The sequence below is a fragment of the Homalodisca vitripennis genome, chromosome 5 (assembly GCF_021130785.1).
Source record: "Homalodisca vitripennis isolate AUS2020 chromosome 5, UT_GWSS_2.1, whole genome shotgun sequence".
In the NCBI taxonomy this organism is placed as follows: domain Eukaryota; kingdom Metazoa; phylum Arthropoda; class Insecta; order Hemiptera; family Cicadellidae; genus Homalodisca; species Homalodisca vitripennis.
In genome coordinates, this window is record NC_060211.1 from 27685510 (window position 1) to 27757598 (window position 72089).

The 72089-nt window shown below is 37.1% G+C and overlaps 1 pseudogene; it reads right to left on the reverse strand.

Annotated features, from left to right (window-relative positions):
- Positions 1 to 7123: 7123 nt before the first annotated feature.
- LOC124361888 lies at positions 7124 to 53740 on the reverse strand (annotated as a pseudogene).
- Positions 53741 to 72089: the final 18349 nt, after the last annotated feature.

Sequence of the window (72089 nt, forward strand, 5' to 3'; positions counted from 1 at the left end):
TGCCGTGCTTAGTTTTTGGCACAAGTAGTCAACATGCAGAGTCCATGAAAGACAGCTATCCAGAATCATTCCCAGGTGTTTTAGTGAGTCAGTCATTATTATATTAGGAGGTCCTGATACCCTATCTTTTAGTCGTCCCAGGTTCATCTGCTTTGTTTTTGTTTCATTGAACACAAGGTCATTCTTTTCACAATAGTCTTGTGCCATACTTAGAGATATGTATGCATTTATTTCCAGTTCTTCTGCAGACCTGCTGGTAGTGAGTAAGGCCGTGTCATCAGCATACATGATGGGATAGCAGTAAGCTTCTAAGTACTTTGGTAAGTCTGAAACAAATAAGATGAATAGAACGGGTCCCAGGACGGATCCCTGGGGCACGCCCCGTGATACACCCCTAGGTTCTGAAGCCACTCTCCTCACTGACCCTTCAATAACATGTTTGATTTCAACAATCTGTCTTCTGTTACACAAATAGCTTGTGAACCATTTGAGAGGTGTTCCCCATATTCCCAGAGAATCAAGCTTCTTCAGTATTAGGCTGTGGTCAAGACAATCGAAAGCCTTGCTTAAGTCTAGAAAGGTACTAACAACAGAGTTTCCAGACTCAAAGCTATCGATAACAAACTCAATCAGGTCAACAAGCCCAGTTGTAGTGGATTTTCCAGAGATGAAGCCGTGTTGTCTCTCTGGTAGGAGCTTGTTAAACTCAAGATGTTCAATTAGTCTTATTAGCACAACTTTTTCGATGACTTTAGATACCGTTGGGATAAGTGATATGGGTCTAAAATTGGTTATTTCATCTCTTTGACCTTGTTTATGCAGAGGAATTACTTTAGCAGTTTTTAGTTTATTTGGAAAGACTCCTTGTGAAAGCGATTTGTTTATGATGTCCTTCAAGGGAGCACACAACTCTTCTTTGCAGAGCTTCAGAAGTCTTGAGGAGATATCATCTACACCAGCTGACATTGAAGATTTCATTCCTTGGATGATAATCCTGACTTCTTCACTCGTTGTAGGTTTGAAAGCAACAAGTTTGCTCCTCGAGTTGTGCTGAAAGACACCTGTACCAACAGTTCTTGGGGGGTTATTGGCTTTTAAAGTCTTTTCTGCCACTGTTGTAAAGAACTTGTTAAAATGTTCTGCTATCTTCAAGGGTTCCTCAGTTTGCTCTCCTGTGATGCTTAGCTTCCATTTTTCTTGTTCAGCACTCATTCTCGAAGCCCTCTCACAATTAATCATGCTCCAAATCATTCTACTTTTATTTTCAGAGTCAGTTATCAACTTTTCATTAGCCTTACGCCTGATAGATCTTAATTTTAAGTCATATTCCTTTTTTGTTCTCGAGGCTGCTATTTTGTCTTCTTCCTGACCTGTGAGAATGTACCTGTTATTAGCAGCAATAAATAATCTTCTTAGATTATCTGCTTCTGGGCTGGAGATGGTTAGCTTAGATCGTTGACTATTGCGTTTTGAATTTCTGTAAGGGCAAGTTATGTCTAACACGGTTGTCAAAATGTTGATAAAGGTATCATATGCCATGTCTGCTTCTGATGCCTTGTAGATTTTCTCCCAAGATTGGTTAGACACTAGGTTTTTTAAAAAGTCCCACGTTACGAGAGGTGAAGGTTCTGTTGCAAGACGTTGGATTCTTTTTAGATCTACAAGGAAACTTGATAGTGCATAACTGCCCTGTATGGTCGGATATGCCAGTGTCCACAATATCTACATCTATCATGGTATTGTTCAGATTAGTGCACACAACGTCTATGGATGAGATGGATGTGTTGGTGATTCTTGTTGGTGGTAGATCAAGCCTAGCTATGTCATAGGAAGCTAAAAGATCACGGAGGAGGAACTTCTCATTGGTATCTTCCAGACTGTCAACATTCAGATCTCCAACCAAACAGATTCCGCAGTTATTTTGTGGAATAGTGTCCAAAGCCTCGGCAATCAATGCTAGTGTTTCAACAAAAGGAGCATTTGGAGGTCGGTACATCCCCAAGACAAAGAGATCACCTTTCCCTGTCATCATTTTTACGGCAGCCATTTCACAGATTAATTCTTGGCTTAGATTAGCAATACTGTGATCTTTTACAGAGTTGGCTAGAGTTTTGCGTTTGTATATAGACACGCCCCCTTTGAGATGGTTGACTCTGCAATAGGAAGTTATGAGGTTATAATTGATCAGATTAGCATTAGGAAGAATGCTGTTGCTAAGTCCATGTTCTGTCAGCACAACTATGTCAGGCTTAGAATGATCAAGGAAATGGTTGAGCCTATCAAGTTTGTTGCTAAGTCGGTCTACATTGTGGTGGAGAATTTTGGTTTTCTCAGGTGAGTTTTTCCATCTGCTTTTCTAATTTGGGCCGAAAAATCTGTTGGTTGTTGGTGGAGTGTGGGACTTATAAATTTACCGTGTCTGGATTGCGTTTTGTTAATTTTGAGTTTATGAATGTTCTGGTCGGGAAAAGCTGAGTCTGTTTGAGCTTCACTTTTTTCCTTTTTGCCTGTGCTAAAAATGTGAAGAGGTTGGTGCCTTTTGTACAAGATCTACTCTCTGATCAACTTTGTTCTTCTGGTTGCCCTGATTTTCAGCATTGATCTTGGTTCTAATTGATAGAATGTCTGTGTTTAAGGTACTTACAGTTTCACCAATACTTATTATCTCGTTCTCTTCTTCAACAGAATAAGGTTTTTTGGTTGAGATTATAGGTCTTGGTCTCTTGAGGTAGGCAGGTAGTTCTACATATGAGCCATCCTCATAGCGATGAATGTCTGGGAACACAGTAGACTGAAGGTTGCTGCTGAAATTTGAACCTGTTGGTGGTGAGATTTTCTTAGTGTGAACTATTGCAGAGATTTGGTGAGTTTCGGGAGTAGACTGTTGAACTTCTTGGTTCCTTCCATTTATTTTTTTATCCACTTGCTCAAGAGATCATCTGCTGTTGGTGTAATGTATTTAAAAGATCCTGTATGTCTGGTTATGGCGACTAAGCAGTGGGGCAGTGAGTCATATATTTCATCTTTATACTTGGATGTTCGTATTACTATGATGTTCTCCGCCTGTCTCCCTTGGTATTCATGGATGGTTGAAATGTTATACCCCATCTTGCTTAATTCAAGCTTTTCAGATTGTTTGAAGACCAGGATTTTGTATTGACCAGAATTTATCTGCAGGTTGGTAATCCCGTTAGGGCAGATCAGCATTGACTCATTACTTTCTGGGTTGCTGGTTGTCATGCCTTGTTCGTAGAAAATTGAGAGAAGATCTGCAACACTACTTGTACATCGGTATGAGTGACTGAGCACTTGAGTCAATTCTGCTGTTTCCAGGATGTTAAAGTACTTTAGATCATGGGGGGTTCTGTTTATGTAAGGTATTTGGTTTTTGTCCCCAATCAGCAGAGCCTCTGAAACTCCAGCAAGAGCGCAAGCAAACAGAATTTCCCCCGCGTGTAGCATTAATGCTTCATCCACAATTACCCTCTTATATTTTCCTCCATTTTTCAGGTGGTCTGTAGAGTTTATGATGAAGGAATGTACTGTTTCGACAGGAGTCCTTTATCTCTTTAGCAGATGTTTCTTCTCGTTTTAATTTTAGCCGCTTGCGGAAGTCAACTGCTGCATCTCGTGTTGGGAACAGTACAAGGTCACCCTCTCTATAGTTGTTGATAATAAAGGTAGTTTTCCCACTGCCGGGGACTCCTTGGACCAACTTAAGCCTTGTTCCCACTGTGTCTCTGCTACCGATACCCCTGACGCTGTTGTAGAGTCGCAGATGATTCATTACCTCTGTTTCCTCTGAGACGAGCAAGATATCATTTGCTGGTTTGATGTTAGCATCAACTACATATTTTGAGTTTTTACATGCAAGTTTAACAAATCGTGATCCATCAAAGCCATGGCTATATTGCTTGCCAGGGTTTCTTCCCAGTAAGATATTTCCAGACTTTAGATCGATTATGTCATAGTTGATTTTGGATGGAGAAGTTATTACTTGCTTCATATCTTGACTGGATAGATGTTTTTCGTTTAAGCTGTGAGATCTATAAAATTGAGAGAATTGTTGCAGCAGAAGAATTTCAGCTTTCTGCCACAATTCCCTCTGCTCTGTCATTGCATGCTCTGCAAATGCCTGTTTCACGTTGCTTGTGTCAGTTGTACTTTTGGTTGGAGTGCAAGATTCAAGATTCAAGATTCAAGATTCAAGATCTTTATTTGTTGTTAAACATGATTTACATGCAATAAACATCGTCAGTAATATGAATGGCTTAAAAAATATTTAAACTAAGAACTTCTTATTTCAGTTTCCTTAAGCTTCTTTCAATTTCTTAATTTTTAATAATTAATTAACAAATTTAAATAGAGTAACAAGAAACTAACAACAAGAATTAACAGAAAATATTAACAAGATTAACAGTGAATAACAAAACAATAACAAAAAGCCTATAACTAGTGAATTAAAATAATCGAGATAAAATTGGTAAAATTAGTCAACAATTTAAAATAAACTACAACAAATCAACAGTAATGAATGTATTATCCTAATTTAAAATCTCATATCACTAGTATCACTTGCCAAATATTGTTCTATAGAATAAAAAGCTTTCTCTTTAAACCAGGTCCTCAGTACATTTTTAAATTTCACCATGCTGACTGACCAAGCTATTCTTGGTAGTTTATTAAACAATTCTATTTCAATAAATATATGACTTTTCTTTGTTTTCTCTAATCTAACACTTAAAACATCTAACTTTCCATTATATCGAGTTGGGTAACTATGTACATCCTGTCTTAGCTGATATTTACTTAGGTTTTGCCTTAACTCTTAACAAACAATCATAAATAAATAGACAAGGCAGAGTCATTATATGTAATTCTTTAAAAACTGGGTAGCAAGACTCTCTTTCTGGTATACCCTTAACTACTCTTAGTGCCTTTTTTTGCCATAAAAACACTTGCTTGGCTTGCACTACTATTACCCCATAACACCACTCCATACAGTAGATGAGGATGAAAGAATGCATAGTAAGCTGTCAACAGCATCTCTGAACTTACACAGCTTTTTAATTTACGTAATAAATAAAATTACTCTAGCTAATTTTTTACAAATAGTTTGAATATGAAAGTCCCAGCTTAGCCTACTGTCTAAATATATACCTAACTGCTTAACAGGTTTAAAATTATTGCTTACATTAAAAATCTAAGGAGAAACATATGTGTTCAGTTTTGTCATTATTTACTACAAGAGAGTTGACTTTGAACCATTCTTTTGCTCTTTCTAATGCTCTGCTCTGATCCAACATAAGAAGGTCTAGCTGTTTGTTCCTGCTCAGTAGTGTTGCATCATCTGCATATAGAACTGAATTGCAAGGCATGCTATTTGCAAAGTCATTCACCGCTATAATGAACAAGAAAGGTCCCAATACTGATCCTTGTGCATTTTTTCAGCTTGAAGGTGAATTTCATGGTAATTTTCCTCTAATACTTTAATTTTTGCAAGGTACGTAATTTCCTTGGACGCAGCTTCTTCAATTAATGCCTCCAGAGTAGCCATTTTTGCTAATAGGTTTCTGGTTTTTATGAATCAGTAATTGGTTTTCCTCCAGGAGAGCAGCCCCCAGCTTAGCTGCCATGTTCAGCTTTTCTTCATTATCATTACTTTCTTCTAGGTTATTCTCAATTATGCTCAGTTCAAGTACTTTCACTGACTCATTCATTATTGACTGATTTAATGGGAGTTTTTTCTGATCTGAGCTGAGTTCGTCAACTTCACTGTATTTCCGTCGCGGGCACTTGGGTCCTGTACCACAGTGTGATGAGGTATTAGGCATCGCTTGCATTGCCATGACTCTTTTCCTGCTTTCTTTAGTCTTTTTAAGTCACTTGGCGATACTCCTACACATTTTGCATGGAACCAGTGGAGACACGGCCCAGTGCAGAGTATGGCAGAATATTTCACACCCGAGCCGCAGATTCCACAGGGATAGCTGGACATGGCTGCTATTTGCCAGATTCCAGTTGTTAGTTAAATAAAATGGTGAATACAGTTTTTTGAGCCAGGTTTGTCTGATTCCTATTGTTACAATAAATAAATTGTGAATACAGTTTTTTAAGCTAGGTTTGTCTGAACTGAACTTATTGCCTTGGTTTGTTCTCTTTTATGAATACTTTTCCAATTAGTAAATTTTTTAGATTGCTGTCAGTGTAAATGTGAAATGGTAAAAAGGAAACTGACAGGAAAAGGATAGTAAGGATCTAGTGTTTGTATTCAAGAACTTTTCCTGTCAGACCAAACTTATTTTGGAGTTCCAAGTTTTTCAAACAAAATTTTGAGGAAACTTGTTCATCTTGAAATAACGCTTAATACTATCCTCAAAACTTTACTTTGGAACAGAACAGCTGTCCTCAATGATGCCTGAAGTATCAATTTTATTCCATCCCGGATAATTGTGGTCCTACTCACAAAATCTGTGCAAGCCGTTAATCATATTTTATTTCTTCAGTACTGCTGAACTTAGACTCTGTATTTTCTGTTGCAGGTATCCCCACCCCCCCCCCCCCCCACCCCCCCCCCCCCCCACCCCCCCCCCCCCCCACCCCCCCCCCCCCCCACCCCCCCCCCCCCCCACCCCCCCCCCCCCCATAAACATCAAACATTTATAGATCTCAAAGATACTATTGTTGAGTAATTATTTACTTTAATTTTGCAATTTAAATTTTGTCCTTAACTTGGCCGTTCAAGTCTGATTTTGGTTAAGTTTTATTTGAAACAGTTTGGTTATTATGTATTTTATGTACTAGAAAAATTATTTGTACAAAAAGTAAAAACTTAAGAAATCGTAACAAATTTACACTAATTTGCTTCTAATTCGTAATTAGAGGGTTGCGATAATAGTATTGACAGCTGAAAGACTTTAAATGATAGAGTTAGTGAATCTGATAATTTATTTTATTATGTATATAACCGTTTTATTTTATGATTATGAATGTTGACTTAAATACGAATGCTATTCAAGTTTTCATCATCAATGTTTATAATTTGTTCAATTAATAATGCTTTAGCATTTGTGTATGTAATTTTAAATGTTCAATATACCACATCTATAAATATTTTAACATCAAAATTAATGTAAAATCATGAAAGGATTTTGTTGACACAATTTAGCCATAAATTAAAAGCAAACTCTGAGGATCTACTCACTTGACAATTTGTCTCTGGATCACCGAAGAAGCCCTTGTACCTCTGGTTCTTGCAGGTAAACTGTGTCTCAGGTATCTCGGATAATGCAGGATAGTCGATCCCTGCTCGTCCCGGAGTACTACCCTCCGTCTGGTAGGGTGAGTAGCTGTTCCCCACTCCGTTATCGTAGTTGTCTCCTCCGATGTCTTGCGAAGCACTGGGCTTGACTTTGGCCTTTTGCAGCAGTTTCAGGATGCTGGAAAGCGTTTGAATGCTGTAGCCCAAGTTGGATTGTGTCACCTTCTCGGGTATAGCTTTGGTCAGTTGGTACCCAGCCAGCAGTTCCAACAGACTGTTCTGCTCTACTGAAGGCACTGTTGGTGCCGGTTGTTCGTATTCTATCTGAGGCTTTGGTGCCGGAAGTGATACTGGACCTTCTTCTACGGGGAAGGTCAACTCCTGACTCTTGGTGATAGTCATGACATCCGGGTCGGGCTCATACTGTTTGACGTTCTGTCGAGTGTTATAGTTTTGTTTCGTAGTTGCTGTGCAGTTGCACGTAGGAATCGTCTTTCAGAGGAGTGTAACTGGGTCTTACGTTCTTTTGATAGTACTGTTGTCTGTACGAGTTCTGTTTTAGTTGTTGTCTTCTCGGGAAGTATGTCTTCGTTTGGGGTTGTGTTTTGTAAGCGATATTTTGATGCTGGTTTTGATCTGCGTAATGAAGTTTAGTTGTATATTGCGCCGGTCTCTGGTCCTTTGATTGGCCACCGACTTGTTTCGCTATGGCCAAATAATTTTGAGCGATCATTCTCGTCAAGTCGGAAGGGTTTTGTGGCGTGTAGCTCAGCTGAGTGTAGTCGGGCTGTGCCGGGGTGGCATAGACGGGGACTCTTCGATAGCCTCCCCCTACGAGGTACCCCACCGGGACCAGCTGGTACTTCTGCTCCTGGTACTGTGGCACGTAGTAGTTCTGTGCTCTCAGGTGGTTGCTGACCGGCTGTACTGCTGGGAACTGGTTCTGGTTCTGGTCCAGGTAGTAGGTCATGTAAGGGATCAGTCTGCGGAATCGCTCCTTGACAGGCAGCAGCGCGTCATCCTCCAGTAGTTCACTGACTGTGACATTCTGGTCTAACTGTGCACTCGTGTGACTGCAGCAGATTATAAACCAACAGCCTGTGGAAAACCAGTTATTAATAAAATAACATCCACTCTAAACAATTAAACAAGCTCTTTTTGTTCATTCAAAAAGTCTCAATTTCATACAAATTGAACAATTAGTAAGGAAAACATGTTAGTTATTGTTCTAATATTAAGTGGTTTATGTTGATTAGTTATAAAAATAGGTAACCAATATTCGATGAAAAGTCTTGAAGATTAATAAACAGAAACTCTGGTATGATCTTTAAAATTTCACCATAGCTTAATTGGCTATGGTGGAACAATTAGCTATGGACAAACAAATAATTTTGTATCCCAAATTCACAGTCAAACTGAAAATTTAAACATTTTTAATAAAAAAATTTGGACAGTTGAGATGTTTCTTTCAGTGTCTTGACATCTCGGTACAATAACAATAAAGTCTGCATAATTTGAAATCTTGAATAGTTCAAATTTTGTATTTTTCTTTTAAACTTTGAACCATCCACATTTCCATGTAATACATTTTTGTTTATCTGATGTGGTTTTAATTTAATATAGAAATTCTTTTAAAATTTCTGGTTTTTAAAAGGGAATAAATGTTATTTTGTATAGATTAAATATCATGTTCGCATTAAAAAGGTGATTATTTTTATTTTGATAAAATCCTTACCATACCATTGTAAAAAATGATGTAATCCATTTTTTCCTTAAGAATTTTGTGTAAAAAGTTTGATGCTGTATGACAGTACAATTGAAAACTATAGTGACATAAACATTTTATCCTAAATCCAGATTTACAAGGTAGCATAAAAAATATCCAAATACACAGCATCAAGTAGGTGAAAAACAAACATTGGGCCATATTTGGCATTATGTAAATGTTGATCAATAATACAGTATGTTTTAAACACATATGTTGATCCAGTGTTTTTCATCATACTTCACTCCACATTGTAATTATTGAGGTTGTCAAAATATGATTACTTAAATGAAAGAGGTTAATCTTGATTAGTTTTGTGGCAATTAGGAAAGAACAAATGTGCTACGAAGTATGTAAACAGTGCAGACTTTAACTTTAAGTGTTGACTCTATTTAGTAAGGCTAGTTTCATTCATACATAATAATTTAAATTTATTTTATAAATGAATGTCTAAAGCGTCAGCAGTCAAAAACAAATTTAAATAAAATGACCATTTTTGTGGATTTTAAAATTACTTCTCGTTCTGTTTATTGCCTTTATGAAGAACTATGTTAGGGTTATTAGCATTTATTGGGCTAGAAGTCGTCTGTTTTAATCATTGTGATCGTTTCAAACGTCCCGATACTGCAGCAATGATACTGCCTGTACGCGACACGGTAGCTGTGGCTTTGCTTTTTTTCCCCCTTGGGGCGGCCTACTGCCATGCACTTAAGTCTCAAGGGCTTTTTGCGCACCCCAGAAACACACCATGAGGCCCACCAGTGTACAATTTCAGCAGTTCCACAAACCGCCGAAAACAACCAATCAGGTCCTCCTGGGGAAATTCACCACCCCCTGTCCAAACTACCAAAGATAGCTCCCTTGCTATTGCAGGGCAATCAAAGAGTAGGTGCTCAGCAGTTTCCTCCTGCTCGTTACACATTCTACAGAGCGGATCCTCCTGAAGGATGCCGACTCTGTGAAGATGCTTCCTCAGGTGAGAAATTCGCTTTGCTTAATTCCGGTTGTGTCATAGGACGAGGTGTTCGACACTAAAGAAAGACGTCACGTCATCGTAGACCCAATATGGACTGTAAAAGATGTAATGACCTTAAATCCTATAAAATTAAAAGTCTTAAATCGTATGTGTAGTTTAGTATTTGTTACGCAGATGCTCGATCACATGACTCGGGACTTGATCGTCTCAGAGCGCGGAGTTCTTGTTGTTTTTATACCTTGAGTCGGTGCGATTCATCCATTCTGGCTTTTGAATCAATGAAAAATGTATGATATCACTGCTGGCAAGATCAGTGAGTAGTAGGAGATTCCATTTACTTTGCGTTTTGTTTGATCTACAGTCGAGTTGCGCTATGGCAGTGAACGCCAGTGAATACGACGTTTTGCCGCACAGCGCCGTGCCTGTCTTGCAGTTACTGCGTTAGAAGGCGCTGGTTAATTTGCACACCATACAACACAATGTAAACGGTTCGTCGTGTTTAAAAAAGGTTTTTTATTTACGAAAACGTGTAATTTGTCTGTTTTATGTTAGCGATGTTTGTTTTGTTCTATATCAGGCAAATCTCCGTCCATCTCGTCAGCGCTGTAATTTACATAGAACGGGTTGTAAACCCATCTCGATAGTTAATTTTGAACCTTTGCAACTTTTTAATAAATTTGAACTACAAATATCGCACATATATCGTGATTATATATATCACGATTAAAATATATCGATGAACACAGACGTAAGATCATGGTTTCACTGTAAGTGTATATGTCTAAGCGGTAAACTGTTACAAGCGTTGTGGATAGTGCAGCAGCGCTGTAACAGGGCGTGTTGGTTCGGGCGATGCGTCGAGGGCCGCGACCCCATTGTGTAACCCAACCTAACCTGTTACAGTGTAGGCCTACAGTTGGACATCGGATGGCCACGAAAGGCCAACCGCCCTTATATAACGTCCGACCTCGCCAATTGCTGCTACCAGGTGACTTCTGTAACCACGGATTGTGTCTGGCCCGTCCACAATAGATTAGTAGTAGCCCGCATCACGGCTAATTAATGTCACGGCGGTAATGACCGTCTCATTTATCTGGCGAACAGGGTTGCGTCTGTTGGCCGGGTTATTGTTAGTTGCGACATTGTATTTGACTAAGGTAAGAAGCTTCAACGTGCTGTAAAAGTAATGAAAATGCGACTATCAGTTAATTTGGAATGAAGTGGTTAGTACGAGCGGTCATACACAGCAATCAACTCGGCCGTGAGCGGCGACGTGATGGGAGAATCGAATACGGTGTATTCAAAAGCACCCTTTTATTCGATTACGTATTCGAATACTTTTTCTAACATACAAGTCCTGACTTATCTACGAAATTATTCTCTTCGTAGTCCAGATATATACACATATATTATTGTATTTATGATTTACAAATTTATCTATCAATTGAATATTTGTATTAAACATTGTCAAGTTTGAACATTTTTAATTATTTTATTCTAAATTATGAATCTACCCTTAATTATTCTTTTCGTAGTCCAAATATATACATATTATTGTATTTATTAATTGTATATTTGTACAGTTATACATTTTATAAAGTTTGAAAATTTTTCATTATTTATTCCAAATTAGTAATCTCCCCTTAATTATTCTCTTTATAGTCAAGATATACTCGTATGCATATAGTTTATCGTGTTTATTAATTGAACATTTGTACAATTATACATTTTGCCAAGTTTGAAAATTTTTAATTACTTATTCCAAATTATGAATCTCCCCTTAAATTATTCTTTTCATAGTCCATATATTCAATTAAACCCCTCCAATAATACATGAATATAAATACGAATACAGCTCTCTCAAATATTTTATTTCAATACTATTAGTCCTAACGAATAAATACCATTTGTTTGAATCCGATTCCTCCAGAGAAATTGTATTCATTTCAAAAGTGTTCGAATGCAGTTTGAGGTATTCGACTATGTGAATACCCGGGCTATATTCGAATACTATTCGATTATGTATTCGATAGCTGCGACCAGTTCACATACGAGAGGAGCAGCAGACCGTTGCGCTATTGTAGCAATCCATTGTAAGCTGGAGACAATGCAACGACAACGACCACAGCGCGGCGTGTGTCAGATCGTAGTAATTGATCGGGCGATGCGCGAGATCCCTGCAAACATTGCGCAATTCACACATGATATAACGCGGAGAAAGCATTAAAAGGTTCGGACACAACGAGAGTCGACTCGCCGGAGTGTGTGTACTTTCACTGAAGACACTCCCCTAGGCTTTCCCTGAACCGCGGTGACCCGTACCGTCAGAGTCAATCAGCTGATCGCCGAGCCCAGACCGCTCGTGACTGACCTCCGCTCCGCGCACTGCGGTTAATTACGGCTCGCCTTGTGCTTAGAATATTGTCCGCAGTAAAAATAGATTGCCTTTTACGGCATTCGCTTTTACAGCACGTTTCCCTCGCGCCCCGACCGTTCACGATGTTTACAGCACTTTACATTTCCCGTCTCGTGGCTCTTTTGGGTGTTCCACTCGCGTGTTTGCTATTTACGAGCGAGAGCTATTTAATGCGGTAGAACGAGTACCACTTGGAACGTTTGAAACGCTGCGGAAGTTTTAGTGGTGATCTAAGGTCGATTATGTTTTCATATGGGCTCGGACTTAAAATAACAATCCTTGTACTTGTTAGATATTAAAATTTAATTACCAAAAGCTTACGCAACCGGCAACCAGTTTTGTCGTAAAAGTTTTCTCAAGAAAGGGTATTAAAATAAAATAAACTAAAATAAAATCAACTTCTTGCTTCAAAAAAAATCGAGCTAAAAATATAACTTTCTCATAAAACTCAAATAAAATAAAGATTATAATTTAATTAAAAATAAATGTACTTTTTCTCTATTACAAACGAGGCTTAATAAAACTGAACTAAAAATGTCCTGAAAATTTGTTTGTACCACTTATGGTAAGTTCAAACTGTAATTTAACTATGTTTCACCCCAAATTCTTTGTTAAAAGCTTTATATCTTGATGTATACAAATTATTCTGACTGTTGAAAACTAAATGGTTATTCCCAGTAACTTTTAAATACTACAATTAAACTGGAAAACTTTACCAAGAACTATACTTGCAACGACAGATACTCTTTTGAAAACTTGCGTTAATTATAAAGTTTATTCAAATCTTCTTATTTCCTTTTTGTATACAAACAATTTATAAAATCCCTGAAATGAAAGCCACCAATAGTAAAACAGCAAAAGTCCCATCTGAAAATCGTGATTCGACTATAAAAGAGCGACTTACGTAAATCTCTCGCAGATGGGTAAAGGTACTAATAAAGACGCAAACCACTAACTCAATTAACCGCAAAGTAACACTCCGAAAGACGCAGAGAGACGCGTGTCGTGGCTACTTATACACCCCCTTCCAGTAAACCAACTAACTAAAAACCAAGCCTTTGATTGGCCTCCAACTATCCAATCACAAGGTCAGAGAGAACAAAGTAATGTTCAAACTACCCCTATTGTAATCACGTTAACAAACTAGACTACCAGGACCTGCTATCTCACTGTATCTTCCCTACATCCGCAGATCCTTTCTTGAGAAGTTACATGATTTAATTTACTTATACTTTGACATCATCACCATTTAAATTCTAAAATATTTTCGTATATATTTGATCCCATAAATATTCAATAAATAAATTTTTAATTTGCCTATGTAGCAAATGCTGCAGTCACTGAAGACCGAGTTTAGCTGTAAATGTCCACAGCATTATTATTATTGAGATACGGTAGACCAAGGTATACATTTGGCTATTGTAATGTAGACGTGTATCTTGATATTTATCATTGCACGTCTTTGAGAGACACGTGTTCTACGTGGTATGAATACACAAGTAAAGGAAAATTTAATCTCCATTCTGTGTGATTCTGCCCTCCTTCATGTGCCATAGGTCTTAGATCGAATTCCAAAATCCAAATTCCGAAATTCCAAGCTACTTCAAAATCTTACCAATTAAATCAAACGTTCTTTTCGTTGGGATGGCCGAGTGGTCTAAGATGGTGGACTTTGAGTTTGAGTTGGAGATAGCGCACGTTCGAATCCTGTCTGTGACCCTTTCACTTTTTTATCAATACCATCAACCTTGTACTGTATCGACTCTCCTCCTTATTCTGTTTGATAAGGTCCTCGCACAGGCCAGTGGACCATGAGGACGGGCAGAATAAGGCATAAAAGGGGATCGGCTTCCCCCTTTTTTTAATTTAAAATTTTTAAGTATTTTTAAGGAATGTTTTTTAAACCTTTTTCGCAGCTGGTTTCAGCGAAAATCCAAGCTAGTTTTATAAAAGGTGATTTGAAACGCTTATAAAGGTTAGCTCATGTACGAGTAGACTTATATGTGCCAGTTTGTTAGATAAATGTTGTAATATTTTATTGCCCCAATAAACATTCCTGATATAGTGTCAGTTCCGAGTGACCTTACTTACATTCGTTAGATCTCCAGCTGTACTGGAAATGTCAACTATTTCTCGCTCTTTCTTGCTTTCTCGGCATTCCCATGTTATAACAGCGCAAGAGCGCGTAATGTTATTTACAGGGTTGTTCCTACTTCCGGGCTTTTCCCCGAATTGCCAGAGATGTTCACAGTTGAACGAACAGAAATACGTTGTCTCTGTTGTAATCTTTCTATTGATGATCTGTGTTGTCTTTTTCCTAGCGGATGATCTATAAGGCTTTCGTGCGTTTTGTAAATGTAAGCATTTTCTAATAACTTTTTAAATCACTTTCCTAGTGAATGCTTAGGAATGTAAAACTAAAGATGGTTTCATTCGTTGCGGCTAAATTGTGTCCAAATTGCCTTACAATTGATTGGTAAAGATAATATTTAAAAAGCAACAATAAAATTAAATATTAGAAAAGTCGAACATATCTACAGTAAATTAGTAATGAATTGTCATCGGTGAAATTGACATTTTCATTTTTATTATGTACATTAATCTTAGCCTTTGGAAGGTGAATTTCTATAACCTTTCACAACAATTGAGGCGATAAAGTCTCTCAAAGTTCGAAATATTTTATATATCGCATTTCCGATCCACCTAGTGCGCTTCCCCGATCAACTCAGACGTTTGTTATTTGTCAAATCAATCAAAAAGGTCAAGACAAACATATTTTACCATATGAAAATGGGTCTCCGATGCTTAGTTTCCCGTCTGTCTGTATGTATGTGTTTATTATAAAAAAAATAATTAAGAGCTGCCGTTTATTCAGGTTTTGTATTGTTGGCTATTCGCTAAGAACCTCAATGTAGGCCATGTCTTGTTACAGTAAATCTGCTCTAAATTAGTTATTTATTATTCGATTTAATGCTTATTGTGTCATTCGATTTGTGATAAAATCCTCTAAAACTGTTATTCTTGCAATTATTACGTAAATTGCTAGTGTTTAAGATAATCAAAGTTTAAAAGATGCAATGTCCGCTATAAAAAATACTAATGATCATTTTATGATATTTTTCAGTAACTGGCCTTGTAATAAACATTTAAGCAAAATTTGGTTAGTTTAATTGATTAGTTTTGAAGATATTAATTTTCATTGAGAGCTACCGTTTATTCAGTTTTTGTACTGTTGGTTTATTTCGCTGAGAACCTCAATGTGGGCCTTTCCCCCATGGAAATGACCTAGTTACGCCCCTGGTCTATGTCGCGTCCGTCAGACACCAGACACTCTCGCACGTTGCAGTCTCTGCCAGCGCCCCTCGCTTGACCTTGACCAATATCATAATAAGCCGGCACGTCCGCGCGACTGCGCATGCGCGCCACGCTTAAATGGGCAATCAGCACTCCCGCTTGCTCGCGCTCGCTGATTACTTCCTCTGCGTGACTCTCGAGTTGGATGTCGCCCCACTGATAGATAATCCCGTTGTGCTCCAGTAGTCTAGGCAGGCTATAGAAGAGGTCATTTAGTTTATGTAATTGCTTTTCTTGCCAGATGATTGTTGTTTGATGTCCGTTCGGAGAAGGTGGTGCAACCAGTTATCGGTTGGATAATTGTCATAGTAAAATATTTGTCACAGCACCTTTCTTTCTGTGGTAAATAGAACAATTTTTTGTAATTTCTCGAGGAGTTGTAGAGTGATACTTGGGGAAATCTTGTCACCAGACTCACAGAAGAACTGTGGAAGTTAAGTGTAGGGATTTTTACAGTACGTTTATGAAAGCTGAGTGGAGGGAATGTAAGGCTTTCATTTATAAAATTTTTTTATTTTCAAACCTGTCATTTATTTTAATTATCTTGAACATTTCCTAAAAATATATAACTTCCTTCATTAAAAAATGTTGCACTCTTTTTTTTTGTAAATAATTTCATCTCTAACAGTTTTTATTTATCCTATTTATAAGATTGTTTTCCATTTTAAATGCTTATGATTTTCTCTTGGAGCGATCAAAATGTATGTCCAGTTTTCCTAACTCAGCGCTGTGGTTTAGATTATTTTAACTAGGTTGATTATAAAATATTTTGTGAAAACGTCATTGTTGCAACGGAATTGTAATGCCTAACTTCATACCTGTGCATTACAAACATTGCTTATATTTTTTTTTTTTATTTTGTATACATATCGGTACAGACATATAGACTCATAAAAATGTCCACAGCATCAGATGGATTGAAGGCGTTGTGTGTATGAGTATCATTCATTATTACAATCATTCAGCATTACACGTATCGTGGGTAGAAGTCTCGAGACGGTCACATACTGATCTTGAACAGTAAGTTATAAAGGTGGAAATGTTTTAAACTGTGTAGGCCTACACACGAAGTATTTGTCATCCACATTTCGGCAAAAAACAAAATCCTTAGGGGGACAATTGCTTTAAGAAAAATGAGCGTCTAATTTAGCAACATGTACAAATGTTCAACAACGGTTAGGCTAAGTATTTAAAAACAATATTGACTAGGAAGATTTTGAAATTGTCAAAATACACGGAATTATCATAGAAATGTCAAAAAAAGAAATTCTATTCGATTTTAAACCTGTTTGTGCAACGGTGCGATGAAACATACCTGAAATAAACCCAATTTCACGCAGTCGGAGTAGGGAAGAAGCGATGTTCTAACGACATGACAAGGAGATGGCCACTAATGGTCGAGGGAAACAGACGGCGCTTTCGTCGAATTAGAGGAGAGAAACACCTTGTTGATTCATCGCGCAGCCACCGCCGCGGTCAGATCTCTCCCCGGCCACCGAGCCGAATGTGCGGAAGCCACCGTTTGTGGCCGACTTGTAACACCACAATGACGACCCATCTCTGGCAGTGTAATGGGGGAGAGGCTCTGCACTGTCCCGCTCGTTTACCTCATTTTGGGTTTTGTTACGTTTCCTGCGCCGAAAACCGCATTTTCAGTGTCACCACCACCACCACTATTGTGTGGTTTTATTTGTCCCTGATAATAAGAGAAAGGTTTGTTGCATCATTGTGGAACCTCGACATAAAAAATAAATTAGAGTTAGTGACAGTTTTCGGCATTTTGTAGAAAACTATAATCGAAAAACACTTCAAGCCGAAGAAGGGTATTGAATGAAAAGAAAGGATGGTCTTACAGTTCATCTTTTTCCATTCGTATATATATATATATATATATATATATATATATATATATATATATATATATAACCGTGTAGCAACTGTAAAACTGTGGTAATCCAGTCCACACGGAGAGGAGAATAAGGTTACTTGTTTCGGCATTTTTAAGAAAAAAATAACCGAAAAACACTTCAGAGCCGAAGAAGTGATTAATTGAAAAGAGAGGATGATGTGAAGTTGTTACTGTTGGTCCTATCTCCCCTCCATTCTTGTATATGACCGTGTAGCACCTGTAACACTGGTGGTAATCCAGTCCACACGGACAGGAGGGTAATGTTACGTGTCAGATCACGCTCTACCCCGCAGTTGACGGCTCTGTGAGTGATTTAAATTGTAAATGGAGGAAGTGGACAGCCGAGAGCCGGACAGGGACGGGGCCCGGGTGAACGTAAAGTCGTGAGGCTCAGTTGCGTAAACTCGCGCACATTATGTACGGTCCGGACAACCCACAATCTGCGCGATGTTTGGACAGCTGTGTGTCCGCTGCGCGTGCCGACACGTCTAGCCACACGCTCCATTCTTACTTTGTGCCTCTCCGTCACGGGTCACTGGGGCATCCTATCGCGGACCGCATTGGGGCGTTCTGATCTGACGTGCGGAGAAACTCATCCCACTGTCTCGGTTGTCGATAGTCTTTCACATTGGGAGGTCCATTGTCTCTGTGCTGTCGTGGAGGATGACTGGTATCGTCTAGAACAATAGGAACTTTATTTCCGTCACCCAGATCCTCGTTGAAATTGATGGACACATGGATTGATAGTCATTCGTTTTGCCTGTCAGAAGGTTTCGGAGATCGATCATGTACGTTTTACTGGAATCTTTTCTATTTTCAATACAGTGTAACTGCTGATAATTTTCATTGATTTGACTGATGCAGGTCTTATTCGTAAAATGAAGAGTCTTCTGAAAAATTGAAATTTATAGACACCTGAAGGTATAGCCTGTCAGAAGGTTTAAGAGATCTATCATTTTAATATATATCTTCTTGATCAGGGTAACAAACCAAATTCAGTTGTGGGACCAGAAATATTTTAGATTGGAAGTAAATTATAATGGTCGAAAGTAGACGCTGTATGACAATATTAGGCTTCTTAAACATGTGTACTTATATATATTTTCTTGATCGGGGAAACAAGGCAAAATCAACAGTGGCACAAAAAATACGTAAGATAGTAAGTTACAATATCTATAAATATGACCATGGTGTCCCTTTTGTCCGAAATTGCGTGCGAAGCCGCAGGTAACAGCTAGTAAATTATATATTTGTTAATTAATGAATTTGGTTAATAGTTAATGAAGCTAATTATGAGAGGAAACAATTTGGGAAATTATTAGTACCCAATCAGTATTGATGTTCGTACAGGACAATATTAGTATGTTATGGTAATTTGTGTTGGTAAGGAAACACTACAGTTCTGAATGATAACCATTGAACATTGTGTAGTCTGACCAGTTAATTGACTTAGTAGTCGTTCAAAGCCCACGTCCACCGACTGCCACTGCATCTTCTGTGGTCTGGTAAATATGAATTGTGCAGTTTTTACCCCACTGATGGAATGGTGGGAGATTTTAATTTCTCTTTGATTATCTAACTTTGATTGTAATGCTGCATTTCTATCTAATGGAATCGAAGTAAAGTATCAATGTGTTGGGCTCTGGGAAAGTAGCTTGCCTCTGATCGTGACTCGTGGGAGTAGAGGAAGTGCCATAGAATTGGAACAGAAGGACCTACACTGCAATCATCATCGTGATTTTGATTCAGTTCGGCGAGTAACCACATTTCCGGTTCTAAATTGTATAAATGTATATTTGGTGATTTTAATAATGCGACCACACTGGCAATTTTGTGCTAAATTTCTCAGATAACATTAAGTAAAATGTGTGAGAATTAAGTTACACTCAGTCAGTTGAAACGCGCTTGAAATCGAAGATTTTAAATAGCCTAAATAAAGTTTGATGTTACATACTTTGTTTGTTTGTTTTTTTTTTTTTTTTTTTGTTTTTTTGTGGATGAAAATGCATTCGGATACTAATGCAGCTTAATTTGTTACTGGTCTTTAATGGAAAATGACATTTCTGTATGTATCTGACTGCACTATATCTCGAGAAGGAACTAACCTATAGGCTAAAATTTTGCTTCAATCTTCATATATAAACAACTTAGAGTTCAATGATGGTGCACATCACTCCATTTACTTGGCTTAGCGATAGTGAACATTTTTTACATTGGTCTTATTGGTAACCATGATGGCAATGAAAAAATTGCTGAATAAGTACAATCAGATCAAATTTGTACACGTTACATAGTAAAACATGACGCCTAATAGACTAAGCTATAGACATGACAATCTGCGTGCAACCTAAGCTAAGCCCGTTACGACCCGTGGTGGTGCCTAATCATACCATGTCGCATAAAAGATTTTCTCATTTCTAGTAATAAATAAATAGTTGGTTAAAATTTTGAAAATAAGTAAAATGAAGTGAGTTGAATTCAACACACATATAATTGTAATGGAGATGTTTCCTGTACGAATGTAAGGCCTGAGGTTTACCGTGGAAAATGGACAATGCAGAACGGTATGTAGTCATGGAGCCTATTCACACCTGTACTCTGTTGACGTTGTATCTCGTAATATAGAGAAATACGAAACATTCCTGCGGTACGGGTGACGAAATGTGCGTCACGCATGCGTGGATACATCAACATCAAATGTAAAACTAAGGAGTAACATTGTACACGCTCCTTTCTTCTTCCTTATCATCATTACTTCTCCATTAAGCGAAGCAAGTCGCGAATTAAATTTACAACATTTTTGGATTGTCTGATTTTAAATTACTAAAGAAGGAAGAGCAAAATAAAATAGTTAAGTGTAAACGAGTACACATCAAGGCATCTGTCCAACAAGAGCAAACTATGTTAATCTATCAACAACTGTTGGGTACTTTATTTGTGGCTCTCCTGCGCGGAGCCACTTCCTAGTTGTCAAGTTGGTGATTACACGAGTACAGAGCCACGACAGTCCATCCACTTACAAAAGGCAGTTCATCCAACTAACGTGGTATCCGGTTCACTCGAGTGGCAGACGTTCTGTTCCGTCATCTCGGCAGATGGAAACATCGTTCGCCCCAAATTGTTTGTGGGTTAGGTGGACGAGCGTCGTGGAAGTGGAAGTGCTCCGGATGAAAGTGGAAGGAAGGCGCAGTGCAGTCCAGACGTGGCACGTAACTGGCAAGGATGTAGCAGGAAGCAATTATTCCGTAGCAATTACTCAGCCACCTTTCCGTCTCTGGCTGTTCAGGCCTAGCTCGGCTCGGAGCAACTATCTAGTAGAATACCATATAACGGTCGACGTGGATATGTAACTATTTACTGAACTGTCTTGTCTGTTTGCGATCAGGAAATAACGTATATCGAAAAACCGTGACTACAATGCAAATCTTGAGAGCACGCAACGTACTGCATGTAGACTAAGGAGTCTTATCTACTGAATCAGGAATTTCCCCCTCCTAGGTCCCCAATTGCCAATGCGTGTCTGGTCACCCGAGAGTATGCCAAGAGCTGTTTATTCAACACTGTTTCTGATTCTGCTCGCCTGTTCACGTCCACTCACTGTGTAATTCCTGGGCTAGTTCAGTTTCAGGACGATGGTTGATTTAATCCATTTACTTTCACCAGTTTTTCGTGGTGCGAGGGTTGGCTTGTCGAAAAGTCGAGGGTTTTTCCTGTGAAGAAACATTAGTAACACACCCAGGGGCAAGGAACTGTACTATATAAGATTGCGATTGCGATGGTACAATCAGCTACATTAAAATCACTCGTAAAAAATTTTCGAGTTTTTAAGTTGTTCTTGTTTGTTGTCTCTCGATAATTCCCTTTCTAGGCGCTTGAACTAACACATGAGATATGATTACTTCAAGGAATAAAACCATGCCAGTGCTAACAAATTTATTGTTAAGGGCTTTCTTGCGAAACTAGCTATTCTTACTGATTTTAAAAGTTGAACATACTACACAAATATCTTAAATTGCAGACAGAGTGGAAGGTTTTAAAAAGAAACTCGATCTCTGGGAAGGCTATCGTGGGTAAATGTGATTATACAAGATTTTCCGTCTTAAAATAGTATATTAGAATAAAATGATTTATATTTTCAAGACGATCCTAATGACGTGATTTTCAGCATCTTTCCAAACTGAGATTTGTTTTTTTGAAGAATGTCTCCCTATCATTATTTAATTATATATTCAAAAAGTGTGTGACTATATTGTTTTTCTTCATCAACTCTATTAAAACTAAGGTTATCTGTGGGTTGGTGGGTGGGGGGTTACAAAAAGGGTAGGGCGCCTCGGAAAGTATTTCAAACCGAAAGAGAGAGCATTGAGTATGAAAACTTTGAGAAACACTGGCCTACAGAATTCCCTGTATTTGATAAGTTAATTAATTCTTTATTGGATGGGTTTCCTTCCCCCCCCCCCCCCCCCCCCCAACATAAGAAATGCCTGCAGAGATGGAAATGTTGATTCGCTGCATTCCTTCAAGGGAAATTGGTTGATAGCCTTATACTCTCCTTTTACATCAGGAAGGGCATGAAAAGTTTAATTGAGCACCTGGTAGGTTTTTGTGGGCGCTAACCAGAATGCTGATTGGTCAGAAATGTGGTCCTTGAATCCACTCGTGATGGAAGATATTGAGCGTTCAGTTAGAGTGTGCTAAAATCGACAATTGGGCTCGGTAATATTCATGGATATTATGTGCTCTCTTAGATTGGTTCTCTATGTTTTATGTATTCGTTTTCATAAGCATGATTTGAAATTACATAGTTGTACATTAACTAGTTAGTTTTCACAGTTCCATTTCGTTTTGGAAAAGAATGCGTACGGTTTATTCTAGTTTGCTTCACCAATATTGATATGAGGTTGATTTATATTGGTTTAACACTGTCTTGAAGAGAAGCAGGTTACTTTCAAGTTTCATCTCTCTATACGTTAGCTTTTGAACTCCAAGGTCACAAAACGTTTAAATGTTTTAGTGAAACATTAAGTGAAATGATGACATTGAAGGACAACGAGATGTATGTTTATGGTGTATAAATTGCTGTACTCGAATCTCGACGGTATGTTGGTGACATTGAAGAGTACGAATCACTGAATCACGACGATGCGATACACAATACAACCGATATTTTGAGTTTCACAATCAGCTGTCGTGATCTCGTGCGTGACGACACAATCGAAATGGAGCCAAGGTCCCAACCAATAGTCTGGCAGGACAAGTAAACACACACCGAGCCTTATATCTCCACACCAGGACCACCAGTGGTGACTGTATGTTGTCTGCGGCGTTAGGCTGTCCTGCGGAGTCAGCGTTGGCCATCTGATAGTTGACATAATTATCGCACGAGATCTAGAATGGTCGGTGCTAATGATTAAATGTTAGAGGCGATTAATTGATAAATACCCTGATTTCTTATATTACAGCAGTTTATAAGGCACTATGTCAATCAATAATCACATATGGAATAACTACCTGGGGAACAACAGCGAATGGCCATTTAAACCAAATACTAAATTTACAAAAAAGATGTTTAAGGGCACTCTACGGATATGAATTGGACATAAATGACAATCAATTGGACCAGCACTATAGTTTAAAGGGACAACTAACACCTAAAGGATTGTATATATTTAAAATTTTACAGATATATTATGAAAACAAACAATTTAAGGAAAACCCTGGACAGAAGCTATAATACTAGGCATTTGGCTAAGTACAAAATACACACCCCAAGGACAGACTATGGGCGCAGGCTACCAGAATATATAGTACCGAATCTATTTAATCAACTGCCTAGTGAAATAGAAAATTTACCAAATCTAAAGAAGTTTAAATTCGGCAGCCTACATTTGGTTAAATACAGCTAGACCTCTATATCAAGTATAAAGACAAAACTTGCCATTTGTAGATGTCTTAGAAATAGGCCTAGCCTGGCCCAATCCCCACTAGCCTGCACTGACATTCCACTACACTGCACAACACTCAAAACTATTTTCATTACTCAGATTCACTCTCACTGTACTAGACTGTTGTTTATTCACACTACTTTATTCACCGACTACGAAAAGGCCACTAAACCCACTTTACTCAGTGAGCAAACATAACATAAAACATAACCCAAAAACAAAACATAACCTAACCACGATTAGCAGAAACTGTTTTCGACCAGACGACACTACTGCACACAACTGGAGACAGACAAAGAGGAACAAATTCAGACAGGTATGCACGTATTACACACCACTGAACTCCTAGAAGAATATATTGTTATTATTATTAGAAAAATCGTTTTCAGATATCTAACCATGTTATTGTAATTTATATTGTTTTTCGTTATGTAATTGTTATATTATTTTATTGTTATTGTTATTGTTATATTAAGTTCAAACCATATTCATACAATTGCCAAATATAAATAGAAACATGATGCCTGCCCTAAACCGCAAATAAATCGTCATTAGTAGTTTAATTTATTAAATTGATTTAAGCGATACAACTTATTAAAGACATTATTGCCAGTAGAAGTGGAGCAGTAGAAGTAAGGAAATATCGCTGGACCTCGCCGACAAGTTTTTTATGTAACTTGGCGAGGCCAAACTGTGTAAAACAATGTAATTGAATAAATAAATAAATAAATAAAACCCACAATTAGATAAATTACCGTCTAAAAAGCAATGGGCAGTTTAGTGAATGGGCATGAAAAGCCTATTATGTTGTTATAATCTAATTAAATATAGTATTTTATCATGTAATGTTGTAAACTATAGTTGCTGAATCACGAATATAGTAGCCAACGTTTACCTCCCTCTCGCCTGTTATATTTGTATGTAGTGTTTTATATCATTAAATTTTTATTTTTCTGGTTTATTACTAAAATTTACTTTTCGTGATTCCTCATGAGATAAAAAGTAACTTAAACAATAACTATCTAAGGATTCCTTATGTAAAATTCATGTTTTGTAATTTGCCATTTGCAAAAGTTAAAACAAAAATTGGCTATTAACAAAACAGAGTATTCTTAAACAGTCTTCAGCGTTTCTATTGACGTAGACATACAGTACTACTGTATAATATTCTCTTATGTGAAAGCCGTGGTTACGATACTGTTTTATACCAGTAATATTAATTTTTCATTACTAACAGACCATTTGTGCAATACTTGTAATTTTTCATTACTAACAGACCATTTGTGCAATACTTGTAATTTTTCATTACTAACAGACCATTTGTGCAATACTTGGACAGTACGAGACGGTCTTCTTAGTGAAAGAAAATTTGGAAGTAACTCTGCAAAACAACAGCTGCTCTTTAAAAGCTCACCCATTTTAATGTTTTGCGTGAAATGAAGTAAATCTAAAAACAAAATAATAAAAATGTACTTGATTCTTAAAGCCTCAGTCAATTTAAAGTGTTGTATATCCATTGTATTATATGAGAATGTTCATAAAAGAAGTAAATAATATAGAATTCGTATGGTTACTACAATCGAAATGTATTTGATTCTTAAAGCTTCAGTCAATTTGAAGTGTTGTATATTCATTGTATTATATGGGAATGCCCACGGAAGAAGTAAATGATATAACATTCGCACGAAGTTACTAGTCCGTACCTATTCATAGGAGTAACAGAAATATGAAGCTGATTAATTTGTTCTTCTGGAATCAACCCATATTAAGGATTATTGCAAAGAATTTTAACCAAGAAATATTTAAATTGAAACAGAAAGAGGGAATTACTACGTGAATTAATAGTTTCAAAAACACGATACATTCAGTTTCTCTACTTATAAGAATCTGTTCTCAATTTTTATTTAAATAATGATACACGGTGCATGATATGTGGGGAGAGACATACTGAGACAGCCAGCATTGGCTTGGAGTTCTTCAACAGGCCCCCTGAGGTACAAGTGTTCTGATAACCTTCTGTCATTGTTCAGAAGAAAACAGCTCTTCTGTTTCTTCTCTGGTTGATGTAATGTTGTAGATGAATCAAATCAAATCATATTTTATTGCATCTTTACAATTTTACATTGCATTGCAAATTTCAGTAAATCATTTTGTAAATAGTTGTTAATTCACACATGCACCCAAACACACTTCAATCAAGCACACTCTCACTTACCCCATTTTCTATGCCTCTCATAACTCTCAGCGGCTCATCGTGAACTCATCGACAGAGTAGAACGCACTAGACACCAATAGGTGTTTTATACGACTTTTGAATTGGTTTTATTGTTGTAGTTCTGTATACTTTCCGTTATATGATCACGTCGACTATGTAGAGGCAGGGCAATGTAAGAAATTCAAGCTCCCTAAAAGATTTCCTGCACGCCTCTCTGTAATTTAACTTTCCAGTTATTCTGACAGCCTTTTCTGGAGTCCAAAGACTCGCTCAATTTTTTTTTTTTTTTTTTTTTTTTTTTTTTTTTTTTTTTTTTTTTTTTTTTTTTTTTTTTTTTGCAGAGCCTCTCCGAAGTCTTACTTCATACGCAAAGTGTGAGTGAATCAGGCCACAGTAGGCCATCAATGTTTAATTATAGGTCTGCAAGTTATTTACAATACCGTATTGAAATGTTGTGCGAACTGTTGACGCGTAACCACGCGCAGTATAATGGGCAGTTCTCATGTGCGTGTGTAACGCATGCGTGCACAGTGGTGTGCGGGCGGAGTGGGAGCAGAGCGGAGCGAGCGAGTTACGTGTGCGGCGGGCGGCCGCTCTGTGACTGGACACCTAGGGTAAACACATGTCCGGACCCGACAATGCTGTAACTCTGTGAAAGTGGTCGAGATGATACCCGTCATACCTTGTGAACAGGAACCGCTCCGCCCCGGCGGGCACGGACTTCCGATACTGTGCGATCCGATCTTCCCACGCGGCGTCGTATCGGCTCCACTGATAACTTGATTAGCTCGCGCCGACTCTATTGTTTCTGGGCTCTCAATGGGCGCAGAGCCGGCATTGTTCACCGAGCGTGTAATGAGATTCGCAGACTTCTAAGCTTATATACAATGAGAGTGGACTATAAAGGAAAATGGGCTCATGCGGCGAATGTCCATCTCATGTGCTTCATGGTGGGCGCCTTGTCTTTCTTCGTCACTACGCATAAGCATTATGCTATTGCGATGTTTTGTAATCCTTTGATAAACTGTTGTCTTGATAGTGTGAATCTAGAGCTTGTTCAGTTTCCGCCTCCTTAAACTGTCTCCTAGTTGTCACCCGATCAGAGTGTGGGGGCGGCGTAGATGTTCACAGAGGATCGTATTTGGAGACTGTATCGCTCATTGTCGACATAACTGCGGTACAGGAAGAGTTTATCATGGAGTTTGTATAATTCATTACGTATAAGTCAATATTCGTATGTGTATGAAGTTTCTTTAAAAACTAGCGTGATATGACGTGGAAGAATTTGTGTGTATTTTGTAATTATTTAAAGTTTTAAATAGTGGAGTCTCGTCCCATAGGCGCTGTTAAGGTGACCGAATACGAAAATAAGCATTTATGCAATTTTAAGAGTAATGAACTGCTAAAATATAGTTTATACTTGCCTATCTTGAGTTTCCTCAATTTTCCAAATAGCTTTGTTGAGCCACTAACGATTATGAGCAGATTCAGTCGCAGCCACATTGAGACACAGTGGCCACATACTTAATGCACTGGAGGAGGAGTACGCCACTAAGGCTGTTATTCTATTTTAATCCATACTGTCGTACATGAGCGTTCAAAGTAACTTGTGTTTAATTATAATTGACATGTCATAAAATACATCTGTACGATATTTCTGTTCAAGAATCATTCAATCACTTTACAATTGTATGGGTGTAGTTTGAATTAAAATATACTCTGTTCAATCAACTATTACTTTTAAAATTCACCTACAGTACTCATTAAATATGGAACCTTGTGATCACTTTGAGGAAATGCATTCAGTGAAAGCTGTACCAAGAGAAAGATTTAAAAGTATCTCAGCGTGCCAATTAAAATTAAATTAAAACATATCAAGTTAATTGCTAATTAGTTAGTTAATTAATTAGTTAATTGAGTGTAGAAGGAATTTACAAAACAAAAGTGGTAGGTGTTAATGTATGCTACCCGTAATAGTAATGATCGAACTGGCGGCCAAAACTGAAACGTGAATTGAACACAGACCGATGGAGATGAGATGATGACATACATTACTCGGTAATGCTAGAGTGCGCGATCAGGGAGGAGAGGAAGTACGCCGGCCCGACCACCGAGACCGTAATTGGGGGGAAACAATACGGCTCGGCACGGATGGGATGATGGAGGTTACGCAACTGAGTCAATAACGATTATAAGGAGACCCAGTCGTAGTCACTCTGAGGCAGAGATCACTCTACTCGGGAGAAGTATAAATAGGATACGCAAATATGTACTGATATACTATTTTTGTATATAAACCTAATATCTGTTTTGCTTTTTAGTACATACGGAGGATAAAGGACTCGTACATATATAGCTATATACTGATATTTCTTGGTCGCTGGTTAGGGCTGTCTCGAAATGGGTTCGCGCTGAACATTCTGAGAAGGTGGAGGTATGAGAATGAGCAGAATGGTACTACAGTCGCCTTCCTCCAGGGTGGCGTCTGACCTTCTCTCACTAAGTAGATCGATGTCTTCTCGGGTTATAGGTCTGATCACAGGACATGGTCACCTGAGGAAGCATCTTCACAGAGTCAGCATCCTTCAGGAGGATCCGCTCTGTAGAAAAATCCGATGAGCAGGATGAAACTGCCGAACACTTGCTATAAGTAGCAAGGGAGCGGTATGCCATCTTTGGTAGTTTGGCCAAGGGTGGTGAATTTCCCCAGGAGGACCTGATAGGTTATTTTCGGCGGTTTGCGGAAATGCTGAAATCATAGACTGGTAGGCCTCATGGTGTGCTTCCGAGGCGCGCAAAAAGACCCTTGAGGCTTAAGTGCATGGCAGTAGGCCGCTCCATAGAAGAAGAAGAAGATATAAGTATAAAGATGTCTTGGAAACTTACGTTCACTTCCTAAAACTATACTGCCGTGGAAATACAAAGGTAATAAAGTTGACGAGTTAGCTTTGTTTTTGTGATAAGGAAGGATTACGTAAATAAAAGCAAACATAAATCAAAGAGTTTTAAAAAGGGACATATAATCATCTATTCAAAATGTATTTTAAAATTTGTTTCAATGTTTAGATTGTAATTTATATGTCCATCTATCCACACGTTATCTTACTTACCGAAAGCCATTTGTGTTTTATGTTAATTATCGAGTTGGTTCGACCGGTTTCATTTACGAGTATTTGTTAGTTCCGAAGAGTATACTCGGTTAATAGTGTTTTATCATTGAATACGAATGAGAGATGTGTAGGAGGAATTTAGAGGTTTTGTCAACATTAGTGTAGAGGAGTAGGATAAGTAACAAACCTAGTCTGATATGACAATACTCGGCCAGACCGGTCTCGGGTGGACACGGATCATGTTCTCCTGGCGCAATTGAGGTCGTACGATATGCAGCGCGGCCGTGCAACTCTGTTCCCGCTGTACGTCGTACGTGTGGGAATGGGAATTGGATCCGTTTCAAGATTTACACCGCAGATAAATCAAAACACTACAATGCAATTTAGGAATTGCGGCATTAACGCACGGAGTCACCGTTACAAAATATATTCACTGTTTGTTGTTCCACAACTCGATAAGGCACTAATACTACGCATGACAGTTACTATCTGCTGACTAGGGGGAAAAGGGAGTGTTCAAGAGCAGAGGGATGTAGCCCGGTAGGGTTTACGAAATAGGGATACGCCTATATGTAAACCAGACACCCTAAGAATGTCCTTGTAAAATTTTAATATAATCTCCAAAATTAATTAATATAATAAAATATCTACCTCTATCACTTAAAAAAAGTGTTAATGTTGGTTTATTTTTTATTTATTAAATCCTATAGAGTTTTGTGATTTTAACTTAAGATTTGTCAACATGCACTGTTTTAAGTAATTTTTCCTAATATTAGGTTGATAAACACAACATTATGAAGACAATTTTAAAATACAAGAATAAAAATAATTTTCAGTGTGTCCCTAACTGTTCAAATATAAATATATTATATTATCATCGCGCTAGACATGTTAACTGTTGACTTGAGGCAGCAAGCAAAGTAGTTGTAGCAACAAAAGCTATACGGGTGCTTCGAGCCAAATTACGTACAGGTTTTTCCTGCTGTGCTTTTTGGTCAGATTATTTACACTCTTGTCAGTAGCTGATGTTCCACTACATCTCAGATAAAGGGAGATATGGTTTGGTGCTGGGAGACTGAATTAACAAGTACCCTATATACTTTCAAACGTTTATCGTATGTGTGTGGAGAAGGATGGCTTATAAGGGTAAATCAGTTAAAAAACACTGACCAATGAGTGCAACATTCAGATTATCCTGTCGAAGGCGGTCCCACTTCTACAGCGCCTACTACGCTGCCGTGCGAGAAGCTACCAGTGCGTAACTCGTATGAACACGCGAGTTCAAAAATTAACAATGCGTTTCAGATGCACCATAATAACCCAACATGGTGCAACGAATTTTTATATAATATAAGAAGTTCACTATACGAATGGACTATTATTAATACACGATGTATTTCTTGTTTAAAATTTTCTCGTTCACCTTAATTCCATTCTTTAATTTAGGAACTGCCCGGATAAGTTTTATAGCAGGGCTTTAGAAACTTGTTAATTTTTTAAGTGAACTACCTATCTCCTCAGAGCAAAGATGTGGTGTGTTACGCCAAATGATTTACATGGTAAATAAATTCGTGATTTAACTCGAATTAGATGTCCAAAGGAAAATTGCAGCCGGAAGGTTCGTTGGAGTAATACAAGTTAAAATTGGCAATTGCGGGTTCCATAGAAACGAGAGTTGCGGAGAGGTTCTCACAGTGATAGTGCGTATCCTGACTGTCAACACAGCGTTGGGCATTGGGCAAGCCATTGTCTGCCCGGTAATGGCACAGTTCTCGTCTGCCCTGACCCCAGTGTCAGTTTCCCCAGGGCCCGTCCTTAGTGCAGTCCCAGTTTTCACTGGAAACTGCTGAAATGTTTGTTTTTTGTACGAAAGATTCCTGTGCCTTTTGCAGCCGGTTGAAAATACCGTCAAAACTCAAGTAAAAATACAAATAAATAAAACCTAGTTTTTATAGGCTTTTTAACGTTAATTGTTGTTATTAATAGTCCTTCAAGTAATGGAATCATACAAAAGTTTAATCACGTTAAAAGTTTAAGGATTAAAAGTTCATCCTTAGCAGATTAAAGCAAAAACTGCTTTTAGAGTGCGGTAAGCACGCGCAAAACAATTGTGTTAATTTTACAGATTACGCATTTTTATTTCGGTTAAAGGAAAAATTTACCTACAGCATTTTCAGAAAACTGCACTATTCTGCAACGAGAAATTCGTTCAATATTTTTGCTGTAACAACGATATTGTTCGATCTGTGTGATTCGAGCAGGAAGAGTTTGTCTCAGTTTTTATAAGAAATTCTAAGTTAATATAATCAATTCTTAAAATGTAAAAATTAATTACACTTCTTACTAAATTATTAATACATATATATATATATATGTATATATATATATACATACATACATATAATAATAATAATAATATTACTATGGTTTGGAACTAATGCTCTACAAGAATACGCGCTGTTGAGGCGAAATGAGTGAATATGGTACTGTAGTGTGGTACTTGTTCAGTCAAAATCTTGACAAATTCGAAAAGTAATTTTTTCTTTAAAAATTCATAAAATGCCTCTTCATATTGATAATTGATTTCAAGTTGATAATTTAATGTTCTTAATACTGTTAATTGCTTTTATTTAATTTCAGAAGAGCATTACCTCGGGTTGACTCGTTTTATACAAAAATGTTTATGCTCATAAAATATACATATACACAGCAAAAAGACATTTCCAAAATCTATGTTGACAAAATCTACAAAATAATCATTCTAATACTTTTTGCTAGCAGATTTTAAAAACTAAGCCCGAGGTTCGAAGTTTAATGACAGATAATACAAAAGTATTTCTAGTATGGCTTATTTTGGGATCCCAAATGCCTAAACAACAGGGTTTCAAGTACGACAAAAAAAATTTCTGTTATTGATACGTAACTTTACAATAAATTTCAACGCACGTTATGATTTTCAGGATTTTTAAGGTGGTCATTAGTTTAATTTAAATACTCGCGACTTAGATATTATTTAAACAGGATGATACTATATTATATCAAGTTTATTATATAATTTTAAATTTGCGCCGTTACGAGTACTTCCTATCTATGTATGTGCGCTAGTTAACATTAATTAGTAACGTTTAGTTTGAATAACATTTACTGAAGACAGTCTACTGCTCATTAAACCTGACTAATTAATTTAATTAGTGGCTCCTAAAGGTTCATTTGAAAATTGTTACAGGAGGTTCAGAAAAGGTAGACTAAAATGAAACCAGGACTATTTAAGCTTCACCAGTTCAATGATAGGTTTGCAGAGAAATGTAGTCATGAACCGCAGCAACTGTTAAATGTGGGAAGTCGTAAATGAGAGTTCACCTGCCATGACATTGTTCAATCCAGCGGCCTTAATTATACTACAGAGCAGTTGGCTGTTTTACCGCCCATTAGTCTTTGTCTTTATCACAGGAATTTGCTTACCTCTAACTTCAATTTCCGTTTGTTGAATAATTTTCCTGCAAATTTCCTACTGCCATGAATCATGAGAAATCTCATTCACAGTACTGATTTGTAGACGTAATAGAAAAAATGCGTTTGGAAAACTGTTATTGAATGCTATCTTAAGTGTCCGTTTACGCAATAGTTGACTGTTTTCCGTTTGCAAGTGTTAAACTACCAAGAGTTTACACCACAAAACGTATCGTGTGTGCTTTCCCTCGTCATAACTGACTTTATGATGCTCGGGTGAGAAAGTGTCTCCCGACCGCCGTTGCCTCTAACCGATTCATATCTCTTCCTCGTGTTGCACAATTCCTTTTACTTTGAGTTAATCGATTGGCGAGCCTCTGCCCACTTGTGCAACGACGGCACACTGACCCCCCGCCCCCCGTCCCGCCAATTAGTGGTTGCCGTCAATAGTAACCGCGACCGTCCCTTCTTGACGGGAGAAGATGACTCATATTGATTGTCGAGTTATGCAAATATGTGTTCCAGTCCACCTTGCTCTGGGTGTTCCTGGTAAAGGGCGATGAACCGGTTTCTTGACTTGTGTTATAAAGCAATTTTGACTCTGAAAGGTCACCGCGTTCTGTGACCAGGCTTGGCCAAATATTTGAGGAATTTGCTGGGTTTTGAGAACCCCCCCCTTGCTAATGTCACCTTCCTTTCTTCAAGACTTCCTTCGCTGGCGGTAAGGGTTTAGAAATTGTTGCCAATTACAGAAAAATCTCAACAGGGAAATCTCAATTTGTCCTTAAGTACTTGTTATGTATTCAGATTTAACTGTGGGTCACATTGCATAATCGTTCCTGTGATGACCACACAAGTAATACGGTTGTGGTTTCTATACAGTTTATTACAATGCCATCTGTTACTCCAGCATTCTATCCCATTCACTTTGGACAATCCAGGTCTTTATATACTCTTATATAATATTTACGGCTCTGTACGTATCGCTGATTGAAGGTATATCATTATTGGCATAAGAGTCCTGTACATTTCGACATGTATTGAGTATATAATTCCAGTAAATAGAATTGGAAAGTATTATTGTCTGACGTAAACATGCTGGTGCCCGTACAGGAGAAGTTACTTGGCAGATTAGCGTAATTATCAGAACTGTTGTTGACGGCAAGAGTGGTTACATTAGGTGCCGCTACAAGAGATCCTGATGGTAGTATAATCAGATGAGGCTCGGAGGTTACTTCTTGTCCGTATGTCGTAATCGTTGAAGATGTTAACCGCCGGCTATTAATAACCTGGACACTACGAGACACAAATGTGTTTTTAACGAATCCCGGAAGAGTGAATACTGAAGAGCTTTGCTCAGTGGCACAACTACCTTACCCTTTAGCTGGTAAATTCTGTTCATATTTATTTATTTGACGGAAACCCCTGTTTTACAAACATGATAGGTAAGAACAATATAATTGGTAACAAAATTCACATGCTCTAATAATAAAATATTTACATTCAAATATCACAACAGTATATGGCTAACCAAACCAATAAAGTAAAACAAAATACATGTAAATATAAGATCAGAAATAATAAAATTATATATTATATAAAAAAACTGAGTGTAAAATAAATTATAAAATAACAAGAAAAATTATATGCAAGAGTAACAGCTAAGATAAATAAGTCATATGGATAAAACTAATAACTTTATGATGGAAATACTAATACAAATATGAATTATATGACATATAATAGAATATATAATCAAAAGATAACAACAATAAAAATATACTTAACCAGTAATAATAAATGGTAATGAATAGAGACAAAAAGAACAATAAAAACAGAGAAAAATAAACCTCAACAACTAGCAAAAATCATGACATCTGGCATTCATCAAGGCACATTCCTCATGGCAGCCAACAAACTCTTCCTTATAGTTGGAACATCACTGTGGAAGAAGTCAATAGAAGGAGGAAGCAAGTTGGTCTTGCGCTGCATGCGAATCACTGGCCTGTTCAACTCGTAAACTGTTCCGTGGTGTTACCTGACAAAGAGTTCAGTACTCCTAGTTCTCGATGGCGTGCGGAAGTCAACCATTTCAAGAATGTAAAATCCGGGAGAGGTCGTTCACAAAAACATTGAAGAGTATAGGGCCAAGATGAGAACCCTGGGGAACACCCTATGTACCAGCAAAGATCCTTGACGTTCAGGGCAAAACGTTCTCAGCAATGCTTACATCTTAATCTGTAGGCATACTCGAGTGTTTCGTGATTTATCCAAGTGAAACTGGACGATATCCGACGTCTTCTACATCCAGCAGCAACAACACCCAAGTTGCAGTTTGCATCTTCCACAACATGATCCCTACAGATGAACTTGATTTTGGATAATCATTGGGGCATCATAAGGTCTTGTGCCAAGATGAAAGGAAATGCATCTTCACTACCGCCCTCTAAAGGTGACCAGCAAAATTTTTAATTGCAGCGGTAACTCAGCTATCCAGTATCCAGATTGTCGCCGTTGTCAAACATGTGTTTTTGTAATTTTGAAAACGGTAAACCCCAAAGTGTCCACAGCTTCTCTCAATATTTGTTGTTGAATATTCTGCGGCTGTACTACAGGACTCTAGTGGAAGACGTGTGTACCACAAAACCAGCACCCGCTGCTCGTCTGTTTGTGGCATCTGCTGTGGATTTTGCACAAACAGAGGGACAGTCTAAGTGATGAGCAAGTTGAAAATCTGATCTGCTTTCTTTAATACGGGGATGTTATGATAAGGACTCTAATGATTTTCAAAACGAAAATCTCTTATATTTGACGACACGACATTACCTATAGGAAACATATCTTAAGTATCATCTTACAGTGTATTTAGTGCTAATTTATTTTCCCTTGCGAACTTATTGCGCAATCAACTATTTTCGGGATGAACGCTAAAACATGTTACGGGAAACTTTTATTAAACTTCTTCCTCTGCGATAATGGTAATTGATATGTCTCAATTATACGCTATTTAGAACATGTATCCCTATGCATTATTTAAGCTTTTTACATCCATTATTTAATGCTTGTGTTTTCTCTGAAAGCAACACACAATCCAATAAAATAACATGACCGTTTATTTATATGTTTAAAAAAACAATCATTTTAGTTTTACATTTCAGAATAATACAATTTTTATCATTTAAAATACTAAGGGGAAATTTTATTGAATACCGTAAACCGGGGCTACTTTGCACCACTTTTAGGAGTTAAAATAAATATTATCTCATAAAAAATAAAGCGTTTCAAAAAATTAACAAACTAATGGTTTTTATTAATTCTTATACATCCAGGAAACCATTCCACACTCATAAATTTCTGTGTATTATATATTTAAATATGTTTTATGTATTATTTTAATTTGGTGCAAAAGTATACCATAGGAGCGGGTTACTTTGCACCACCTGAAAAATTATTTATCTTTTTATGAAATAATTTGTTGGTGCAAAGTAAGACCTATTCAGAAAACCCTTAAACATCTGTTGGAACCACTGAATACTTATATGATTTAAATTTTTTTCACCTGAAAGGGGGGGAAAACAACAAAAAACTCATGATACGTCACAAAGTGTGTTTAACATGGGAAAATTGACAGTGACAAAAATGACAAACTTACAGATTCTGAAGCTTATACTTGCAGGTCTATGTTAAAAAAAATTACAACATATAATACACACTTTAAAAATGCATTTTTCTTAAAAAAAATTAGTCAATTTTTCCAAAATTGTCTTGAAGCTCTGGAACTGCAAATATTCCTCTCTTGCTCAAAATTTTAGGTGGATTTATAGATCCAGCAATTTCATTCCACTCATAAAATAAAAACATCCTTATTAACAGGCCACTTCAGTTGCCTAGGGACTTCATCATTGCACTTACAAAAGCTCCATTTTCATCAACGCTTACAATGGTACCTGGGTAATATTCGTTTTCGTAGTTAACAACAACAAATGAATCTACTTGTAGATCAGACTTGTTAATGGGTCTCAGTCCTGATTTTATTGTTAGAAAAGCCTCTTCTTTTGCTGCTTCATTGATCATCCTCTAATTTCTTTTTCCTATAGGACTCCCAGTCATCGCCGGAGGAACTTTCATCAATACACATTTCTGATGGGTCATTCTATGACTTGTGTTATAAAGCAATTTTGACTCTGAAAGGTCACCGCGTTCTGTGACCAGGCTTGGCCAAATATTTGAGGAATTTGCTGGGTTTTGAGATCTCGCCCGATGCTAATGTCACCTTCCTTCCTTCAAGACTTCCTTCGCTGGCGGTAAGGGTTTAGAAATTGGTGCTAATTTGAGAAAAAATCTCAACAGGGAAATCCCAATTTGTCCTTTAAGTGCTTGTTATGTATTCAGATTTAACTGTGGGTCACATTGCATAATCGTTCCTGTGAAGACCACACAAGTAATTCGGTTGTGGGTTCTATACAGTTTATTACAATGCCATCTGTTACTCCAGCATTCCGTTCCATTCACTTTGGACAATCCAGGTCTTTATATACTCTTATATAATATTTACGGCTCTGTACGTATCGCTGATTGAAGGTATATAATTATTGGCATAAGAGTCCTGTTACATTTCGACATGTATTGAGTATATATAATTCCAGTAAATAGAATTGGAAAGTATTATTGTCTGACGTAAACATGCTGGTGCCCCGTACAGGAGAAGTTACTTGGCAGATTAGCGTAATTATCAGAACTGTTGTTGACGGCAAGAGTGGTTACATTAGGTGCCGCTACAAGAGATCCTGATGGTAGTATAATCAGATGAGGCTCGGAGGTTACTTCTTGTCCGTATGTCGTAATCGTTGAAGATGTTAACCGCCGGCTATTAATAACCTGGACACTACGAGACACAAATGGGTTTTTTAACGAATTTCCGGAAGAGTGAATACTGAAGAGCTTTGCTCAGTAGCACAAACTACCTTACCCTTTAGCTGGTAAATTCTGTTCATATTTATTTATTTGACGGAAACGCCTGTTTTACAAACATGATAGGTAAGAACAATATAATTGGTAACAAAATTCACATGCTCTTAATAATAAAATATTTACATTCAAATATCACAACAGTATATGGCTAACCAAACCAATAAAGTAAAAACAAAATACATGTAAATATAAGATCAGAAATAATAAAATTATATATTATATAAAAAAACTGAGTGTAAAATAAAATTATAAAATAACAAGAAAAATTATATGCAAGAGTAACAGCTAAGATAAATATAAGTCATATGGATAAAAACTAATAACTTTATGATGGAAATACTAATACACATATGAATTATATGACATATAATAGAATATATAATCAAAAGATAACAACAATAAAAATATAACTTAACCAGTAATAATAAATAGTAATGAATAGAAACAACAAGAACAATAAAAACAGTGAAAAATAAATCTCAACAACTAGTAAAAATCATGACAATTGGCATTCATCAAGGCACATTCCTCATGGCAGCCAACAAACTCTTCCTTATAGTTGGAAAATCACTGTGGAAGAAGTCTATAGAAGGAGGAAGCAAGTTGGTCTTGCGCTGCATGCGAATCACTGGCCTGTTCAACTCGTAAGTTGTTCCGTGGTGTTACCAGTTCAGTACTCCTAGTTCTCGATGGCGTGCGTGCGGAAGTCAATCGTTTTAAGAATGTAAAATCCGGGATAGGGACGTTCACATAAACATTGAAGAGTATAGGGCCAAGATGAGAACCCTGGGGAACACCAGATGTAGCAGTAAAGATCCTTGACGTTTAAGGCAAAACATTCTCAGCAATGCTTATATCCAAATCTGTAGCCATACTCGAATGTTTCGTGATATATCCAAATGAAACTGACGATATACGACATCTTCTACGATCCAGCAGCAACACCAGGTACAATTTGCGTCTTCCACAGCATGATCCCAACGTATGAAAACTATATTTTGGATAATAATTGGCGCATCAAAAGGCCTTGTGCCGAGTGCAAGGAAATGCATCTTCACTACCGCCCTCTAAAGGTGACCAGCAAAATTTTTAATTGCAGCTGTAACTCAGCTATCAGTATCCAGATTGTCGGCGTTGTCAAACATGTGTTTTTGTAATTCTGAAAACTGTAAAACCCACAGTGTCCACAGCTCCTCTCAGTATTTGTTGTTGAATATTCTGCGGCTGTACTACAGACTCTAGTGGAAGACGTGTGTAGGCTACCACAAAACCAGCACCCGTTGCTCGCCTGTTTGTGGCATCTGCTAGTGGATTTTGCACGAACAGAGGGACAGTCTAAGTGATGAGCAAGTTGAAAATCCTATCTGCTTTCTTAATACGGGGATATATGATAAGACTCTAATGATTTCAAAACGAAAATCTCTTATATTTGACGACGCGACGTTTAACCTATAGGAACATATCTTAAGTATTATCTTACAGTGTATTTAGTGCTAATTTATTTTCCCTTGCGAACTTATTGCGCAATCAACTATTTTCGGGATGAACGCTAAACATGTTACGGGAACTTTTAAACTTCTTCCTCTGCGATAATGGTAATTGATATGTCTCAATTATACGCTATTTAGAAAATGTATCCCTATGCATTATTTAAGCTTTTTACATCCATTATTTAATGCTTAAAAGTAGCTCACAAGCAACACACAATCCAGTAAATAACATGACCGTTTATTTATATGTTTAAAGATAAACCCAATCGTTTTAGTTTTACATTTCAGAATAATACAATTTTTATCATTTTAAATACTCAAGGTAAAGAAATTTTATTGAATACGGTATATCATTAAATTTCGATATCTATGAGCGAGTGAAATTAATAACCTAACTCTTAATATTTTTAATTAAACCGATATCATCATTATTAGAGAAGCAAAACCTCACGGACTTGACCAAATGCATTTCACGAAAAAGAAACCAAATTGATAGCGAATTTTAAACATTCCAACAAGTCCATTCTAGACAGCAGAGAGACAGTGCTCCTGCCTGCGACAATATATCACATGGTGGGTAGAAAGCCGGACAGCGCTGTGAAGCAACGGTTACGCTACCACTAACACAGGATGGCATGTGAATCCTTGACACACCACATAACTTGCATGCACTCCTCCTGGTGCCACTGTCGCCTGCACGTGTCTGGTCTTCTACTTAACAATACCGCTCGTCCAACACTAACACAGGATGGCATGTGAATCCTTGACACACCACATAACTTGCATGCACTCCTCCTGGTGCCACTGTCGCCTGCACGTGTCTGGTCTTCTACTTAACAATACCGCTCGTCCAACACTAACACAGGATGGCATGTGAATCCTTGACACACCACATAACTTGCATGCACTCCTCCTGGTGCCACTGTCGCCTGCACGTGTCTGGTCTTCTACTTAACAATACCGCTCGTCCAACACTAACACAGGATGGCATGTGAATCCTTGACACACCACATAACTTGCATGCACTCCTCCTGGTGCCACTGTCGCCTGCACGTGTCTGGTCTTCTACTTAACAATACCGCTCGTCCAACACTAACACAGGATGGCATGTGAATCCTTGACACACCACATAACTTGCATGCACTCCTCCTGGTGCCACTGTCGCCTGCACGTGTCTGGTCTTCTACTTAACAATACCGCTCGTCCAACACTAACACAGGATGGCATGTGAATCCTTGACACACCACATAACTTGCATGCACTCCTTCTTAGTGCCACTGTCGCCTGCACGTGTCTGGTCGTCTTCTACTTAACTATACTGCTCGTCCAACACTAACACAGGATGGCATGTGAATCCTAGACACACCACATAACTTGCATGCACTCCTTCTTGGTGCCACTGTCGCCTGCACGTGTCTGGTCTTCTACTTAACACTACCGCTCGTCCAACACTAACACAGGATGGTATGTGAATCCTTGACACACCACATAACTTGCATGCACTCCTCCTGGTGCCACTGTCGCCTGCACGTGTCTGGTCTTCTACTTAACAATACCGTCGTCCAACACTAACACAGGATGGTCATGTGAATCCTTGACACACCACATAACTTGCATGCACTCCTCCTGGTGCCACTGTCGCCTGCACGTGTCTGGTCTTCTACTTAACAATACCGCTCGTCCAACACTAACACAGGATGGGTATGTGAATCCTTGACACACCACATAACTTGCATGCACTCCTTCTTAGTGCCACTGTCGCCTGCACGTGTCTGGTCTTCTACTTAACAATACCGCTCGTCCAACACTAACACAGGATGGCATGTGAATCCTTGACACACCACATAACTTGCATGCACTCCTCCTGGTGCCACTGCCGCCTGCACGTGTCTGGTCTTCTACTTAACAATACCGCTCGTCCAACACTAACACAGGATGTCATGTGAATCCTTGACACACCACATAACTTGCGTGCACTCCTCCTGGTGCCACTATCGCCTGCACGTGTCTGGTCTTCTACTTAACAATACCGCTCGCCCACAGGATAACATGTGAATCCTTGACACACCACATAACTTGCATGCACTCCTGGTGCTACTGTCGCCTGCATGGTCTTTTACTTAACAATACCGCTCGTCCAACACTAACACAGAATGGCATGTGAATCCTTGACACACCACATAACTTGCATGCACTCCTCCTGGTGCCACTGTCGCCTGCACAGTCCCGAGTGCAGAAAATCATCAGAGTTTTGATAGTGTTTGCTACAAAAACTTACTAAAAGTGAGGATTTGATCTCTCCACCGCTTTTACATCACTGAGTCGCCTGGTTTAGTATTAGACTACAAATTATGTCTGGTAGTACAGAAAGTAGCCTTTCGAGTTGTTTGTCTCTTAATTTAAAGTTACATAACATGGGGTACATTAACATATTCACAAAATATATGTATATATTATATAATAATGCAAATATAAAACACAATATTTTACCAATAATATTTAATTAATACAATGTATACAGTTTGTATATTTCACAATGTTCTCCCTGTGATTGCAATTAATTCCTCTGGCTAAGCTTACACCCCCCACTTTTAATTTTTGAGATTTTCACTACACTCTAAATTCTAAAGCTTTAACATCAGAAAGACAGTATAAACAACCGGTTGTACGCAGGGAGGGCAATGGATGGCATGTTTGCAGGAAAATTTGTAGCGCCAAAAAGAATGTGTGACATTGAAGACCGGTTTTCTGGGAACCGTCAGTTTATTCCAAAAATGTTAACTAACGTAGTAGTACTCTGCCCTTTGCTGAATTATGAAGCTTACATTTCGAACAGCCGAATTAACAGACAATTTATGCAAGGTATGTGGAATAGTTGACACAAACCAATTACTCTGCATTTTAAGTTAATTTTGCCAGTCTAGGTAGCATTGTGCACTGTTTCATCACGGATATACCATGTTTGTTAAACATGTTGTTGGTCTGAATGCTACTGTCCCGTCAAAGGATTTCATAGGAAGATTAAATTTAAAGAATTAATTTTGTATATGACAGTAAAAGTACCGTTTCACTGCAAGTATATGTAAGCTCAGAACCGATTACTAACGGTTTAATAATATAGAATCGGTTAATCCATTTCATCCACAAGATTCGAGAATCGGTTCAACATATAATATACAGGGTATTGAGTAAAAGTGGTCCAATACTTTTGTATTTTGTTCTATACATAAAAATGAGCATAAGAACGTTTAAATTACTCCATGAAAATAACTCAAACCCGACTAATGTCCGCCATTTTCTTAATATTCTATTTTTAAAAAAGGTCTACCAAAGTTTATTACAATTCTCGAGTTTCGTAACTTAAAAAAATAAAAAAACACATACAGACATATAGATGTGAAACTAAAGATTTTAGGACATACATTTATATGAACTGTTTTGCTAATCTTTATGCGTAGAACAAAATCCCAAAGAATTGGGACACTTTTACTATATGTCTCCCTTCTTACAGAATTTTATTATTTCTAACATTTGGCTCTTATTTTCTGTAGATTTATATGAAAGGAGAGGCTGGTATTCTTGTTACCATTCTCTGTCCTTTCCTAAAAATTAATAGTTTTTAAGTACTTGTGGACACAACTGCCAGCGCGAGGACCTACAGGTGAAGTGAGGAAAAGTATTACCTCACTCTGGTCTAACCAGAATTCATACGCTTGATCCAAACTCATACTATGCGCTACTGGTTCTACAGTATTACCATATTTCAGCAGCTTAAATACAGACTACCGTGGCAAGGATTAAATAGTAAAGTTGGAAAGAGCTGTGGTACTTTCAGTACAGACTGTTTGACTCTCCTCAGCAGTTGGCGCTCTGACATTCCGTATGAAGAATCTGTGATGTTAGTTAGGTCTAAACATCAAGTATTAACTCCCTTGTCTAAATGGGAAAGCTATGTGGTATGAGTGTCTACATTTTAGAATCTTGACACTTACTAATCATATATTTTTAGAACTAAATTCATGTATTCAGTATTTCTCAAAATTGAACCTGAGAACAAACAGTTCTAAATGAAATGTGATAAATTTTTGCCTTCGAGCCGAGTATTGCGCTGCCATGATGATGGATGATGTCCTCGTAGTGGAAAATGATTCTACCAAGTTCCTTGGGATGTTCCTTAATCGAGACCTGACATGGGTCTATCACATAGAAGACATCTGTTCAAAGGTTTCTTCGGGTATTCATGCTTTACGAAACCTCTCAAAGCTTTGCTCCTTGGATGTACTAAAAACGGCCTATTTTGCTCTTGTATATCCTCACATAACATACGGGCTGAGACTGTGGGGCAGCTGTTTGAAATACAAATTTGAAAGAGTATTTAGAATTCAAAAGAAAGCGGTCCGAATAATTTCAAAATTGAAATTTAAAGATTCGTGTAAAAAAGGAAGCTTGAATTGCTGAGTGCCCTGTCTCTGCATCCTTGAGGTTGCTCTCGTATACTGCCGGTTCTGTGAGTTGGTCCAAGGCAGAGACGTTTACCAATATGGGACTAGGGGCCGGGACAACTTCCGTATTCAACAGCACAGAACTGCCACGTTCGAACGTCTACCATCCGAGGTTGGCTTTAAGTTGATAACAAAGCTTCCTGATGAAATTAAAAATTTTAATGATCCAAAAAAAAAATCAAAGCTCCATTGAGAAACCTATTGGTGTTCTACTCTGTTAAATAGTTTATGATGAGCCGCTGGGATGAAATTTGAAATTAATTGGCTCAATCATTGAAAACTGTTTAAAAAGTTAAATAGCGTGTGTTTCAATTGATTTATACAGTTGAATAATTCAACTATTACTTTACTACATGCATATTGACGATTGTATGCGATTTTTCTTAAATTGTGAACGCAATAAAGAATTGTTATTATTATTATGTAGTTTGTATCCGCAATAAGTACTTCACTGTGACTAAAGTCTCGATTGACTTGCTCTGGCATAACCAGACCACGTGCTAGGTTATTGTGCACGATGAGGAAACTAAGTTATAGTGAACTGTGGCATTTGTTCGCGTGCCAAACGCAGGGTATGTTCCTGAAGAAGTTTTCTAAAGCCGGTCAATCTGTAGATGTCATAACAAGAGATGACATCTGGTGATGGCGCTTATAGATGCTAATGGCCACAATGATGCCGCGAACCGTTCTCCCCCATTGTGTACCATACGAGTCCAGTCAGCGGTGCTCCATAAACTTCACGTATGGACAGGTCCTTAAATGAGTTGTTTTCTATTCTCTTACCTATAAGGAACGGCTTTAGAACGTTGCCCGAAGTAGGAAAGGGGCTGGTGGTCACGCAACAATAGGAAGTGGCGGAACTCCGAGATTTACCACGAAGGAGGGAGATGTGTGTGACATGAATAACAGACCATATAAGTCGAGAATTGAGTGTAGGTCTTCTCAATCATACCAATAACTATGTGGTTCGGAATCTGCATTAGAATATCAGTTCTTAATTTTTTTTTTTCTGGTGACCAAGTTATGTATTAATTTCCTTTTCTAAGATTCAATCGGCTGCAAAGAAGATCAAAATGGCTGTAAATAATGTCTCGTACATTCTATGTGTAATGATCAAATCAAATCAGATTTTCTATTGCCGGAACATTATACAACGCATGGCAAAAAATTTTTACTTTTTACTTGCTAAAATTTTTGTCATACACACCACAAGAAATTTCATTTAAACATACAATTTGCAAACTTACCTACATCTATCTATTCATTCACCAATTTTTCCCACTTCTAGCTACGACTTCAATCAGTCTTTTTAATTGGTGGTCTCCCAATCATATGCCAAAAACTCGTCAACATTATAAAATGTTTTGTGACACCAAAAAGCGTTTCAAACGAGTTTTTAACACCCTGAGCGTTGGAGTGTGTGTGGAATCTGGTAATTTATTGACGAAATGAACACCTGCCTGTGAAGGCAAGCGTTCATAAACCACCGTTCAGTGTATACCAGTTCGGTAGTTATATCTGCCTCTAGTCTCATTCACATGTATGTCTCGGCCATTCGTCTTGGGCACATTTAGACGTACAAAACAGAGTTTTTTCCAAGATGTGAAGAGACTGGCAGCGTCAACAGTTGCGAATTTTTTATGATATATTAATAATGGTCCATGGAGTCTTAAAAAAATTAATACACTCAATTTATCGAATGTAAACATCAACATGAAACAACAAACACGCACATTCGGAATCCGGCTTGACAAGAAATGACCGGATTTTGAAATTGCATTAAAAATAATTGTTAAAAGTAATGACCATTCTTCTGAAATAAGTGTCGTTTTTGTAATTTTCCCAGTGACCTTGAGAGGAGGATTCGTACTGATTTAATGGTTAGACACGGCTGGTATTTTGAGAAGTCCAAGGTGCTAGCTACTGACCTTGACAGTACGTAATCCGTAATGACATTTACCCCTGCAGTCCGCCTGGACCGTTATGTCGTGTCGCGGTCACATCTTGTTGCACGCGATATCAGACAGTTGCACTTCTCACACGTCACCACTACCGGACAGTATCCCATGTTATATATGTGTACACTGCCTTAATCACAGTGGTGTAGCTAGGCTTGGTATTGTGGGAGGGGGGGAGGTGTGGCAGATGAATCTGATTAAAGAACGCCCCACACCATGGGTATGGAAATAGTATAAATTTGAGTATATTAGATATGCCTGATTCAAGTAAAGCGTTTAACTGTTGTATGTCATAAAAGTAGATTGCTGTTGTACAATTTTTAAGGCTCTTGGAGGAGGGGGTGTGATATCCCTCGTATCCCCATCATAGTTACGTCACTGCTGAGTCGTGATGAAAGAATATGGATACCTTTAAAAGGCATTATGGTATTAGGTAAAAGGAATAAGGTTCCTTTAAAAGGTTTTTATGCAGTGTAATGTTTATCTAAACGTTGTGAGAATATAACATACAGTGAAATCTGTGTACCCTACACGTACATTCGTGTTGGTATTCACTGAAACGAAAACTGCTGCAAAGTTACATCAAGGCTGGGAGTGTCAAGTATTTGAGTTCAAAAATTTGGGATCCGCAACCCATCATAAAAGTAAGTGCGGCGAAGAACTTCACCTCTAATACCGAGTCCAAGGTGGACATTTACAATCTGGGATCGTTGTGTCATTTCTAAGACTTTTATCTGGTGTCTTCTGTTTCTGAACCTATTTATCAACAAACTAATATTATGTATAGTATTCATTTGTTATCAGTTTTACTTAAACCAGAGCTTAGTTTCACTGTATTTTTCTTTATGTTTCTATTAGGCAAATAGAAATGCAAAGCGTGTGGTGGGTCTTTTTAAACGGGAATGGATCTCGCATATGCTCTTTTGTCAATGATAAGTAAATCGAAACCAGTATAGAAGGTAGGTCTATATCGTACACCTTCACAAGACGGGACACGCCTCTCGGTTTATCAGTATGAAAACGGATGCTATCTATCGCAACCTTCACCTTGGATACTTTATGGAGTCTGGCAAGAAAATAAAGCAAGAGTCCAGGACTCCGAGCCCACACTAGGTACTTGGCCCGGCCCTGACCTTCACGCAGCGCGGGCGTCGGGCGTTGTGGAGGGCGCAAGAGGTTGTTCACTTGTCTTTAGGAGGGTTTTCCAAATTATTTGAAGCAATTAGGAGGGTTTTACAAATTATTTTGAGCAATTAGGAGGGTTTTCCAAATTATTTAACGTAATTAGGAGGGTTTGCCAAATTATTTGAAGCAATTAGGAGGGCTTGCCAAATTATTTGAAACAATTAATAGGGGTTGCCAAATTATTTGAAGCAATTAGGAGGGTTTGCCAAATTATTTGAAGCAATTAGGAGGGTTTGCCAAATTACTTGAAGCAATTAGGAGTGGTTGCCAAATTATTTGAAGCAATTCATATGACATAAAGTAAATGTTTTAAACGGAACAAATGTTGAATGCTCTGATTTCTATGGTGGCAATGCCTGTTGTATGTGTGTGGCATCACAAGCCCGCTACCCAGTTTCGCCATGGACTTCTTCAGTGTATTCTCTGTGATCGGACACGGCCGTATATAATCCTTTCACTGGTGTGGCGTAAATTGTTGCATACCCTGTACACGCGGTATCGTTGCGTTGGCAAATCTGCATAGTCGATGTCATCAAGTACGCGCTTACTTATATGTGTGAGTAACCTATTTTGGTTTTACAATCATTTAGTTGAATTTAGTTGTTATCGTGGAAGATTGCAAGTGTGAAGATCACCCGTGTAGTCCCTGATGATCGACCTCTTACTGTCGTAGGCTAGTTTTCTATAAATTTGTACTGAGACGGGTGTGATGGAAATATACGAAACAAATAAATACACTCCTTGCAATATTGTCCTTTGAAAAAATGTATTGAGTTATTATAAATACTTAATTTACATAAACAAACACTCCGAATAATAATGAAATTGTATTTTTGAGGCTTTCATGTTCAAGGAACACATCGTCAGACCTACATAACTGAAATAAAAGTGGTTAAACTAACAATACAAATCCTTTAGACTTTAATAAAAACTCATGTCATTAAAAATACAAAGAGATAAAAATTTTAAAGATTCAGGAAGTATGTCTACTGATTTGTAAAAATTAATATTTAATTAGATTAAAGGCAGTAACGGTGAATTTAGGAAAAGGTCCAGGACTGATTATTTACTAAATAATTTTGGTTCTTCTGCATAAAAATCGTTTCATAATCATCGAGGATTTTTTTTATTTTGGATATCTTTTAATAATTTTACTTGTGAAAAGCAGTGTCCAGTATGAAGTGCATGTTTTTCCATGGCCGGTCTTTCCTCTTGATGATATTCCAGACATGCTTTATGTTCCTCGACACTCTGTTTTATCTTCCTTGTTGTTTGGCCAATACATTTTAAATTACAGTTGTCACAATTAATCTGATAAATTCCAGATTTTTCATCATCATCTGTTTTATTCTTTAGATTTCCTAATATATATTTTAGTTTGATTTTGGATTTTGAGGATGTATTAATATTGGCATAATTTTTAAAACTTTTAGTAATTTCTGTAGTTAAATTATAAGAAACAGAGATCCAATTTTCAGGTTCTGTGCGTTTAGTCTGATAGAGAGTTATTCTAGAATTTCTTTCAATGATTTCTTTTTCTTTTTTATCGTGTTGTCAATCATTTCAGTTTTGTACCCATTAATTAATGCAATTTCTTTAATTTTATTTACTTCTTTTATATACGAAATTTTTTTGATAATATTTGGAGAAATAAAATTTCATAATTATTGGAGTGTTTGTTTATAAATTAAGTATTTGATTCCAATAAGAAGAAGTAGGTAGAATGTAGTTATTATAAATGATGAAATTCCCCAGAATCCAGTAATTCAATTTTTTCACTTTGCCTCTCTTTGGGAAAAAGATACAAAAAGACATGTTTGCCTGCTAAATTATGATCCTTTGTCAGTAAATAGAGTATGGTAAATTACATGTGCACAGTGGTTACTTAACTATTTACATGTAATCATTGCATTTGTATTAAATTATTACTTGCGCCTAATCGTCACTCCGAACAAACTCGGTTAGTTGGTGTTCCCATTTCAGGCCGGCAGATCTGTATAGTAGTAGGTGTCATATTGTGTTCCGTGTTCGGGCAGTGGCCTGAGCAGGGCGTTTACAAGGTCGGTGCCTCGCCAACATAATTAAATGTCACAGTTCTTCGATCGACTTAACGGTCCACTTTATTTTATTTTTTAGTCCACTTCACTTCCTGCAGTCCTTGATATTTATAATGTCTGTTGGGCCAAACATTTAGCCACATATCCTGAGCACTGTAAATTCGTTTTTAAGTATTTTTTTCACGTAGCATTCAGTTTATTCGTTATAATCAATGTAAGTGTTCCATAAAATTGTCTATAATGTCGGCCATTTGCATTTTCTACTTTAAAATGTGCAATAAATTAATGTATATACAGTTATTTACATTGAATTTAGCATAATTTGAATTATTTTATAACTCGCGTAAATGAGAATATTTGATGATTGTATTTAATTTAATCGATTAACTAATATTACAATAGTATGTGTCGATTTGAGTTTTATAATGAAATTATATGTGCAGTGTGATAATAAAATATCTAAAATTATAAATTTTTTTGTGCAATATATCAAATGTGACAATTTTAAAAATCTAGCTTGTATTCAATGCGCTCATTTAGTTTTTTACAATACAACTAAAATGTAATACACTTTCATGATACAGCTAACTTAATTTTTTTTGTAACTAGTTTTCATTTAGCAGGAACGCCAGAAAAAGAGTTGACTGAGAGTGTGAATGAATCGCCGAGAATGAGTTAATAAGTATAACCAATCTCAGGCAATGCTCTGTGAATCGGAACTATTGGGTGGTCAATAAGTATAATCAACCACAGACAATGAATGCTTTTGTGAACCAACTGAACTATTGAGTGGCCAAAACTGAACTATTGGGTGGCCAATAAGTATAATCAACCACAGACAATGAATCTGTGAACCAACTGAACTATTGAGTGGCCAAAACTGAACTATTGGGTGGCCAATAAGTATAATCAACCACAGACAATGAATGCTTTTGTGAACCAACTGAACTATTGAGTGGCCAAAACTGAACTATTGGGTGGCCAATAAGTATAACCTAGCACAGACAATGCACCTGTGAACCAACAGAACTATTGGGTGGTCAATAAGTATAACCTAGCACAGACAATGAATGCTTTTTGTGAACCAACTGAACTATTGAGTGGCCAAAACTGAACTATTGGGTGGTCAATAAGTATAATCAACCACAGACAATGAATGCTTTTGTGAACCAACTGAACTATTGGGTGGCCAATAAGTATAGCCAGTATAACCAAGCACAGGCAATGCTCTGTGAATCGGAACTATTGGGTGGTCAATAAGTATAATCAACCACAGACAATGAATGCTTTTGTGAACCAACTACTGAACTATTGGGTGGCCAATAAGTATAACCTAGCACAGACAATGCTCTGTGAATCGGAACTATTGGGTGGTCAATAAGTATAATCAACCACGGACAATGAATGCTTTTGTGAACCAACTGAACTATTGGGTGGCCAATAAGTATAACCTAGCACAGACAATGCACTGTGAACGAACTATTGGGTGGCCAATAAGTCAGACAATGCTCTGTGAAAACTATTGGGTGGCCAATGAGTATAACCTAGCACAGACAATGCTCTGTGAATCGGAACTAGCAATAAGTATAATATGAATGCTTTTGTGAACCAACTGAACAACGAACTAGCACAGACAATGCCTGCATGGCCAAAGACTGAACTATTGGGTGGCCAATACTAGTATAACCTGAACTATTGGGTGGCCAATAAGTATAACAATGCTCTGTGAATCGGAACTATTGGGTGGTCAATAAGTATAACCTAGCACAGACAATGAATGCTTCTGTGAACCAACAGAACTATTGGGTGGTCAATAAGTATAACCTAGCACAGATTAACCAATGTAATACTCGTAACAAACCTATAAAAAACATACAACCAGACACACTAGCTCCGCTTGGTCAAATAATACGTCTAGTGTATAAGGAGAGGTGTGCATTGTTAAAAACGACAATCACAAAGTTGGTTTTATCATTACTAAAACGTTCCGCAGCGAAAGAACCACAGATTTAAGAACTACACTTCCGTCAGTTCTGTAGATGATGAAAAGTACCGGAACTAACAGGTTCCCACAGCTCGCCCACTTCACGGTGTAATCCGGCCGTGTCACGCTGTCCGTTCGGGATATGGGCGATCAGAGCGTTGTGTTGTTATTGGAATTGGGCGATTGTGAGAAACTCTGTTGACGGTAAATCACGTTTAGTGATGTCACACGTCGGCTAGTGTTTACCAACAAACTGCGCACTACATGGACACTCAAGTTTCGATGATTGAATTAAATACGAAGAATGGGTTGTTTCTGAAATTTGCATTATTTAATAACACTTTTTAAAGTGGAAATCATTTTTAGGTGACGTTTTTATTAAACTAAAAAGTGTATTAGATAATTCATCACAGTCGTTTTTTGGGGAAAATTGCTTTTTTGTATATAGGTTGGAGTTCAAATTTCAGCAGCATTTGGGAGAAACTATAAGTACCATTTTGGATTTTGGATATAGTCCATTTGGAGGATCGGTGGGGGGGGTAAGGTATTAAGTGGATTCTGTCATATTTATAAGGTTTAATAAACCATTCATTCTTATACAACTTGTACATATATGACTGTGTATAAATTATTGGAAACCGGTAAGAGTCTTTACCATTTAACTTGTTTCTGAATTACAAAAATAAAATAAAAAATCTCACTAAACATTTTAAATGATAATAAATTACTGTTTGTTTGTTAACTATTGAACCGATTGTACTGAAATTTTTCATGGCTATTCAGCATCCCTAGTTAAATATAGGACTATTCTTATTTTGATACTCTCTCTCCAAAAATGTAATAATTGTTCTTTATAATAATTTTTATGGCAGTACAGTCATATGTTTAATTTCACAGCTACTTCCAAGTTTACATTTATAGTGTGAAAGCAGAGAGTACCGGTAATAAAACTTCTTATTTCAACCTTTTCTGCAACCGCTGTTGAGCACTGAGTAAGAAGGTATCCAAATAAGAAAATTAAAGGTTTTAGTAACTTTCAATTGTACATTTTAGCAAATATTAAGTATGCAACGGTTGGTCAGTACTGCAATGCAGGTGTAAAAGAAAAAAGTTACTGTCTAAATTTTACTATAAATTAAAGACAGTTATTAAACCTATTTTGTTTGTCTGTGTATGTAAATATTTTTTATTCGTCAGGACATGGCAAACTCTGTTGTGGTATTGGAAATACATCAGACCAGAATCGTATAACAAGGGTTAGAAGTAGATGCTTTTTGGTGGAAGTAAGTTTCCCAGACGTGTATTTGTATTTTCTAGATCGGGGTAACAAGGAATACTCGGCTATGGCGATGGAAATATTATTAATTTGAACCAGAAATGCTCATACACGTGCAAAACATATGTCAGGTTAAATTCTGATACTGTTGATCATGAACACTTTGTCTACCAGATGTTATGCATACTTGTGTTTGAATAGTGCTTTTACTAAGTAGTTTAAGGACTTGGATTTTGAAAATTGCTATTGAAGCCGAGGGTTACAGCTAGTTCAAAATAAATATTATAAACTATATGGAAGGTCCAGTACAGGTTTTCCTAGAGACAGCGTATAAAAAGGCTAGTTTATGTGCATACAGGTGTTAAGTATTAATGGCATATAATTAACCATAACTTGTTGTTCTGTTTAACCTTGGGGACAGTTTTTATGTGAGTATGCTACTATGTTACTTCACCATGTTAGACTGGTAGCTGTCACCCAGTACGTACTTTACATGGATTTCCAATTTAGTTCAGTGTTAAGAGAAAGGACTTATAGAAACGAGTGTAATACATCGAAGTAACTTTTGTCATTTAGAGTGAAAACAGTAAACTGTTACAGTTCAGAAAGTCGTTTGATATAGTTTCTCTGTGAAAACTGGTGAGAACCTGTTTTCTATCTGATACTAGCGATTATTCGCGCCTTCGCACGCAATTTTGTCGATTTTGGACGTGTATGAGCAGACGTGGTTCGAGTGAATTATATTTCCAACGCCATTGTGGAGTTTGCCTTGTTGCCACGATCAAGAAAATCTGTTGAATATTTAATGTTTGTGGTCTTGTAATTTACATACATACAGAAGTCTGAAAAGCCTACTTCAGTCAAAATACAACTAAGATTGGTTTTATAACAGTCTTTCAATTTATAGTGTCTTTTATTCTTTAGTGTCTCTAGAACTTTTTCTTTTATATCTGCATTGCAGTACCAACCATTGCATACTTAATATTTGCTAAAATGTACAATTGAAGGTTACTAAAAGTTTTAATTTTCATGTCTGGATACTTTCAGTGCTCAAAAGCGGTTGCGGAGCGTAGCCAAAGGGATTTTCGAAATATGAACATGTTTGTTAACTGGGGCGCTAAGAATGTCCATGTCAAATTTCAGTTGAATAGATAATACTTGACAGCGTAACGAACAAACAAAGTCACTTTGGCCTTTATAATATTATTAGGACGTTGTTATGTTTATTTTCCCCGTTATTTCTACGCATTAAAGGTCTCGCCATATAATGTTTTTTATCACCATAATCTTTATTAATCATTTTATGCTTCTAAATATAGAGAACCAGGCATTGCGATCCATACAAAATTGGAGAATACGGTGTAGGAGTTGTGCTGTAGGTTTTAATATTCTTTTACTGGGGGTTTATTATGGGTGACCAAATCCATTATTAACTCTTCAAGATCAATTTTGACATTTATTACAAATAATCTGTTTTTCATAATTGGAGTCGCGAAATTTGTATAATACATACGTAATAAGATAATATTGTTTTTGAAAATTTGGCAGTATATCAATAGGATATTCAGTATTTTAGTAGGATAACTAATAATAATAGTGCATAGAGATATATCGTGCGCTTATAGATAATGGACTGTAAAATTAATTTTAAACCATAATTTGGGTCTTTTGTATGAAAAACTAATCTGTAATATATACACAGACATCTGAAATTGTATTATAATTTTTGGATTTACTTCGTGAAACTTTGTGCTCATGTTAACTGTGACGGATAAATAGTAAACTGTGTTTATTTTAATTTTATCAAAATATATTTTTTTAGTATAAGAATCGAAGATAGTTAGTTACCTGCGAGCAGGAGAGAGCGGGGTAAGTCCATGCTAGCGCCACGCCGCACACAGACTGGGCTCTCGCGTGCTGAGAAAGCCGCGAGCACGGCAGCCTCCCCCTTACCTTGCCTTGCCGTACCCACACCTTCACCGTGTAGCCGGTCCCGTACCGTACTCACTGCTGTCCGCACGCCGCACATACGGGTATATCACAAAAAAAACTGGCAAAAACTAAATTTTTGTGATTTTGAAACAATTCAGTGCCAAATTATCTTTTAGATCATTAATAATTATTCTTATGCTCTTTTTCGTATTTTATGCTACAATTATTAGTAAAAACAAACTAAAGGGAATAAAAATTATAAAAAATATACATATAAAATGCTTAGGTGTCTGATTTATTTCAAATATATTGTTTTAATCACTAGTAAAGTAAATTTACTCTCCTAAAAATATAAATATTAGCTTATTACAAATCATAACTTATATAATAAAAAAAAAAAACATTTGCGAACGAAAGTAAACAAATTTATAAACTAAATGCAAAAGTGAAGAATATCTATCGTTAAATTAATCAAAAAATAGTATATAAAAAAATTAAAATTTAACCCTCTTAGATGAAACACACAATTGTATAATATCTAAGTTTAATAGTTTAACGAATATATAACTTATATATATATATATATATATATATATATATATATATATTTATTTATTTATTTATATATAGCCACAACATATAAAATCTCAAAAATCTATATCTACCATTTTGCGATCTTATACCTAATGGCAAACTGTTGTACAGCCTAGGACACAAAATTAGAAACTTCTGTGCAAAATAGGCATTTTTGCCCCTTTTAGGCACAAATACATCATCTAACATACTATAGCTAACATACGGTAGTCTCATTTCCATACAAGCAGCATGACTACTCGGTGTGAGGAAGAAGCTAATCTCGTGAGTTACGATAGAGCTCGGAGCTTAGGGGCGAAGAAATGATATAATCAGCTGTCAACGCTGTGTGGAGGAACATGTATACAGAGAATGGTGGAGTAAGGTCAGAAGGATAACGTATTGTGTGAACTGTAGGAGAGCAGGTCGTACTGATGGCCGGATGGAGGGGATGCCCGATGAATGAGACGTGAAAGAATGAATCATCTACGGTGTGTGTTAACATTTCCGAACACGCTAGACAAATCAATCAATGAAAATATTCCTTATTCATACTGTATTACACGAATAACATTGCATGGTGTCAAAAACTTACAAATTTAAGACCATGTATATGATATTTTACTTAATTAAAATAGAGTACCGTACAATATCCTCATAGTTCCTCGAATGAATAAAGGTTTTTATTTATTAAATAAACTTTTACTTTGTTTTTAAATTTTGAAAATTCGTGAAAAACTGAAAGTTTGTGGGTAATTTCGTTTTTCGTAATGTCGTGCTGGCAGATGAGACAGAAGTGAAAATTTTCAAGCCTTTCTCTACTGTTTTGCTTCGCCAAAGCTCAGCCAGTAATATTGTCCTTGATGCAGTTTCTACTACGAAGTTTTCGGGTAATGTGTAACTCAAAAACAACACTCGTTTGTATTTATTTTGTGACTAAAATGAATGCAAATATACTTATGTACAAATACCCCGACTCATGTATACCTGTGAGATATATAAGATAAAGACTAGTATTCAGCTAAGGTGTAACTGATGGATTATAAGTTATATTAAATAGATTGTTTGATCTTAGAAAAAGAAGTTTAAAAAGTATATATTTTAGTTGTAATAATAAAACTAGTTTATCGCTCTTCCTTACAAAACGTTAAAATGACTTTGTAACAACGCGACTTACCTGTGGTATATGTATTATAGATACATGTAATCCATCATATTTACTATCACACCATCAAATAAATATTTAATTTGTCTTTTTAAAATAAAAATAAAAATGTAAAACTGTGTAGTCTTTTATAAAACTTTCTTGTAGTTATCAATTAAACGTACAACAAAACTCAATTATATACTCGTAATGTACCTGTATGCCTGGGATACTCTAAAATTCTCAAGTCTTTTTTATAAAACCTATTATTTTCACTCGTTAATTAGTTTGCGTTGCAGTACTTCGTTTGGAGGAGGGAGTGATTTGGTGACTTTAACGCAGTTTTCAGTTACACAAAACTGCAGAATTTTAAGTTAACGTCTTTGTTTTTAGATTTGGTATATGTTTAAAAGAAAGAAAAGGACTTCTCTAAAATCGTTTAATATTGCTATCTAACAATCTACCAAATATAAAAATAAAGACGTTAACTTAAAATCATTATATATATTGTGTACAAACATGAAGTAAAAAGTAAACACATAAGTTTTAGTATCAGCTGAATTATTACAATACAAATTTAAATTAAAATGTATACAGTTTTTTATACTCCTGGTACGTAAAAGAATCTGGGAAGTACCTTAAATATTATAATTAAAATCTATTAACAAATGTGTCCCACTCTAGTTAAAATTTAAAATACACTTAAACACTATTTGTATATTTTAAATGTACATATATATATAAACTAAATTTATGACAACTACTGTATATAGATTATATTTATTTTTACGTAATTTAGACAATTGTGAATAGATCGTCGCTTATTTAGACTAAAAGGTAATTTGGATTTTGTGATCAATTGATACGTTTGTTCTAAATTATCAATTGGTCAATTGATTGGTGAATTATCCAATTCGATTTTGGAAGAATCGTTTGGAATTTTTCAAATGCCCTTTAATGAGTAGCAATTATTAATTATTCCGTTGTAATCGAATACACTTTATGAAAATAATTGTTCGTCTTTCCTGTTGGATGAAGAACGATGATTATTGTAATATGTAAGGGATTTGTAGTTAAAACCAATATGATCCTTGGAACAAAATTCAACCGATAAGTTACATTATTTGATTTACAATTTTTGTTATTTGAATTTGGATTGTTTTATTAGTTGTGCTCTTGTAGTAAAATGTTGTGAAGGATTTTGAATTTTGCATGTAGCACGTTTATCTTTGCAGCAATGCAAACTCAGAATTTATTTTAGCGTTTGAATTTGAAATTTCATTGTACAATACAGATGTTTCAATAACGCAAAACAAGAAGACTCAAATTTAAAAAATTTTGAAACTATTAATAAATTTATTTATTTGTTAAAACAAATTTATTTATTTGATTTTCGCACCAATATCTTCAGTAATATGAAATCTTATAAAACAGGTCCACGGTACCATCTTCTCTATCTACTTTATGCAAAAACTATGTAATCCTCAATTAATGTATTACAAGAAATATTAACTAATACAAGTAAAAGAAACATGTTGTAAGTGTTAATGCAATTGTAATGCATCAATGTTTACAGGATTTAAATGCATACTTTTTCCTTCTCAATTTGAATTATTACTTCTCAAGATGCCGCAGAACTAAAAGCTAAAATACTCGTAAAAGTGAATTGCAGTAGTGATTAGTGACACACTAAATCTGGAGAAACGGTTAGGCGGTAATGCCGCGTTTGACTTTGATGAGTCGCTGAAAACAGGTGTTGCTGATGCAGGGAGCTTTCACATATCCGGGACGGGATAGGAACCAATAATCGGTGAACTGGCGACCTTGGAGAGGGCGTGGTGTGGAGCGCTGAGGCGGTATTGTTGTGGTGTCTGACTTTGATGAGTCGGTGAAACAGGTGGTACTGATTTTTGCTGATGCAGGGAACTTTCACATATCCGGGACAGGATAGGAACCAATAATCGGTGAACTGGCGACCTTGGAGAGGGCGCGGTGTGGAGCGGTGAGGCGGTATTGTTGTGGGTGTCTGACTTTGATGAGTCAGTGAAACAGGTGTTGCTGATTTGCTGATGCAGGGAACTTTCACGGATCCGGGAAGGGGGATAGGAACTAACGATCGGTGAACTGGCGGCCTTGGAGAGGGCGCGGTGTGGAGCGTTGAGGCGGTATTGTTGTGGTGTTTGACTTTGATGAGTTGGTGAAACAGGTGGTACGGAGTTGCTGATGCAGGGAACTATCACGGATCCGGGACGGGATAGGAACTAACGATCGGTGAACTGGCGACCTTGGAGAGGGCGCGGTGAGGCAGTATTGTTGTGGCGTTTGACTTTGATGAGTCGGTGAAACAGGTGGTACGGAGTTGCTGATGCAGGGAACTTTCACGGATCCGGGACGGGATAAGAATTAACGTACGGTGAACTGGCGACCTTGGAGTGGGCGCGGCATATACCGGCTTCGTGCCAGGATAGATAGTTATTGCTCCTGGAGCTCCAGTTGAGTACCACATATTGACCACACATCCTATCGTATCCTGTTGCTGGTGGCGGATGTTCCTCATAGTCTACCTCTCTAGTCTGTGATGTATGAGAGCATTTCAATATTAGTGGAACGTTGTCCATAGTTTGTATCTATATGACATAGTGAGGTAGTGTCTTTTATATAACAGCTATTAATTTTCAAACCCTAACTATCCTTTCGCTGTCCTACGATACATTACCAGTAATACTCCCGAGAAATCAAGAGTCCTAACAGTATTCAGGGTCAAATATTCAACAGTTAAAAATGTAAGAAGCCTCACAGCCAATTTTTCCCCCTCCGTTTTTGTTCTGATTACTCTCATTTAATTAGCGTTTACAAAGTCACCCCAGTGCAGAACTGAACCATTGTATGAAGTGTCTGTTTACTACAACAGAAGCTACATTTTGGGGCGTATATACGAGTCTATTGAAAAAAATAGGCGATGCATGTTTATTGTTAGCTAATTAGAAAAGTGTGAACATCTAAAGTTTGGATAAACATTGACCCAAAACAAGTCCGGTCACATAATTAAGAGTAGAAAAGGTACTCATCAATAAATAGTTTAGTGTTTCATTGGTTTCAAGATTTCGATGAGACACAAGTGGAAATATATACATGGAGTATTAGAGTAATAATGTAGCGTACTCAATTATGTATTTAATGATTAGTAGAAAATGCCGAGTAGTTTAACACATGCTAGTTTCTTACATATAATGAATAAAACATCTTATTATTGGAGAAAGGAGGAAGTTGTCTTCTGGTTTAATAAAATCAAGCGACTTGACGGGAATGTGCACACTACCTTATCTCTCTCCCGGTCACGTGAGGAGGAAAGTAATTTTCCGATGGAAAGTGTCCCTGACATCTCTGCGGGATCACCCAAAAAGTCTTATGCCACTCACTCCGTCCGTCCGGCACGCTTGTCGAGAAGACAATGCTCGTCTAGTGACCACGTCATGTCAGACCCACAAGTGTGAAGTAAACCAACAGCCTTTGGTGGATGTCCTACCCTGAGTGGTACATCTCTGCACATTCAATCATTTCCTTCCTCAATGATTAGTCAAGCAGATTCCACCGCAGAATTGAGATTATTATTCATAACCTGGGAGGCAGTGATCACAGTCCACATCGGCGTCACAACAATGGACAAAGAAAGCTAATCATAGCCCATACATATTTACTTTCTCTCCTTTTGTGGAAGTTTTTCTTTGTTTACGTTATTATAACGATTCGGCGAAACAATTCAATTTCTTTGTCTGCATCAGGAACAATGTATGTGTTACATTATTAATATTGACATTTGTCTTTACACATAATTTTGTCTTGATACATGGACAAATAATTGACATCGAACCCGAAGAAATTGAGAACAGCACAAGGTAAAGACTCAGGGTACTCTTCACTCGGAGCAGCCAAAATGTTTCCTGGAACTTTACATTTAGCTATTGTTTATAACAAAACACGATAATATCCGTAAATGTAGTGATTTATACGGAACGTGATATAGTTTAAAAGGTTTTTGTTGGTGAACACTTACGTTTGTCTTGTATACATTGTGCCGACTGACTTAAATCTGAGGTATATCATATTTGTGAAAGTTTAACTGTAGAATTTGATACAGTTTATAGTCCAAATTTGAGACAATTTTGGAATTTAAAATTGTTTATACCATATTCTGATGTTACACATATGGTTTATCTCGGATTCGAGGGTTGGCAGTTTAAATTTCCGAAAGGTAGAACTATTGTTTGATCGTGATCGTAGAGTGACTCTGACAAATGTTTTAGAATTTTTGGACTATTGTCAAGAATATTACTTCAGTAACAGTTACCGTATTTTGTGTGATTCAGGTGATATACCGTAGCGTACAAACAATAGGAAAGAACTCCATAAAAAAGAAATCATTAATTGATTCCAACCAAAACTGTCGTGGTTATTTTATTTATATATACTCTGAAGAAGTTTGATATGAATTTTATTCAATTATTCCAAAGTTTTAGTATAGTAAAGCCATACGATTCGCAAATCTATACCCTTGGTTGATTCACACTGCAGACTATTTAATTAAATTCTGTACGTTGCATAGTGATGTTGTGGTTGCTGTTATATAGTTAATTTATATTGTTATTGTAATGAATTTATATTGTTATTTCTATTAAGTATAATGTTTTTGTTATATTTTTAAATATTTATTAATTTATTGTTATTTACTTTGTTTATGGTTGTAGGTAGTATATTGATAAAAGAACGATATTGTAAATGATTTATGATTATAAAAAGAAGCTCTGGAATATTTAGTAACGACTAGAGACTGCTGTTAAAAGACAAAATTATCATTAAATAAAATTAATAAGGCCAAGTGTATTCCCGCACTCGCCGTACATGGTGCATTGGGAATGAGTGATGTAAAACTGTGTTCCGTAATACAATGAATAAAGGATTTTTGACCTTGAACTAAAAATATTCTAAGTATTGGAGCTTACATTAATACTATATTTTAATGAGGTGACTACGTATTGAGTAAAAATAAAAGATTTTCTGAACTCTAAATTGCTGGAAAACTGTACTGTACTATAGTTAAACTAGTAAAGTTTCTTGTACTGTCTATAGATGAATTTTCATGTTTTCTGAAGTCTATGTCAACTGTTTCATTGCGAAGTAATGTTTAAGACTGTTAGTCTATATTCAATGGAAAAAATGTCAAGGTTCACTTGAAATGTGTCTTTCTTACCGCCAGGAAACGACTTAAGGATGATTGTGATAGAATACTACCATCGTGTCTTGCTCACATCTATTGTGTGTCGTGTATCCTCACATGTATTGCATGTCGGTGATAGTATGTCGGTTATGCTTGCTGTGTCCGATCGGAAAGAACCAAACGTTTCCCATATTTTATGCTGCATCCATTGTACAATAGAAGCTAGTTCGAATTTCCTGTTTTGTGTAATTTACACTTATTTAAACCTATTTACACGAGTTTTCACTTAAAACTGTTTTTCTCAACATTGATAGCATTGAATAATAATAATGAATGAATAGTGATTTGAATAATGATTTATTCCATACAAAATACAAGTGCAAATTACAAATTACATAAATAGAATTTACACTGCCGCAGTTTAAAGTAGCGTGGCAGGGCAAAAAAATGAAAACCTCGATTCGTGTGTTTATTCTATTACATAACCATAAGTATACTATGCAAAAGTGTTATATTTGAAAACAAAATAAATAATTACTCATCTCAACTACCATTTTTACATTAGGCTATATAGACTATATTTTTACATTAGCATATTGTTTAATAAACTTAAACATGCTATAGCCGAACAGCCAACATTTAACTTTCAGAGGAAAGATTCTTAAATTAGGGCACAATTTGATATTGCATGGTAAACTATTTTGGAAATATTTTTGACCTACATAAACAAAAGATTGTCTGAATAGTGATTTCCTAACTTTAGGCACACGAAAAACATTACTATAATAGTATTAGGCTGTTACCATTACCATACTGGTTCCAAGCTGAACGTACAGTTAAGATTGTGTTCGGCTATTTTTTTCTCCTAGGACAAGAAGCTTATAAAAAGAAGCTAAATTGCACTTAGCCCTATAAGGACCTTAGCGCTGCTTCCGGAGTGACAGAAATTCAGGATGGGTAAGGTTAGGGGGTAGGGGCCGCCTCCTATCGAGATCCATGAGGAAGAATTAGGGCACTAATCTCAAAGGCATGTCCTCCGGGAAGAAGGGGAGGCCAGCTCTGAACCAGCCTCTCCGTCAAAGCAGGCAGGAGGTGGCACACCCTTGTTAAGGCTAGCAAGAACATCTGATACTAGGGAACGAACTCCACCAACTCCAACAGTCATCTCCTACAGTAGAATAGACCTATCGAATTACCCTTGCGCACCAGAATCTCTACATTTGCGGTTAGTGATGTGCCGCTCCTGGACATCCCTAAGGTTGCCCAGATTGAAGTGACACACCGGTTTTTGCTGTGCTCAGTGGTAGGTTCAAGTGGAAGGTATAAACCAGCCAGAAGTGATCCACTGACTTGGAGGGCTCGTTGTGTACCTGACTGTGGAGCTCCGCAATGAAGTGACTGATGTAGTGATTACATGTCGAAGTAATAGACCGGCTAGAGCGGGGCGGGAAGCAATCTGCGAGTGTAGATTGTGCATATTTAGCCGCAGGTCGCCCTGTTATTAGTAGGTAGGTGGTAGGTTCAACTGGAAGGTATAAACCAGCCAGAAGTGATCCACTGGCTTGTAGGGTTCATTGTGTACCTGACTGTGGAGCTCCGCAATGAAGTGACTGATGTAGTGATTACATGTTGAAGTAATAGACCGGCTAGAGCGGGGCGGGAAGCAATCTGCGAGTGTAGATTGTGCATATTTACCCGCAGGTCACCCTGTTATTAGACAGCGGAGAGAGGGTTAATGTTGCCTTCCTGTGTTTATGTGGCGTTGTCGTGGTCACGGCGCGGTTGTTAGGCGCGTGGTTAATCCGCGGCCTTCCGCCACATGTGTTACCGTTGTTCGATACGTTTGTCAACCAGGAAGCTTTTTTTGTCATTAATCGACCTAGATTTCTCTTATGTTTTAAGTACTGATCAAATTGTAGAATGATAAACCTCTTAAGTCTCGGACTCTGATACTGCAAAAACTCCGGAGAAAGATTTAATGAGGTTTATATGTGGCAATACCAGCTTTCCCTACCACGACTATCCACACTCTTCTCGACAAATGAACGTAACTTTTGTTCAGTCGCTAAGATCAGTTACGCTTACACTTTTTAGTTATGGCTATTCTTAAAAGAGATTTTGTGGCCCTCTGGTGGAACATGGTGGACCGTAGTCTGCTGGAGGCTAGAAGACAACAGTATTTTTGTTATTTGCGCACAAGGTCGTAAGAGAATATTTGTCAAAAAGCAATATTGCATGACAAATAAATTTGAAAATCAGTGTCAGGAAACCACTAAGATTGGATTTGTATTGAGCGCAGAGTTTCGTTAATCCATCAGTCTAACCACCCTAATCAAATGGGTGTTGTAATTATTCGTAATGTTTTTATCTCCTTACATAGCATATATCCAGTACATAGATACATCATCCAAGTACAGTAACTGTGGATCATCTAGTTTAGAATCACATTTTGATTGTTAAAAATAAAATACCAAATTAAACCTTTTTGATTCACTGATTAAGAACGAATACATTGAAAATAATACGTTTTAAAGTTGCCTTTTGCCATTTATGAATAGGTATCTCCAAATATACAATCGATTCTGAAATAAGATTAATTTTTAGGCTAATCATTGAACGTGCTACATAAACATTAGTTTTAGTTATATTTAAACGCAATGTTTAATTAAATATAAAGTATGTTACTTTTGACAGTTATTTTCTTGCTACATTGAAGTTGTACCTTATAAAATGTTTTTGTTTTCAGGTAAGACGTTTTGATTACGAAGCTAACCATTCACACGGGTATTGGTAAGTTGCTATAAGAAATGTAACGTTATTTGCAACGACTGTATTAGAACCTCTACGGTATTCATAAGCTTGAGTTATTCAGTGAAATTTGCGCTCGATGTTTCCATGCAAATTAGTTTTTATCTGGAGAAGAGCGAAAGTGTTTGTAATTACAGACCCTACGGAACCGGTGCCAGCTCAGATACAGTGGTTCTACAATGATCTATGGCTATATCGGCGCCCGCTTTCTCGATGATAACCTGCCAAGTGGATTAGTAATGCGAAGGTTAGACCACTTTCACTGCTCCAGGTTTGGTCTGACTAGGGGCTTCAGGATACCTGCTACACAAGGGCATTGGTACCAGTTGATTGACCATGCTATCGGACCAGTTTTGCTGTAGATAAGTGTACTCTATTATTAGAATTCTTAAGCATTTTCTCCAAATTAGTCAACGTCCAGCGTCCTGCCAACTCAGTAACGAAAACCATTAGACTCGACACAAGATGACAGCTCTGGAATGTTCTTCGATTTGGAATATTCACCTGCGAGCGGAAAGATTATTCAGGAGACTTCAATGCCAGAGTAGGCATGAAGGTTCGATTCCGGAAGGTTTTGGAAAGACAGAAAATCGTGGCAAAATATAAGCAATGATTTGGTTGATAAACTCATGAAAACTTCTAGTATTTCCCACATTTTCAGGATCTACGCTCGCCGATTTTTCAGATCGCACGTCCTTGAAAGGGATTTGGTAGTCCAAAATTTCTGTTATGCTATGACCTTGGAGACCTTGACTTCCTTTCACTGTCTGCGCACTCTATTTGGTTGTCAATAGCTGTTCTGTGTGACAAATCAAACGAATTCGTATAACCAATCGTGGATTGGTCTCTTAAACTGTACTTAACAAAGCTGGTTTACGTAGTTCTGGAATAACACGACTATTCTGGGTGCAATATGTACACAGATTTAAAAAACAAAATTAAGAATTATATTTTCTTATGAGTGTGCACATTGCACTCTACATGGTGTATAGTGATAGGCGGCTGACATCATTGCAAGAATTGACTGTGGTCTGTGATTCTTACATATCCGCGAAGGGGTAAAGCCCCTGGTTTATTTGCTGTATAAGACATGACCTTTTCGAGATTAATTTTTGAGATTAACCAGCCTTCATAGAATGTCAGGGCTGTCTGCAGAAGTAGGATCCCGACTTTTTTTACAGTCAGGCCTACCTACTTAATGTCATAACACACAAAACCCTTCGACGAGATTGGATAGAGCTGTTCGCTGTTGAAATTGGTGCTTGAACCAAAAGTGGCAGGAATTGAATCACTGTTTCCTTGATTGAATGCGATAACCAACTTCAATTCAAAGACTTGTGATCTTATTAATTACATACTCGTCGACCTTTCAAACCCCACCTATTGGTAACATACGAGATGTCCTTTAGATGGGTTTCTGACTGGAGGAGACAGATACCCACAAGTAAGGACCGGTTCTTCCGTTCACGGCCACGGCTTTCCCCTTGTCTGGTGGGGCTGCTTTACTCACTCACTCACTCACTGCTGTGCTCTGGTCTTGTATCTTACTAATTGGGAGAGACGGTTTGCCGAGCGGTCAAAGGCGTTGGTCTTTGCGCCTGAATTTTATATAGCGCATGTTCGAATCCTGGCTTTGGCCGTTGCTCTTTTTATCAGTACTGTCAACCTTGAGCTGTACCGACTCTCCTTGTTCTGTTTGATAAGATCCCCGCACAGGGCAGTGGCAGAATGAAGCTAAACGGTGAGGGAGGGGGAGGCAAGACTTTAAGGGTTGAATTATAAGAGTTACTTATTGCCCTGTTTTAATTTTTGTAGTTAAAAGCAATTTCTTGCAGTTAGCTGTTTTCACAGTTTCTAAATTTATGAAATTGCAAATAAATTAACAGTAATAAAATTAGAACAAAGGTTTTCTTCCGAAGTCCTTCTGTTCTTTAAGTACCTATCAAGCATGTAGTAGGGCACTCACTGACCAATAAAGCGAGTCATCAACCCACCCATCTTTTTATTAGTTGGGATTTAGCCCCGACGTGATGTGCTGAATTCACATCTACAGTTACCATAAAAGGTTGTGTCAAAGGAAGTACAACACTTTGTTTATATACGGTAGTCCAAATACACTTTGGTGTTGGCAAAATTAGGTGGTTCTCTGTACAATTTGGTGCAATTATTACGTACTTACATTTTTATTGGATTATTTTAATTGTAAACTATTTATGATGCATGTCCAACGGCCAACGTCTACGGTAGCGGTATGGTTATGGACGCGCCCGCACAGAGTTCACAGAGATCCCAACATGATCATGGAAATATTTGTCTCTTACTGTGATATATTTTATATGCTTTTAATCAAAATATAAGTAAGATATTCAATTCTATACAGTTTGTACGTGCACACACACACGCGCGCGCACGCACGCACACGCACACACACAAATCCAGACCAGTTATATTTATAAATTGGATAGTCCCTAGACACGCATTAAAAATTGCCTTCTCTCAATTACCATTTTGAAATTTTAAAATGTACCTTTCTCTGTTAGTTTTATAGCGTGCATGTGGGTTACTTTATGAGGTACAATAATGCTCTCTGACTGTAGCTAAAGAAACAATACTACAACTGTAGTGGGTGGACAGGCACGACTCATAACTCGCGTACGCGTGAGTGCAGTAAATTGGGAAAATAGTGGCTATTGCTAGCGACAATCTTCCTGTCAATTCTTCATAGTCCGATTTCACACCAATATCGCTCTAATTCTCCTCACAAAAAAGGAAATGCCCTGTAAGGTGGCCGAAGAGGTGTGAAGTCGATTTACTTCCGCTAAATACGGCAGCCTCCGGCCTGGCTTTCCCTTTCGGAGCGGTCCGACTTGTTATACGGCCGTGGCCGGAGGAAAGTGGTCATCCGGTCCCATTGACCCGGACAACATTGCCCGTGCCTGCCGATTGTGCGACAAACGTAAATCAAATCAAATCTGTTTTATTGCTGTGACAATAGTTACATCGTATAGCAAAACGTCAATTCATAAGGATATCCTAAAATTTCTGTCATTCATACTATAATACACATACATACATACATACAATCATACCTTTTTAATTCATCGCCAATGCAAACCCATTTCGAACAGCGGGGTCTGTCTTAAATTGGGCGGCCTCCCAGTTGAAAGCCAAAAACTCACCTGCATTATAAAATGCCTGACACACCAAGAAGCGGTTTAGGCGAGTCTTAAACGCCTTTGGCGTTGGAGCACCTTTGATTGAATTGGGCAGTCTGTTGAGGAATTGGATACCCGCTTGTGAGGGCAGTCGTTCATAAACCACCGTTCTGTGTTCTACCAGTTCGGTAGTTTGCTCTGCCACGTGGCTCATACATGTGTATGTCTTGGCCTCTGGTTAAGGCATATTTATTCATACAAAACAAAGTTGTTTCCAATATGTAGAGACATGGCAGAGTCAACAGCTGCAATTTCTTAAGAAAACTTGCCTGCACGACTCTCTGAATCTGGTTTTTGCGATGATTCGAATAGCTTTTTTTTTAGTCTGAATGCTCTTTGGAACTGAGTGTTTGCGCAAGCTCCTCAAAGGATCACTCCATAGGCCAGATGGGGTTTATACCAAGCTATAATACCCCGTAATCAGTACCTGACTCGGGCAGTATTTTGCTAAAGACCTCAGAACAAAGATGCCTGGCAGATTTCGGCGCAAACATGATCAATGTGCTCATTCCATTCCATGTCAGTCCTCGATCAAAGTACATTCCTAGGAATTTCGAAGAGCTGACCGTCTAGTGTGGGGTCAGCCATGAAGATGGCGGGTCCACACTGGTTGCTCGCAGTGCGCAAAGAAAAGTTTAAAACGTTAGTTTTTTAAGAGTTTATTGTGAGTTTAAGGCTGTTGAAGTATTGGACACAGTTGTTGGTATCAACAAAATCCTGTTTTTCCAAAACTTCGCTTGATCTTGCATTGAAAAAGAGAGTCGTATCATCTGCAAACCATACAGAAGCGACGATTCTATGTCGATGACGTAAAGCAGGAAAAGCACAGGACTGAGGATAGACCCCTTAATGACGCTTTAATGCTAGGTTAGGTTACACACTACATTTTTAAATAATTAACGAGTAGTGTAGGAATTTTAAATGCCGTATAACCAAATATCCATTATGATATGTTTAATAGAAGAACGGCAAATTAAAATTGGACTGTAGTTTGACGATACTTTCTTTAAATGGTTTAGACGTGTGCTAAGTGTTTTTTTGCAGTTATTCAGTAACGCTTAAAAAATGTTGGCTTCTTACATGTTCACAGGACTTATGTAACATATGTGTAATCTTTTCAGCCATGATTTAATTTGCATTCATAACTCGACTCCATATCGATAAATAGTCTCCCGTTCACTTGAACGGCTAGAGCGTGAGAGTTCCGATGGCTATCGGTCAGGCGATCTAAGGTATGCGAGTGAGCTTATTCCTTACCTTACTTCATTAGTGGACTATCTAAATAGTCTAATAACACATCCAGATGGCGCTGATTTATTTTCACGGGAAGTGAACAAGCTCGTTGCGTGTTGTCTTTCTGGGGGTAAACTCAACAATATTGTTGTTGTAAAAAAGCTGTACGATAAGACGTTTTTCAGGCGTAAAGTATTTCATACAGATACAGGTACACAGAATGTCAGAAACAAAGTAATATGTTAAACTATCAAAAAATAAAAAGTTTGGAAAATTCTCCTATCATCACACTTGCTAGTTGAATTAATAATGCAAAGAGCGCTAAACGAGGTGAATGTAGTGGAATCGTAAAAATATTGTATAAATAATAGGCTTTTAGTACTGTTTGTTGATATCAATTCTTACCAATAAGTGAGGTATATCTGTGAGCTGTGTGACATGTAGTAATATGAACAAACGTATTTTTTACACTATACAGGGTGTCCCGTAACTCTGGACAAATGTATACCACTTTATGCTCAGATCAAGACAAACATATTTCACCATATGAACGTGGGTCTACGCGTTGCTTAGTCTCTTATCTCTGTGTGTGTATGTTTGTGTGTTTTTTTAATTAATATCTTAAAACTAATAAATTAAATTGCACCAAGTTTGGCTGAAATGTTTATGATAAGTCCAGTTACTGAAAAGAATATTTTCTTTAGTATTTTCAAAATGGCGGCCATTAAAACTTTAAAACTGTGAATACAAGTCTTAAATACTAGAATTTTTCCTCACAGTTTTTAGAATAATAGTTTTTAGAAAGTTTTATTACAAATATTATGACAACAAAATTATTTAAAGCGAATAAAAATAACTGATTTAGAGCAGATTTACTTTGACATGGCCCAGATTGATAGCTGCCGTAATTCTGTTTTTGTATTGTTGGCTATTCACTGAAAACCTCAATGTGGGCCATGTCTTGTCACAGTAAATCTGCTCTAAATTAGTTATTTATTATTTGGTCAGAAATATGTTTGTCTTTACCTGAGCAATAATAACCTGGTATACCTTTGTCTAGAGAGTTACGGAACACCCTGTACATACAAAACGTTTCTTCTGGGCATGGTAACTCACAAAATTCAATACCTGTAAGCATGTGTGCGTGTAGAGACATGATGTAACACATGAAGGTCCCAAAAAGGCGTTTTCGCATGGTCACCTGTGATTGTATTAAGGATGTTTTTATAGAGAAGGTGAATTTCTGTAAAGTGTCAATATATTTTAAGCCTCTTTTTAATAGGTCGCAGTTCCCTCGACGACCTTGTGTTTAGTCTCACATAACCAATGTAAATTTCAAACTGTCTTCCTGCTCTCATTTTTCAATGTGCCACACATGATTTTTATATCATTGTCTAGTGAATCCCAGTTAGTTTTCCAAAGAGTGGACAGGGAAATTGTTACGTGCAATTTTATAATTGTTTTTAATATTTTTTTATAATTACGTAAATCTAAAATACAAATTTTGTTCATTGAATTCCTTTTATACGAACATATGCTTCAAAATACTTATTGTTTCGTCAAATTATCTTGTTTGGGTGGGTTTATGGTAGCACTGAAATTAACAGTAGTTATATGGGACTGAACACAAAGTAATCGAGGGGGTACTGCAGCCACTTAGTGAAGATTAAAAAAAATATTGACAGTTACACAGCTTCTAAGACGATACGGTTCTTCGAGTTGCGGGTTTCACTAATTAATCAGACACAGACGCTAGTGTCCTCCGTGTCAGCGGGTAGTACAGCGAGTAGTAGAGTGATGTCTGGTTATGGCGAAGCGAGCGCTGATTGTAGCGTGTCACGCTCCTGTCTGGGGAAATTGCTCGCGCCATGGAAAGTCTAGGTCAGCAGAATGGGCAATGACAAATGATCATCGCTCAACAGTTTCCATATGTTAACGACATGTGGAAACGGCGAGTCATATGTTACAGGAGCACTTCCTACGGAAACACCTGTAAGAAATAGAACAAACTTCGGATCTCATCAAGTCTCTATTGACACTTCCTAAAGAGGCGTCGTATTCGTCTTAGTGCTGTGAGGACGTAAACCAGATATTCAGCATTTTTGTTTGTTGACAAGGCAGATAATTCGGATACACCTTCTTAATACAATTGTTTCATTGCTATTGTAAAAACAAAATCACTTTAGTGGAATTTTCGACGAACTTATAAAGACCTCAATCATTCTCAATTATATAAAAACTGAATTCCCTTGACGCATATGAGAGATGACAATGTCTATGAACCACGTGATAGACTATCGAACTGTAACTGTAGTGGCCGATAACTATAAGTAAGAACTATTGGATTTCCTTTGATATCGTTTCCGACACCCTTTTGTACTATCTGTGTCGGAAGCACATTTAGTTTGAATTAGGGCTTACATTTACTGTGGAACTTAGCGAAATGGGGTCTCGATGGTATACTCGTTTTTTTAGTCCTTTTGGTGCTTGTGTAAGATACTTAGTGTGTGGAAGAGTTTTAAGGGCTCATTGGACTGATGGTGACCGATGTTATCATGATGGATAAGAAGTAGAGTGTGATGGCGTGGATGGACAGTGTCCTGCTGACCGTTGTGTCGTTACTACGTCAGTGTCGTACTCGAGATAATAACCGCGGTTTTGTCCTTGTGCGACTTGTCAGAACATCGTGGTGTCGACATCAAGATGATCGGAATTCACTGTGATTCAACCACTCTAGAGGCTTGGTCGACTGCGGCTTTCTCGTGTTGATTGAACTGGTCTTCTGCACACATCGACTCTCCGGTGGTACGGGAAAACTTTAGTTTTTACCTAATAATAGTTGCGGGAAAAATTTACGATTCAAATGAATAAATTTATTTATTTATTTTCCAATTTAAAATAAACGAAATTATAAACAGTATCATTTTTGGAAATTGGCTGGCCACTATTTCAAGTAGTGTGGCCAGTTAGCAAATTGAAAAAAAATAATAAATACATATTTATAAGAGCCTAGCATCTTAGATTACCTTAAGCCGTCATTTTGGGAATATACTAAAAAATATTTATGTAATATTACAATTCATAAAATATATTATACATAATACATACCTAAATATAATAACAATAAATATCAATGATTGCAATTAAACGAAATAAAGATCAATATATGAAGACCGTGAAACTCTATAAAAGTAGCCTACCTTACACCTTATGACATCGCGGTGTTGGAACAACCAATATACTGCTGCAAAGTAAGTCAAAATAATTAATTGTTGACAATTTTTTGTTTTAATTCATAAAATTTTTAGTGTAATGTAATGTGATTAAAAAGCTCTGGTCCCAAATACTGAAAATAATAGCGAAAATAGATTTATTTACCTTGGGTGGTCTAAAATTATTTACCTATCTAGTATAATAATATACATTGTCATTATTTACATCGTTTCTATTTCCTACATTTCCACTTTAATCAAAAAATAATCTTAAGGACTTTGTACACAAAAAGATGTTGAATATGTTTAATATTTATTTCTTCGTAGAGAGGAAAGGAACTTCTCTTTTAATAGTTTTTTTAACACGATACGTTAAAATTAGTTTTGGGTGGTTCTTTATCAAATACTTATATGTCCCGCCCCTACATAATGGCATATTGCAACCTAGAGTTTATCAAGGGAAAACATAGGGAACGTAGCTGATCAATATTACAAAAATTTCTTAAAAAGTTCTAATAGAAGATTTAAATTTTTTATTCAGGCTATTAGTATGATGTTCAAAACTTATTTTTTCGCTAAAATAATTCCTAGATATTTAAAATGGTTTACTCTTTCCGAAGGTTGACTATCACAAACCTTGTGTACCGAGCCAGACTGAATTTCAAAGATCAATTCACGAAGAATAAAATGAGTCACACTGTGTCCTCTATGTTCAGTGTTCTTATAGGTGTGTTAGAAATAACTAAAAGTGATTGATAATAAACAAATAACTTACTTGTGGTCTCAAAAAATAGTATGATTTCCATTTTTACATAAATTCAGAACTGTACTGTAACATATAATCTTGAAAGTGAATAACGTTTGTAATATGTATAGTATAAAAAAGCCGATAGGGCTTGCAATTTAAACATGTTCACACTAATGTAATGAACA